General features: G+C 46.9%; 2 protein-coding genes and 1 gene segment (V, D, J or C); all 3 read left to right on the top strand.

Annotated features, from left to right (window-relative positions):
• The first annotated feature begins 21,098 nt into the window (after nt 1–21,098).
• LOC138398962 (immunoglobulin heavy variable 3-23-like) lies at nt 21,099–21,568 on the top strand. The segment is given in 2 exon segments: nt 21,099–21,144; nt 21,249–21,568. Coding segments are annotated over 2 exon segments (366 nt in total).
• A 6,226-nt stretch (nt 21,569–27,794) lies between these two features.
• Nucleotides 27,795–36,469, top strand: LOC138398952 (uncharacterized). The gene is made up of 5 exons (XM_069493401.1): nt 27,795–27,840; nt 27,944–28,251; nt 30,616–30,797; nt 35,947–36,071; nt 36,153–36,469. The coding sequence occupies exons 1-5, from the start codon at nt 27,795–27,797 to the stop codon at nt 36,467–36,469; spliced, it is 978 nt and encodes a 325-aa protein (XP_069349502.1).
• Nucleotides 36,470–53,225: 16,756 nt separating this feature from the next.
• LOC138398942 (uncharacterized) lies at nt 53,226–60,745 on the top strand. Its single transcript, XM_069493393.1, has 5 exons — nt 53,226–53,312; nt 53,416–53,732; nt 57,299–57,344; nt 57,449–57,758; nt 60,565–60,745. The coding sequence occupies exons 1-5, from the start codon at nt 53,267–53,269 to the stop codon at nt 60,743–60,745; spliced, it is 900 nt and encodes a 299-aa protein (XP_069349494.1). The 5' UTR covers nt 53,226–53,266.
• The last annotated feature ends 7,536 nt before the right edge of the window (nt 60,746–68,281 follow it).

Below are 68,281 nucleotides of genomic sequence, written 5' to 3'. Positions count from 1 at the left end.
TGAGGGGCCTCATGCCTAAAAAGCCACAGAGTGGCTTGACATGAAAACCACACATGGCTATGAAGGAAGATTGCAAAATGTCAGCCCTGGAAAACGGACCCAGACTCCAACTCTTAAAACACACCAGGTTGAGCTCCCTCCCTCCTCTTTCTCAGTAAAATGCCTCAGTTGATGGGGAGCTAACCTCCCAGTCAGAAGTACTAATCTCTTTGTTCCTCAATCGAACGGGCCACAGCTGCTGAGTTCAGAGATACTATCTGTACATAGCTTAAGACGTAGTTGTGCTTAGTAACGAGCTATGTGTTCCTGCTTCTATAGACAAGAGTATTTAGCTAAGGCATCTTGTATCTTTTAGGGGAGACTTGAAACTTTTACACATTGTAACCCATGAGCTTTTCACATGAACTCATTGTAATGTATAGGATGAAAAAGGGAATAAACACAGGTGCTAGATTTCAGCCAGTGCCACCTGGCTCACGGGAATGCTGGTGGCCCCTGACTTCCCTGCACCCTTTCACCTTACTTTTTCTGTCCGTGTCTTTGTCTCTCCCATCTTTCCAGCCCACAGTTCCCCGGGAACCGGTCACATCATGGGCTTCATGGACCCCCGATAGTTTACAGTATTTTTTTTCTTCAAAATTCCTAGGGAGTAAAAACATACTATATTTATGTAAAGCCCAGGAAAGCTTCCCGGCTCAGGTGTTGGTGAGTGGATACGATGCTGCAGGAAGCTGTCTGTGCCCCTGTGGGGGACAGAGGGAAGTGTTCACTCAGCATGTAGCCCAGGAACAGGGACGAGGTGACAAAGAAAGCAGGTGTCCTCCTGGGGAGACGAGGACTTATTGATTCTGTTGGCTATGTCTGCAAGAGCTTGGGCAGGGGCACCAGGGTTTGTCCCAGAAAAATGGCATCTGATGAAAAGTCCTGATGTTGAGAGAGTCTGCGGTGGAGTGAGTTACGGGAACCTGCCCGGGGGAGGGAGGGGTCTCCTATGAGGGCGTGAAAGACATAAGGACATGACACAGAGGTGCAATTCTCAATAGAAGTAGCAAACATTTTTCATCAGAATCACTGAATGTTACAACAGAAGATAATCTAGTCAAAGTAATGAGGAAAATGTTTAAAAAATTGCAAATGAAGAATATTTTTCCCAGATATTTTTTCATTCAAAGACAAGGAACAGATTTTTTAAAAATCCCAGACAAACAAAAGGTAAAGGAGTTCATTACCGGGAGGCCTGCCTTATACGTGCCAAAAGGAGGGTTTTTAGCTGAAAAAGTCCATTGATGAATAACATAAAAGTTACGAAAGCACAAAACTTAATGGTATAATTAACATAGAGACATATGAAGAGTACTCTATAATGTTGCTGTGTCAAGCAATTTTATTCTCCTATAAGGGTTAAAATACAAAATTTTCAATATCAACTGTCTTAAAAATTATGTAAACTCTGACATCAGAAACCTAAAATGTAATGGTTGTGTGTAAAAGTGTAAAGTTTTTGACATGCAATGACAATTCAGTTGTTATCAATTGAAAATAGACACTTCTAAGTGTAAGGTGTTTTCTGTAAGCTTCATGTTAACAACAAAAGTAAAATCTATACTAGGCACACAAAAGAAAAATAGAAAGTATTCATAGCATACCACTACAGAAAACTGTCAAACCACAAAGGAGTCAGCAAGAAAAGTAGAAACCAAGGATACATCTGTAAAACGACTGGCAAACAAAACATAGGAGTAGTCACTACATATTGAAATTACTAGGAATATAAATGGATTAAATCAATGAAAAGAAAGAATGATTGAAAGGTTAAACAAATGAATGAATAAAAAGACTCAACTATTTCTCTGGTACAGGAGACACACCTAACTTTTAAAAACACACATAGACAGAAATTGAAGCTATAGAAAAATAAATTTCATGAAAATGAAAACCAAAATAAAGTGCACATAGTTATACTGTTATGGTCTGAGATGCGAGAAATGACCACCTAAAGACCGAATTGAGCCAAATCAGGAGTCTTTATTATCTGGCCAGCGACTACCCTCTGTACCGCCCAAAGGTGAAACAGAAAGTTTTTATACTGTAAGTTTGTGGGTGGACAATTACTAAGATAGAGTAAGCACATGTACAAAAAGCCTTGAGTAAGCATTGTATCATTTTCTTATCTTTGGTGTAACAGGATCTGGACAGTTTGGGCTCTGGGCCGTATCTTGTTCATGCAAAGCATGAGTGTTGTAACGGCTTCACGCAAAACGTGGGGGCTGTAATCATTTCACGCAGAACATGGGTGTTGTAGTCACTTAGGAATTTCTGTGTTGGGGGTAGGAAGCAGGAGCAAGCAGGTTTACAGAAGCGGAATGGCAGATTAATGATTTTTGGGCGTGAAACTCAGACTGTAACAATACGTACATGAAACAAAATAGACTTCAGCTCAGAAGTAGTAATTACAGAAAAAGAAGGACCTTGCGTAATTGTAACTTGTGAATTCATAAAAAGGATATCCCTTTTGTAAATAAATACCCCCTCTCATCAGGGCACTGAAATATATAAAGCAATTATGTAAAAAGCTGAAGGGATGAAAAGACTGCAATACAACAGAGTAGGAGACTTCATTGCCCCATTTTCAGCAATAGGCAGATCATTAAAAGAGTAAAAAAAAAGAAAATATAGGAGACTTCTTGATTTTAAACCAACTTCCCTAACAAATATATGTGGGACACTCCATCCATCTATAGCAGAGCAGGACGACTGTAGTTAAGAAATTAATATGCACTGTACACTTTCAAGTAGCTGGAAGAGAGCATTTTGCATATTCCAAACACAAAGAAATGATAAATGTCTGAGGTTATAAATTTGCTATTTGCCTGATTTGATCATTAGACATTTAATACATATGTAATACCAAAAAATCTAAAATTATTAAGCAGAATTATAAATATTAAAACTCTTTGAATTTAGATAGGATGGTATTGTCACACATTAAAAATAAACTAACACAGAGCTTAAAAATGGATATTATTTTACCTTTATATAGTACATTTCCTAAAAATGATACATGCATTCAGGTTTATTGAAACATATTTAATTGTATTTTCTAATATTGGTTGGAATAGACACATTTTCACATAGAAAAATATAATCTCCACTTTGGAGAACTACTTCATACCATGAATACAAATATTTTCAAATGAACCAAGTGGAAAGAGTAACATTGGGACAGTGCCCGTGTGTGTGTGTGTGTGTGTGTGTGTGAGACGTGTAGAAGCCTTTGCAACTGCACAGACCCATGTCCATGGTGGATGTGTTGTGTGTGTGTGTGTGTCTATGTGTGTTTATGCACCTTCAAATTCTAGGAGATTCTTGGGTATGTTACTTGGGGTTTGTCATAATATTTGGAAAATTGTTGCCTATATGATTCTTCAAATATTTACTTTTGTCTGTTTGTTTTTAATTTTACTTTTGGAAGTTGAAACATATCCATCTTAAAAATTTTCATAGTGATATTCTGTTTTCTTCACTCTTTTTGTCTTTGCAACTTGGATTGTGTAATTTCCAATGACTTTCTTAAGTCCCTGGTTTGATTTTTGGGCTGAGCCCACTCTACTGACGAGTGCACCCAAGGCTTCCTCAATTCTCATGCACATTGTTTGATTATTTCATGCTTTACGTTTGATTATTGATGTTTCCATCTGTCAGCAGCAGGCACCTGTCTGATCCTACAGTGTGCCCATATTTTCCCTTAGAGATTTTTGTATACTCATTATGGTTGTTTTAAATATTCCGTTGATTTAGATCACTCTAATATGGTGTCATTTACATATTACATTCTGATCATTTGTCCATTATAACTTTGATCTTTCTTTTGGAAATGTCTTCTAATTTTTGTGGGTAGCCAGACACATTGCACTGGACAGTTGGTGGGGCCTCATGACCTATGCTGTATTTATGCATCTCCTTCCTGCAGTTTCTCATACCCTACCTTGACCAGGCCTTTCTTGTGGAGGTTTCTGACAATCTCCTCGGGGCCACATTTGGAATCAGTTTCTGCCGTGGCTACCACAGTTGAAGGCTGTTCCTTCTACGTCCAGCAGAGACGTCAGATTCCTCCAGTGACCCCAGTTTCTGTTTCCTGCTTGGCTGTATGTTTGCACCTTGTGCTGTCCTGCAGAGGTCTGTCTGTGTGAGCTCCACCACATGCGGTCCCCTGTGATGTCCCCCTGACAGTTTTCGATTCTTGGATGGGGTGGGCTGAGGTGGGATTGTCTGCCCTTTGGCAGAGCTGTATTTTTAGTGGGCTGGGGGCCCTGGATCTGGCTGCTGCCTCCAGGTGTCCCTGTCTCTGCCCCAGAGAAGCTGATGGTCCAGCATCTTGCCCATCCTCCTGGGGTACAGTGTCCCTGGTTGTCCCTCATTGTTCTGTCTCCCAGCTGCAGGGGTTCTCCCTCGGTGTCCTTACCTTCCAGGTGTGCTGCCCTTCCCTGCACATCGAGGCTTTTATTCCACAGGGAACACGGAGGTGGCTCTGGGCCTAACCTTGGTGGGGACCTCTGTTCCCTCCCAGGTCCTACAGGGTCCATCTGTGCCCCCAGGATGCCAGTTTTGTGGGTTATGAGGCAGATCAATTCTCAGTTCCACAGTGGTGATGGGGATGGGTCTGGATGCACTTCCGAAGTGTGTGCATCCCTCTCTCCCAGAGAGCACCATCGTGAGAGGGAGAGTTTGTGACTATCCCTGTTATAGGGGATAGAGACAAGGGGAGGGGAATCCCCTTAAACACGTGGCCCCTGAGCATTTCCGAGCAGGATGCCTTCACCATGTTCAGCCTCGAGCAGTCCAGTGCACGCTGGCAGCTGCATCCTGCCGTAGCCTGCATTGTATATGGCAGCCCCTGCCCCAGAGCAGCGAACTCCCTGGCTCTGTCACTTTCTGCAAAACTCATCTCTCCCCACCTCGGGTTAGTGTTTAGTCTTATAACACCGGTTATCTGAAGTACTAAATAATGTTTGCAAAATTGCAACTACTGCACTTTATCTGTTGTAGTCAAAGTTGTTATAAGAATAAAATAAAAAAAAATGTTTCACTTGTTTGCACCTTCAAGCTGAGTAGCAGGTTTATTTGTAAGACCCAGAAAATTAAATAATGTATGTTGATCACATCTTAGCAGAAAAAGCACTGTAAATGTGTTGATTGGATACTGCCCCTTGTTAATAGCTGTGAACATTTGCTGGGCACCACAGCACCACTACGTTTGCTGGTCTTTATGCTGAGTTAATAAGAGGACAGACTACACTATTACAATGTTATGTATTCCAGAAAATAAAAACTAATGTACTTTAACAAGATCAGTATCTGCCCAGGGGATGGAGGAAGAAGGTTAGCAGACAGAAGGGAAGACAGAAGAAGAGATGGAAACATTACCGAGAATTGATTTGTCACTGTCCTAATAATGATTATGGATGTGTGAATTTTTGTCAATTACACACTCTAAATATAGGAAGTTCTCCCCATGTCAATTATAACTCATAAAACTTATTTCACATAAATCCTAAAAATACTATTGGTAAGAAGTCTTATAAAGATAATATGTTACGTGTCCAAACATGTTGAAAATTCAGCAGCATCCACCTTGGCCTCTGCCTACATTGGGGTAAAGTCCAGGTGTGGAAAACCACACATGTTCTCATGACAGAGTTCTTGAACCCACACCAGGCATGCTCAGCTCTGTGCGGGAGATGGTTCATGGGTCAGGCGTGTGCAGTGCTGAGGAGCACAGGCTCAGATCCCAGAACTCACTCTCACCAGACTAAAGCTCCTGACACATTACACAGGCCGTCGATGCCCTGGGGTGACTCTCACATTTATAACATGGAACAGAGACGGACACTTAGAGTACATGATCCGTGCCCATGTGCCAATAATAAATATGATGATAGATACTCAGTATTTATCACATTACGATCTCATAGGAAGAATTTATAAAGTACAATATACTATTACAATTCTCATACAACTTCAACCAGACACTCACATCTTATCTGGCTTCTGCCCTTCCTCAGCTGTCCTACCCCAGGGCTTGCTATATAGCAGGGGACATGCAAATAGGGCCCTCCCTCTGCTGATGAAAACCAGCCCAGCCCTCACCCTGCAGCTCTGGGACAGGAGCCCCAGCCCCGGCATTCCCAGGTGTCCCCATTCGGTGATCAGCACTGAACACAGACACTCACCATGGAGTCTGGGCTGTGCTGGGTTTTCCTTGTTGTTCTGTTACAAGGTAATTCATGGAGAACTAGAGATATTGGGTGTGGGAGTGGATGTGAGTGAGAGAAACAGGGGTGTGTGTGGCAGTTTCTGACCAGGCTGTGTCTGTGTTTGCAGGTGTCCAGTGTGAGGTGCAGCTGGTGGAGTCTGGGGGAGACTTGGTCCAGCCTGGGGGGGTCGCTGAGACTCTCCTGTGCAGCCTCTGGATTCACCTTCAGCAGCTACTGGATGCACTGTGTCCGCCAGACTCCAGGGAAGAGGCCGGAGTGGGTCTCAAACATTAATGGTAATGGTGGTAGCACATACTACGCAGACGCCATGAAGGGCCGCTTCACCATCTCCAGACACAACAGCAAGAACACGCTGTCTCTGCAAATGAACAGTCTGAGAGCCGAGGACACGGCCCTGTACTACTGTGCCACAGACACAGTGAGGGGACATCAGTGTGAGCCCAGACACAAACCTCCTGCGGGGGAGCTTAGGGCCACCAGGGGGCGCCCAAGACACACGGAGCAGAGTCAGCCCAGGGCAGGTGCAGGTGGAGGGTAAGGACTGGTTTCCTCTCAGGGTTGTGGCTTCCTCCCCAGAAAACGGTTTCCTCTTGGGAACGTCTCTGAATTCACGATTCTGTGTTTCCCTCTGCAGTCTCTGAGTTAGATATGTTTGTGGTCATGAGAGAAAATATTGTCACCTGCTCAAAAGGCAGACAGTGGCTTCCAGTCACGTTCTCCTCTCCCCAAATGTACATTAATTATCAACACTTCTCAATAAGTCCGAAAATGAATAAAAGATTTTTTTCTTGGACAGCACAATGCAGCACAGCACACAGAAGTAAACGTTCCTTCTAGCTGACAAGCAGGATAAAGCGCCTACTGGACGTCAGGGGCAGACGGAGTCAGCGTCCTAAGCAAGAGCAGGAAGACCCCGTGGAGCTCCATGTCCAGCACCAGGCTCACAACATCGATTATATCTCACAGAATTCAAGGGCAGAGGGACCCACCGACATTTAGTGTAGATGTTGCCTCTGATGGTGTTAGATACCTGCACACACAGGCAGGCACAGATGCACACACACACACACACACACACACACTGAGTGAACACGGGAAGGGTGAGTCTCTCCACTACTGACGTGTGTGCAGAGCAGCACAGGCCTCTCAAGACAGTCCCAAGTGGCTTCGTAGGGCAGGAAAGGAGACTGGCTCAGGTTTTCACAACAGTTCCCTGGTGGGACAGGGAGGGTCTGGTGGGGTCTGGGCCTCGAACAGCCATCTGGTGAGAAAGCACCTGTGATTCCTTCCTAGGATTCCAATGAGTGGGGCAAACAGGGCAGACGAAGGATGGGCCTTCAGATGTCAGCGGACAGACAACACGTAAGAGACTTTGACTTCTTATTCCACTCAACAACTGTTAAATATTTTTAAATTTATTTGAAAAGCAGGCAAAGGCCTTTATGGGTGGAAAACAATGAGGTCTGCCAAAAAATAGAAGATGTTTCCTTAGTATGAACAAAGCATAGTATTAATGAGGATCAGCAGGAGGAGGAGTTAGACAGGGTCTTGGTCCAATGTCATGGGGGCAAGCTTTTCACTGTCCACGCTCATCAGCTTATCCTGAAGGCCCTGGGTCTGCTGTGGCCTTCAAAATATGAGAAGGTTCACAGGTTCTACTAGGATGCTCAGTTTGACATTCTCTACCGCAGCAGCCTTCCAAGTGTCTAGAATTCTGAACTGATGCTGTTGTTCTGAAATGTGAACCCGAGGGTTTCCTCCCTGGAATTGCACTGCTGTGTTTCCCTTAAAGTCCTTAATAATATTTGCTCCAGTATGGCTCAAGACCAGTATTTTCCTGATGTTTCTCCAACACACACTCTGTGCTGGTTGAACATGATGAGAGACTGCTAAATAGATGCAGTAAAAGGACCCTGAATCTGTGGTGAAAGAAGTGTCTATAATGCATTAATTGCTTTCAAAATTATTTACTCTCACAGGCAATAAGGAAAATGCTAGTAATTGTGATAAAATCTAAATGTTTGTTCAGTTGCTACCAAGGGAAAGTGTAACAACTGATGTGTCCTTGAGGGACTGGACCACAATGCTGTAAGCAAATTCTCATGGTAGACTGGCGAAGGAGTTCAAGAATTGCTTAAAACTGTGACATTCAAATTTCATAATGCTAATTGGATAAACATTTTCAACATTTACAAAATATTTCTAATGAGTGGACGGTGTGTTACGTGAGCAGTGATGATGCCTCACAAGGTTAGACAGCATCACAAACTAAGTTTAGGCTGCTTGTTCTCAGTAATGACTTCGTACAACACTTGTTTAACCCCCATGTTATTTTTTGCATGATTCCTATTTACTTTAGTTGGATCTCTAGGATTTAGAAGTCTATCTAGAAGTTTTTTAGTTTTTTCTTCATTTTGATAGGTTTACCAGAACTTTTAAGAAACCCTTTTGTTTGCAAAATATCCCAAGTTCATGTACTATTTTAAAAACATATGCATTCAATCCTGGATTTTGGCTAATTGACAAGCACCAAGAAGGGCAATGACTTTGCCACACGGGCTGATTTTACCTCCAGTTGGGCTGATTTTACTTCCATTTCCAATGGAAAGTTTTCTTCGGTAACATGAATCACTGCTTAGTAACTTCCAGGTTTATTATTGAACTGTGATTGATCGACAAATACTATTGTCTGAAGTGTCTTAATGAGAATCTCATCCAAGGAATATACAGAACTTTTTCGCTGATGCAGACAAAATAGCTCTGTGCCCACACTTAGCTTTCAGCCACGTGTCCTAGCACACAATGAACCGCACGGCACTGTTCACCTCACCTGGAGCTTCTGACTAGGAAATGAGGTACTTTTGATTTTAATGCCTCTAGACCATCATATCTGGCTATTTTAGCAAAAATTAATGGCAACATGAAATAACTAAACAATAAGGAAAATCATAACCTAATCAAACAGGAAGCCAGATGTGAGTGGCTCCATCTTTGCCAGTTTCAAAAGTTCATGCACCCAAGGAGCTTCTTGTCTCGACATTTCACACTGATATGCAGAAAACGTCCGCTTCATCCACCAATCCCCTCTTGTGTGGATGTGCTGAGACTGTTTTCAGGGTCCCACAGATAGGACAAGTGGTGGAAGTGGAGAAGACACCTTTCTGAAGTTTGCCCTGAAGGATCAGCAAGGTCACAACAGAGACTCTCTCCTGCCTCCGTGACTAGAGCTCTGTCACACGCCCACATGCACATGAATTCCTGATGGGCATAAATGCTACAATGATGAGGCTGACCATTTTATCACATAAAATTACTGGAAACTGACATAAATATTTTCTTTTCCTTTTTCTGCGGGGAGTTAGCTAAGCTCCCCTCGAAATTTCGGGACCCTCAAACAGGGGTTGTCACAAAGGATGAATAATTAGTAGGAAACAGAAATAAAAATAATACACAGAGACACAGATATAATTTATAAAGTAAAGATTTATGAAGATAGATAAGGCAGGGTGCCCGGAAAGTTATATTTGTTCCCACAGAAATGCAACTCAGACTGAATTTTTACAGAGATACTTACAGGGCAGATACAGGTTCTCCTTCCAGTGAACCCCATGCTGAGTGTCTCTTACTGAGAAATGCAGCCCTTGGCCCCAGGAAATGTCAGGCTGACACCATTAACAGAATTGGGTGCAGGGTAATCACACGGCTAGTGGTCCTGGGCGAGGGTTGGGTTTGGAAAGACACACACATGCGCTGGATCCAGGCAAGGTGAGTTGCTGCACCTTCCAGTCTCAGAGTTCTTAGGGAATTTGCCATCAAGTGATTCCGTGACTCAGTTCAGGAGCCATGTTGAGGTCACTGCTCGGCTCTTTTGCTCGCAGACTTCACATTAGGCAGAGGGAGGACCTCAGTCTGCCTTGGTGGGTGAAAGCACATGAAGTTGGGTGATGCATGTCACCCAGCCCTGCCACTGTGGCCACTTAATTCATGGACCATTCGGGCTGCGCTGGAGTCGCTGGTCGCAGAGGGCAACTGTTGTCCACTGGCTAATCCCAGGCACGTGAGTGTCAGTGTGATGGCACAGGGAGTGCACTCTGCAGAGGCCGGGACAAAATGCAGAGGGCTTCTCGCCAAGGCCCGGACAGCACACTCATGCATAACCCACATGCTAGTCACAGGTGCTGCCTGCAGGGAGAAAGAACCAAGAGGATGAATTTCATTACCTGGTAACACACACCCAAATGTCACATGGCCCTTTAAGATTGAACAAGAAATGCTCTACAGGTGGCCCAGGCCCGAGCACAGGTGTCATCAGGACACTCTCAGTGGTGCCCACATGCAGGCCCACCTCCCACGAAGGCTTCGCTCCAGTCCCTGCACCAGCCCTCACACAGGGGACTGGGGACCAGTCCTGTGTCAGATCCTCTACCGTACTGGCTGGGGGAGGTAAATTACAGTGTGTGTTACATCTGTTATCTGCTGTGAATTAATCTTTGTGAGTGGTGAGCACAAGAATTATGGAAGAAAATGTTGGAAAACTCTTCTACCTACAAGGTTATGCCACAAGATTATTAAGACCACAATGGTAATCACGGCAACAAGAAAAATTAACGTATGGGTCTTGATTAATGTACACCAGGGTCCCTTGCAGGGATTCCTTGGTCACAAGGAATGGAGCATGTGCCGGGCCCTACAGAGTGCTGTGGCACCTGGGTCTGCTAAACAGTGGTAGGGGCGAGATTAATTCCTATCCACACACCATGGTGACAACTTGAGAAATCTCTCTTTTTATTGCCCCAATGTTAGGCTGTGATTCATTAGAAGTTCTGCTTCCCAGGAAGGATCACACCTATTGGGGGAACAGTGTGCTCCCCTGAATCTGAGACCTGGTCTGAGGCCATTCAGTCGTGAGGACCACCCAACAACGACAGGCCCTCTCCCACTGACAGAGAGTAACTCTGCTTTGAAGGCTAAGCTTGTGTACCCATGGAGGCAGGGGCCATCCCTCAGGCCTAGGCAGATTCTGTGGTTTCTCCACTGCATCCCACACTGGGGAGGTCAAGTGCATCAGCCACATGCCTGCGGGTGGCAGAGGGAACAAGGACAATGGCTCTGCAGTGCTCAGGCCTGAGTCACTCCATCAGGGAACAACACGCAGCAACTCTCACTGCAAAGTGCTGCCTTGTGTTAGAGGGATCCAGAGTGGAGGTGGGAGGGGACACTAGTGAATGACAAGTAGGACTACAGAGCCACCTGCAGCAGTGGACAGTGGAGCCTGAACACTCACACTCACAATGTGACTTCCACAATGATGAGAGCTGGCTACTGTCCCATGACTCTGGTAGCCCCATGGACTGAAACTGGGCCTGTGTAGCCCTCCTGGAAAGGGAAATATAAGGACAAACTTCAGTGGCTTCCTTCTTGGCCCCACTCATGAGGCCTGGGCACAACACAGAGGAAGCAGCACTTGTATTACACTTTGTGAGAACCTGAATCCCCTCAGCTGAGTGAGGCTCATGTCACAGTTAATGCAAAACAGTGTCAAGGGCTGTGTGGGTTCTGTGGCCCAAAGTTTGATACAGCCTTGAAGTTGCAACATTAGAATACAGCTAACCGCCATCGTGTTCTCGCTACACAAAGGGGATTTTGCAAACCCTATGAGGCACGTTCACATTGATCCTGGAGTTGGTTCAGGGGAGCAGTAGGGTCTAGTGATGGGGAGCACAGGCCAGATACTGCAGGTGCGTCTTACTGGATACCTGCTTGCTCTTGCATACATTGCACAACTCTTCTATGCTTCTCTTTTTACAATGTCATCTTTAAAATATCATGACCCATAAGCTCCCCCAGGAGTCTCACCTCTTCTCTGGGCCCTGCCCTCCCTCAGGCGTCCCACCCTGGGCTTGCTATATAGCAGGGGACATGCAAATAGGGCCCTCCCTCTGCTGATGAAAACCAGCCCAGCCCTCACCCTGCAGCTCTGGGACAGGAGCCCCAGCCCCGGCATTCCCAGGTGTCCCCATTCGGTTATCAGGACTGAACACAGGCACTCACCATGGAGTCTGGGCTCAGCTGGCTTTTCCTTGTTGCTCTGCTAAAAGGTAATTCATGGAGAGCTAGAGACTTTGAGTTTGTAAGTGGATGTGAGTGAGAGAAACAGCAGGTCTGGGTGGCAATTTCTGATCAGGATGTCTCTGTGTTTGCAGGTGTCCAGTGTGAGGTGCAGCTGGTGGAGTCTGGGGGAGGCTTGGTCCAGCCCGGGGGGTCCCTGAGACTCTCCTGTGCAGCCTCCGGATTCACCTTTGATGACTATGCCATGCACTGGGTCCGCCAGGCTCCAGGGAAGGGGCTGGAGTGGGTCTCAGCCATTAGTTACGATGGTGGTGGCACATACTACGCAGACGCCGTGAAGGGCCGATTCACCATCTCCAGAGACAACAGCAAGAACACGCTGTCTCTGCAAATGAACAGTCTGAGAGCCGAGGACACAGCCCTGTACTACTGTGCCAGAGACACAGTGAGGGGACATCAGTGTGAGCCCAGACACAAACCTCCTGCGGGGCGCTCGGTGCCGCCAGGGGGCGCCCAAGACCCAAAGACCAGAGTCAGCCCAGGAAAGGTGTAGAGGACAATAATAGTTCATTTCCTGTCAGAGTTTGGGGCGTCTCCTCTACAAATTTTATCCTGGGACCTATATTCCTTTGTGCCTCTTTGCTCATCACAGTAATGTCTGAATTAGAAACATGTTGTTGTAGTAAATGTACATATTCTCACCTGCACACAGGGCAGAATGTCACTCACATGGGCAGAAATGACCCTGCTGTTATCACAGGGGTCAGAGTCCTGAGGAAGGAAGCCCAGGGCAACCTGCTGAGCATTTTCCAACCAGACTCAGCGCACAGACCTCAGTGGGACTCCCTGAGTGGGACAGTCTTTGGGATTCAGGTTGGGACATGTAGGGACCTGGGCAGGGTCAGTGTCCCATAAAACCTAATGCTTTCAAGTTGTTCTCTCCTCATTTTTTTTTTTTTTTTTTTTGTTGAGACAGCGTCTCACTTTGTTGCCAAGGCTAGAGTGAGTGCCGTGGCGTCAGCTTAGCTCACAGCAACCTCAGACTCCTGGGCTTAAGCGATCCTACTGCCTCAGCCTCCCGAGTAGCTGGGACTACAGGCATGCGCCACTATGCCCGGCTAATTTTTTCTATATAGATTTTTAGTTGCCCATATAATGTCTTTCTATTTTTTTAGTAGAGACGGGATCTCGCTCAGGCTGGTCTCGAACTCCTGACCTTGAGCAATCCACCCGCCTCGGCCTCCCAGAGTGCTAGGATTACAGGCGTGAGCCACCCCGCCCGGCCGTCTCTCCTCATTTAAACCTGTACATCCCTGATGCAGAACTGAATCAGTTATATTTTTCTCTGCAAGTCTGTTTTCTTTCTCCCTGGGTTCCATTTTCAAAACTTACTCTTCTTCTTCTTCCCACACAAAATGGAGGGTGTGGTCTCTGTGTCTAAATCCCAGGGCTCAGGCCCTTTAAGTCGAGCTCAAGTGTGGCCCAGGCTGTGGCTCCTGTGGGACCTGGGAAAGATTGATGGGACTATCTCACCCACCATTCCTGGGACCCTCCTTCTGTCACCTGGGAATGGACTCACATTGGAAATGTAAGTGGCCATTAGTAGCTGAGAGAATAAGTGTGATTGGTCAAAGTGGGATGTGTCCACTGAGACTCTCACAGAGTCACCTTCAACACCTGTGGCATTGGGAGACCTGCAGATGGAAACCTCAGTGTGCTGAGCAGTCTCTGGTGACCTCCAGATCCTTGTGAGTGGTGTCCTTTGGCTCCACATTATCACACCCCACCCTGCAGTTCAGTTCCTCCTGTGTGAAGTGTCTGCCCCAGATGGTCCTTTGTCCAAGAGCCTCCTTATCCTCCCTGCTCTGCTCCTCCTGACTGCCCTCTCCTATGTTCTCCTCCTTCTTATGGAGAGCAAAATCATTGCCTGTTTTTACTCTCATACCCATCGTCATCAAGAAGGAACCAGTGTCATGTACTGAACAAGGATTTGTGCCTAAACCACATGGGATTCACAAAAGATTTCTTCCACAGTGTGGTGTGTCATCATGGGAGACACTTGTGGAAAATGAGGGGCACCATCAATCTTACCAAGAGATCTCCATGCTTGAGAAATTTTTATGTCTATCTGGAGACACAGATGCATCCTCATTGCAAGTAGAAAAGGAATTAATAGCACGAGAGCCTTTGCGGCATTCTATGGGCCTTGCCTCTGCGATGGCTTCAGAGCAAGACAGTGAAGGGTGAGAACATGACAGTGTGTTTCGTGGAGTGTGGAGGAAGGGAGAGGACTTCCAGGGCAGAGGGGAGTGCTCTGCTTTGCAGTTTTTTTTCTTTAGTTACTGATGGGGAGAAGACCACTGAGGCTTAGGGACCCCATTTCTGAGGCCGTGGGAGGACAGGAGGTGAAGGGATGCTGCCTGAGCAGGAGCCGGACATAAGGGCAGAAGTTAACTGCCTAGTTGGGGGACATTCCAGCGATCTGGGAGCACAGCAAAGCAGACTCCCACCTTAAAGCCTGAGGGGCCTCATGCCTAAAAAGCCACGGAGTGGCTTGACATGAAAACCACACATGGCTATGAAGGAAGATTGCAAAATGTCAGCCCTGGAAAATGGACCCCAGACTCCAACTCTTAAAACACACCAGGTTGAGCTCCTTCCCTCTCCTTTCTCAGTAAAATGCCTCAGTTGATGGGGAGCTGACCTCCCAGTCAGAAGTACTAATCTCTTTGTTCCTCAATCGAACGGGCCACAGCTGCTGAGTTCAGAGATACTATCTGTACATAGCTTAAGGCGTAGTTGTGCTTAGTAACGAGCTATGTGTTCCTGCTTCTATAGACAAGAGTAATTAGCTAAGGCATCTTGTGACTTTTAGGGGAGACTTGAAACTTCTACACATTGTAACTCATGAGCTTTTCACATGAAATCATTTTAATGTATAGGATGAAAAAGGGAATAAACACAGGTGCTAGATTTCAGCCAGTGCCACCTGGCTCACGGGAATGCTGGTGGCCCCTGACTTCCCTGCACCCTTTCACCTTACTTTTTCTGTCCGTGTCTTTGTCTCTCCCATCTTTCCAGCCCACAGTTCCCCGGGAACCGGTCATATCATGGGCTTCATGGACCCCCGATAGTTTACAGTATTTTTTTTCTTCAAAATTCCTAGGGAGTAAAAACATACTGTATTTATGTAAAGCCCAGGAAAGCTTCCCGGCTCAGGTGTTGGTGAGTGGATACGATGCTGCAGGAAGCTGTCTGTGCTCCTGTGGGGGACAGAGGGAAGTGTTCACTCAGCATGTAGCCCAGGAACAGAGACGAGGTGACAAAGAAAGCAGGTGTCCTCCTGGGGAGACCAGGACTTGTTGATTCTGTTGGCTATGTCTGCAAGAGCTTGGGCAGGGGCACCAGGGTTTGTCCCAGAAAAATGGCATCTGATGAAAAGTCCTGATGTTGAGAGAGTCTGCAGTGGAGTGAGTTACGGGAACCTGCCCGGGGGGGAGGGGTGTCCTATGAGGGCGTGAAAGACATAAGGACACGACACAGAGGTGCAATTCTCAATAGAAGTAGCAAACATATTTCATGAGAATCACTGAATGTTACAACAGAAGATAATCTAGTCAAAGTAATAAGGAAAATGTTTAAAAAATTGCAAATGAAGAATATTTTTCCCAGATATTTTTTCATTCAAAGACAAGGAACAGATTTTTTAAAAATCCCAGACAAACAAAAGGTAAAGGAGTTCATTACCGGGAGGCCTGCCTTATACGTGCCAAAAGGAGGGTTTTTAGCTGAAAAAGTTATATAGCTGAATAACATAAAACTTACGAAAGCACAAAACTTAATGGTATAATTAACATAGAGACATATGAAGAGTACTCTATAATGTTGCTGTGTCAAGCAATTTTATTCTCCTATAAGGGTTAAAATACAAAATTTTCAATATCAACTCTCTTAAAAATTATGTAAACTCTGACATCAGAAACATAAAATGTAATGGTTGTGTGTAAAAGTGTAAAGTTTTTGACATGCAATGACAATTCAGTTGTTATCAATTGAAAATAGACACTTCTAAGTGTAAGGTGTTTTCTGTAAGCTTCATGTTAACAACAAAAGTAAAATCTATACTAGGCACACAAAAGAAAAATAGAAAGTATTCATAGCATACCACTACAGAAAACTGTCAAACCACAAAGGAGTCAGCAAGAAAAGTAGAAACCAAGGATACATCTATAAAACGACTGGCAAACAAAACATAGGAGTAGTCACTACATATTGAAATTACTAGGAATATAAATGGATTAAATCAATGAAAAGAAAGAATGATTGAAAGGTTAAACAAATGAATGAATAAAAAGACTCAACTATTCCTCTGGTACAGGAGACACACCTAACTTTTAAAAACACACATAGACAGAAATTGAAGCTATAGAAAAATAAATTTCATGAAAATGAAAACCAAAATAAAGTGCACATAGTTATACTGTTATGGTCTGAGATGCGAGAAATGACCACCTAAAGACCGAATTGAGCCAAATCAGGAGTCTTTATTATCTGGCCAGCGACTACCCTCTGTACCGCCCAAAGGTGAAACAGAAAGTTTTTATACTGTAAGTTTGTGGGTGGACAATTACTAAGATAGAGAAAGCACGTGTATAAAAAGCCTTGAGTAAGCATTGTATCATTTTCTTATCCTTGGTGTAACAGGATCTGGACAGTTTGGGCTCTAGGCCGTATCTTGTTCATGCAAAGCATGAGTGTTGTAACGGCTTCACGCAAAATGTGGGGGCTGTAATCATTTCACGCAGAACATGGGTGTTGTAGTCACTTAGGAATTTCTGTGTTGGGGGTAGCAAGCAGGAGCAAGCAGGTTTACCGAAGCGGAATGGCAGATTAATGATTTTTGGGCGCGAAACTCAGACTGTAACAATACGTACATGAAACAAAATAGATTTCAGCTCAGAAGTAGTAATTACAGAAAAAGAAGGACCTTGCGTAATTGTAACTTGTGAATTCATAAAAAGGATATCCCTTTTGTAAATAAATACCCTCTATCATCAGGGCACTGAAATATATAAAGCAATTATGTAAAAAGCTGAAGGGATGAAAAGACTGCAATACAACAGAGTAGGAGACTTCATTGCCCCATTTTCAGCAATAGGCAGATCATTAAAAGAGAAAAAAAAAAAGAAAATATATGAGACTTCTTGATTTTAAACCAACTTCCCTAACAAATATATGTGGGACACTCCATCCATCTATAGCAGAGCAGGACGACTGTGTTAAGAAATTAATATGCACTGTACACTTTCAAGTAGCTGGAAGAGAGCATTTTGCGTATACCAAACACAAAGAAATCATAAATGTCTCAGATTATAAATTTGCTATTTGCCTGATTTGATCATTAGACATTTAGTACATATGTAATACCAAAAAATCTAAAATTATTAAGCAGAATTATAAATATTAAAACTCTTTCAATTTAGATAGGATGGTATTGTCACACATTAAAAATAAACTAACACAGAGCTTAAAAATGGATATTATTTTACCTTTATATAGTACATTTCCTAAAAATGATACATGCATTCAGGTTTATTGAAACATATTTAATTGTATTTTCTAATATTGGTTGGAATAGACACATTTTCACATAGAAAAATATAATCTCCACTTTGGAGAGCTACTTCATACCATGAATACAAATATTTTCAAATGAACCAAGTGGAAAGAGTAACATTGGGACAGTGCCCGTGTGTGTGTGTGTGTGTGTGTGTGTGTGTGTGAGACGTGTAGGAGCCTTTGCAACTGCACAGACCCATGTCCATGGTGGATGTGTTGTGTGTGTGTGTGTGTCTATGTGTGTTTATGCACCTTCAAATTCTAGGAGATTCTTGGGTATGTTACTTGGGGTTTGTCATAATATTTGGAAAATTGTTGCGTATATAATTCTTCAAATATTTACTTTTGTCTGTTTGTTTTTAATTTTACTTTTGGAAGTTGAAACATATCCATCTTAAAAATTTTCATAGTGATATTCTGTTTTCTTCACTCTTTTTGTCTTTGCAACTTGGATTGTGTAATTTCCAATGACTTTCTTAAGTCCCTGGTTTGATTTTTGGGCTGAGCCCACTCTACTGACGAGTGCACCCAAGGCTTCCTGAATTCTCATGCACATTGTTTGATTATTTCATGCTTTACGTTTGATTATTGATGTTTCCATCTGTCAGCAGCAGGCACCTGTCTGATCCTACAGTCCGCCCATATTTTCCCTTAGAGATTTTTGTATACTCATTATGGTTGTTTTAAATATTCCGTTGATTTAGATCACTCTAATATGGTGTCATTTACATATTACATTCTGATCATTTGTCCATTATGACTTTTGTCTTCCTCTTGGAAATGTCTTCTAATTTTTGTGGGTAGCCAGACACATTGCACTGGACAGTTGGTGGGGCCTCATGACCTATGCTGTATTTATGCATCTTCTCCCTGCAGTTTTTCATACCCTACCTTGACTAGGCCTTTCTTGTGGAGGTTTCTGACAATCTCCTCGGGGCCACATTTGGAATCAGTTTCTGCCGTGGCTACCACAGTTGAAGGCTGTTCCTTCTACGTCCAGCAGAGACGTCAGATTCCTCCAGTGACCCCGGTTTCTGTTTCCTGCTTGGCTGTATGTTTGCACCTTGTGCTGTCCTGCAGAGGTCTGTCTGTGTGAGCTCCACCACATGCGGTCCCCTGTGATGTCCCCCTGACAGTTTTCGATTCTTGGATGGGGTGGGCTGAGGTGGGATTGTCTGCCCTTTGGCAGAGCTGTATTTTTAGTGGGCTGGGGGCCCTGGGTCTGGCTGCTGCCTCCAGGTGTCCCTGTCTCTGCCCCAGAGAAGCTGATGGTCCAGCATCTTGCCCATCCTCCTGGGGTACAGTGTCCCTGGTTGTCCCTCATTGTTCTGTCTCCCAGCTGCAGGGGTTCTCCCTCGGTGTCCTTACCTTCCAGGTGTGCTGCCCTTCCCTGCAGATTGAGGCTTTTATTCCACAGGGAACAGGGAGGTGGCTCTGGGCCTAACCTTGGTGGGGACCTCTGTTCCCTCCCAGGTCCTACAGGGTCCATCTGTGCCCCCAGGATGCCAGTTTTGTGGGTTATGAGGCAGATCAATTCTCAGTTCCACAGTGGTGATGGGGATGGGTCTGGGTGCACTTCCGAAGTGTGTGCATCCCTCTCTCCCAGAGAGCACCATCGTGAGAGGGAGAGTTTGTGACTGTCCCTGTTATAGGGGATAGAGACAAGGGGAGGGGAATCCCCTTAAACACGTGGCCCCTGAGCGTTTCCGAGCAGGATGCCTTCACCATGCTCAGCCTCGAGCAGTCCAGTGCACGCTGGCAGCTGCATCCGGCCATAGCCTGCATTGTAATAGGGCAGCCCCTGCCCTGGATCAGCGAGCTCCCTGGCTCTGTCACTTCCTGCAAAACTCATCCTTCCCCGTCCTCAGGTTAGTTTTTATTCTTATAACAGCAGTTATCTGAAGTACTAAATAATGTTTGCAAAATTACAACTACTGCAGTTCATCTGTTGTACTCAATGTTGTTATAAAAATAAAATAAAATAAATGTTTCTCACTTGTGTACACCTTCAAGCTCAGTAGCAGGTTTATTTGTAAGACCCAGAAAATTAAAGTAATGTATGTTGATCAACATCTTAGTGGAAAAAGCACTGTAAATGTGTTGATTGGATACTACCCCTTGTTTCCATCTGTGAACATTTGCTGCGCACCACAGCACCACTGTGTTTGCTGGTCTTTATGCTGAGTTAATAAGAGGACAGACTACACTATTCCATTGTTATGTATTCTAGAAAATAAAAACTAATGTACTTTAACAAGATCAGTATCTGCCCAGGGGATGGTGGAAGAAGGTTAGCAGAAAGAAGTGAAGACAGAAGAAGAGATGGAAACATTACCGAGAATTGATTTGCTCACTGTCTTCATAATGATTATGGATGTGTGAATTTTTGTCAATTACACACTCTAAATATAGGAAGTTCTCCCCATGTCAATTATAACTCATAAAACTTATTTTACATAAATCCTATAAATACTATTGGTAAGAAGTCTTATAAAGATAATATGTTACGTGTCCAAACACCCAGAAAATTCAGCAGCATCCACCTAGGCCTCTGCCTATGTTGGGGTAAAGTCCAGGTGTGGAAAACCACACATGTTCTCATGACAGAGTTCTTGAACCCACACTAGGCATGTTCACTCTGTGCGGGAGATGGTTCATGGGTCAGGCGTGTGCAGTGCTGAGGAGCACAGGCTCAGATCCCAGAGCTCACTCTCCCCAGACGTGAGCTCCTGACACATTACATAGGCCCTCGATGCTCTGGGGTGACTCTCACATTTGTAACATGGAACAGACATGGACACTTACAGCACATGATCCATGTCCATGTGCCAATAAGAAATACAATGATGGATGCTATTTACCAGATTAAAATTTCATAAGAGGCGCTTGTATTGTATCAAATGTTACCCCTTGTCATACACCTCCCCCCAGACACTCACTTGTGATCTGGACCCTGCCCTCCCTCAGCGGCTCCACCCAGCACTTGCTATATAGCAGGGGACATGCAAATAGGGCCCTCCCTCTGCTGATGAAAACCAGCCCAGCCCTCACCCTGCAGCTCTGGGACAGGAGCCCCAGCCCCAGCATTCCCAGGTGTCCCCATTTGGTGATCAGGACTGAACACAGACACTCACCATGGAGTCTGGGCTGCGCTGGGTTTTCCTTGTGGCTCTGTTACAAGGTAATTCATGGAGAACTAGAGATATTGGGTGTGGGAGGGGACGTGAGTGAGAGAAACAGGGGTGTGTGTGGCAGTTTCTGACCAGGCTGTGTCTGTGTTTGCAGGTGTCCAGTGTGAGGTGCAGCTGGTGGAGTCTGGGGGAGGCTTGGTCCAGCCTGGGGGGTCCCTGAGACTCTCCTGTGCAGCCTCCGGATTCACCTTCAGCAACTATGGGATGTACTGGGTCCGCCAGGCTCCAGGGAAGGGGCTGGAGTGGGTCTCAGCCATTAGTTACGATGGTGGTAGCACAAGGTACGCAGACGCCGTGAAGGGCCGATTCACCATCTCCAGAGACAACAGCAAGAACACGCTGTCTCTGCAAATGAACAGTCTGAGAGCCGAGGACACAGCCCTGTACTACTGTGCCAGTGACACTGTGAGGTGACTTCAGTGTGAGCCCAGACACAAACCTCCTGCGGGGGCGCGCATGAGCCACCAGGGGGCTCGCGGGACACAACGAGCAGAGTCAAGACAGGGGACAATGATTGTTTCCTGTCAGAGTTTGGGGCCTCTTCTTTAGAAATTTCAACCAGGGACCTATATTCTTTCCTGGCTCTGCGCTCGTCACTGTAGTGTCTGAATTAGAAACGTCTTGTACTAAATGAACACACTCTCACCTGGACACATGGTGGAACATCAGTCATGTGGGCAGAAATGACACTGGTGTTATCACAGGGGTCAGAGTCCTAGGAAGGAAGCCCAGGGGAACCTGCTGAGCATTTTAAAACCAGACTGAGCTCACAGACCTCAGTGGGACTCCCTGAGTGGGACAGTCTTTGGGATTCAGGTTGGGACATGTAGGGACCTGGGCAGGGTCAGTGTCTCATAAAACCTAACACTGTTAAGTTGTTCTCTCCTCATTTAAAACTGTACATTTCAGATGCAGAAATGATTTAGTTCAATTTTTTTTTTTTTTTGGAAGTCTGTTTTGTTTCTCCCTTGGTTCTGTTTTCACATCTTCCTCTGTTCCTTTGTCCCACACAAAATGGAGAGTGTGGTCTCTGTGTCTAAATCCTGGGGCTCAAACCATTTACCTGGAGCTCAGGTGTGGCTCTGGCTGTGGCTCCTGAGGCACCTGGGAGAGATTGATGGGATGGGACTGTGTCACCCACCATTGCTGGGACCCTCCTGCTGTCACCTGGGCATGGACTCACATTGGAAATGCAAGCAGCCATTAATAGCTGCGAGAACAAGATTGATTGGTCAAAGTGGGATGTGTCCACTGAGACTCTCACAGAGTCACCTTCAACACCTGTGGCATTGGAGAGACCTGCAGATGGAAACCTCAGTGTGCTGAGCAGTCTGGGTGACATCCAGGTCCTTGTGAGTGGTGTCCTTTGGCTCCACATGATCACACCCCACCCTGCAGTCCAGTCCCTGCTGTGTGTTGTGCCTGTCCAAGATGGCCCTTTATCCAAGAGCCTCCTCATCCTCCCCCCTCTGCTCCTCCTGACTGCCCTCTCCTATGTTCTCCTCCTTCCTGTGGAGAGCAAAATCATTCCCTGTTTTTATTGTCATACCCATCACTATCAAGGAGAAAGAAGTGTCGTGTATTGAACAAGGATTTGTGTCTAAACCACATGGGATTCACAAAAGATTTCTTCTATACATTAGTCTTGATCATGGGAGATATTTGTGGAAAATGGTGCACAACATCCATCTTATGAAGAAATTTCTATTCTGAGTTAGTTCCATGTGTACCTTTAGACACAGATGTGTCCTCATTGCAAGTAGGAAACAGCTAACTATGTGACAGGCTTTGCCACCTTGTACAGTCCCTGCCTATGAAATAGCTACAGGGTCAGACAGGAAGGTGCTAACACCACACGGCACATCAGGGAGTGTGGAGGAAGGGACAGGCCCATCAGGACAGGTGTGACTACTGCTCCTTTAGAGTAACTTTGTTGATTTTTGTTGTTTATAGCATTTTAATTCAAAATTCCTACAGCACTAAAACACACTTGATTTATGTAAAGCCCAAGAGAGCTGCAAAGCTCAGGAGTTGGTGAGCACATGTCATGGTGCAGGACGCGGTGGCTGCCCCTGAGGTGGCCACAGGTGAAGGATCACTCAGCATGAGGGTGAGAGATATGGACATTATGGCAAAGAAGGCAGGTGTCCTCCTCGGGAGAACAGGACACGGGGACTCTGTTGGCTGAGTCTGCAAGGGCATGGGCAGGGGCACCAGGGTCTGTCCTAGAGAAGTGGCATCAGATGAAAGGACCTGATGCTGAGCGATTGTGGAATAAAGTGAGGAGCCCGGAAATCAGCCTGGGGGGGCTCCCGTGAGGCCTTGAGAGAGGCTGTTCCTTAAATGAGTGGGCACCACAGTTGGAGGAGAGGGGGAGGCAGCAGCACTGTGGGGGAGACGCCACCCCGGAACTGTTAGATGAGATCATGTGTGTGCAGAAGCAGCACAGCTGACACAGGGCAGGAGCGGATGGCGTGGATGGGCGTGGCCGCACGTGTGTATCGTGGGAACATGTGATCCGTGCAGGGACAACTCAAGTCAGCGCGGAATTCTCTCTGCACAATATCGCAGCTTTGAACGTTCATATCTAGAGTTAGCAACATGCTTATTTTTCTTAGTTCATCTGCTCAAGGCAATAGTATATGTTTCAAGTAATTCATGATTATTTTATATTTCCTGATATTTATAGGTTTTTCTTTCAATAAATTCTCTAATCTGTGGCTGGGAGCCTGTTTAAATATGCCCCTATCAGAGCATAGCAACCAAATCTACAAGAGAAAAATGTTTCCCAGTTGCTGATTGCCAGGAGTCAGCGATTTCAGTAAGATGCGTGTGCTGACAGCGTGTGGAGCCACGAGATGACGTTTGCAGTCACCTACCGTGAGATGCTTCATTCTCTCCCAGTGCAACACAGCAAGTGGGGACGGCCACAGCAGATGCAGCTGGGTTAATCTCCTCTGTTCTAAACTGCTCTTGCATGGTGGGTTTCTCCTTTGAAGAGTCTATTTTAACTCACATCAGCCTGCATTTACTATTTTAAGGAGATGATACATGGGGTCCTGTTTTGTCATACCTACGAGTAAGTCATAATGAAATGATTTAATTTTAACTCACCACTCAGTGGGCCAGAGCATCCAAGCCCTCAGTAGAATATTCTGGAACAACGTGTGCTGTCACCGTGGTGATTTAGGCAAGGAAATCCTTACAGTGTTTAGGATGAGGTGTTCCTCCTTGTCCGTATTATATATGGCAAAAACCATAATGGTATAGGGAGACTTTGTCAAAACTTTTTATGGGATTCCTAGCTTCAATAATAATCTGTGCTTCAGTATTAAGGATATGCAATATTGTCAAGGAGTGAATTTCTGCTCTAAGATACTTACAGCTTTTGTTGAAGAGGACAAAAAGCCAGACAACACCCTGTTATATTTACCATATATTATTTTAGTATATTTTGGATTTCTAATTGGGTCACTCACAGACTGCTCTCTGTTCTATTGCACAGTATAACTAGAGTTAATAAAGTTAATAATAATGTATATTTCAAAATAGCTGAAACATAGAATTTTAAATATTCTCACTATAATGAAATAACAAATATTTGCAGTGATGGACATGCTAATTATGCTGATTTGATCATTCCACAATATATACAAGTATTGACATCCTGTTGCCTCTCTTCAATATATATAATTATTGTCAATCAAAAATAAATAAAATTTTACCCAAGTGCCCAACAATACATGAGTGGAGTAATAAAATGTGGCATCTGTATATCATGGAGTTCTACTCAGCCACAAAATGCAATGGTGATCTAGCACCTCTTGTATTATCCCGGATAGAGCTGGAGCCCATTCTACTAAGTGAGGTATCACAAGAATGGAAAAACAAGACCACACGTGCTCCCCATCAAATCTGTGCTGACTGATCAACAGTACAGTGTTCACATGGTAGTAATACTCAATGGGTGCCCGACAGGTGGAGATGTGGGCGGTGAACTTACAACTAATGCATGTTGAGCCCACTGTGTGGGGGGAGGGCACTCCTATAGTCCTGCCTCGGGGGGGGGGGCAAAGGCATTATATGTAACCAAAAAATTTGTACCCCATAATATTGTGAAATGAAAAAGAAACGATAAAAATGATAAATATTTTGGATGAGGAATATTCTAATTTTCTTAATTTGATCAATATGCAAGGTATACATATATCAAAACACATGTTAAATATATGCATTGTTTTTCAATGAAAATAAAATAAAATGTTTAAATGTAATGGTACAAAAAAAAAACCACCCAGGTATATTTCCTTTTATGCAAATTGTATAATTTTCTTTATTTTTTATTTAATTTTTCACATATCTTTTTTTATTTCATAAAAATCTTTAGGCTACATAAATTGCCTTCCTCCCACCCGAGTCAGAGCTTCAAGCCTGTCCATCCTCCAGATCCCAAAGGCAATCACAACAACAACAAAAATAAGTAAATGGGACCTGATCAAATTAAAGAGCTTCTGCACAGCAAGGACGCTATCAGGAGAGCAAACTTACAGCCTACAGAATGGGAGGAAAGATTCGCACGCCACACATTTTATATTCTTTAAGCCTTTTCTTCCGTGTCTATACGCAGATCATATGCAAACTGGTCCTTGCTGTGAAAATGTACAGACCTCTCTAGAAGCTCCATGTGATCTCTCACGGCTTCTGGGCACCTTCAATGTTCAGTGACAGAAAGGATGCTGTGAATATTTCAGTTCTTTTTCTTTTCTTTTTTTTTTTTTTTTATATTTCAGGATACTATGATGGTAGAAATGTTTTGGCTACATTTTATGTCTTTGCCTCACCCAAGCGAGGATTAGAGTCATGGCCTTGCCATATACAACGCTCACCTTGTCCATGAGTTGTGAGTTTACCCCCTTCACCCCCTAATTGCTGGAAAATATTACTACCATGTGAGCACCATAGTGTTGATCAGTTAGTGCCAATTTCATGGCGAGTACATGTGGAGGCTGTTCCTCTGATCTTGTGATACCTCCCTGTGGATAATGGGCTCAAGCTGAATCCAGGAAAATAGAAGAGGTGCTAGGGTTCTTATAATTGAGTAATATTCCCCTGTATACTTATACCAAATTTGAACAATGCCCTCATGAATTGACGGACACTTGGGTTGTTTCCACATCCTTGCAGTACTGAATTCCGCTGCCATAAACATTCGGGTGCAGATGTCTTTATTATAGAATGTCTTTTGCTCTTTTGGGTAGATGCCTAATAGTGCTATTGGTGGATCTAATGGTATTTCCATTTTTAGCTCTTTGAGGTATCGGCAAATTCTTTTCCACAGAGGTTGCATCCATTTGCAGTCCCACCAGTGGTATAAAAGTTCTGCAAGTCCTGGTCTCTCTGCAGATTTCAGGTTTGTTCTTAGTCGTATAACTTCCATTACCTGAAATATTAAACAAAATGTGCTAATGTGTGGCTCATGCAGGTGTGTTGATGTGAATGATGATGATGTTGCTGTTACTGTTGTTGATGTAAAAAGAAGAAGAGCTGTTTTCTCAGCTGCCTCCTTCTCCCAGGTGAAGAGAAGCTTTATCCATAATAGCAAGGAATTGGAAAGAATGCCAACATTAACGAGTAGCTTAAAAACCAAGTCTTTTTTGCAAATGATGTGTTAGGACACTACATCATTGACAGCAATGACTGTGTCATGCTCACTGCAGCGTGGCCGCGTCCACAGTGTGTGCTGTGAGTAAAATAGGCAAAAAGCACCTGCTACGTGATTGCACTGTTACAAATTCTAGAGAGTGAAAACTGAAGTAACATAAACTATGTTAGCAGGTGCCTGGCTAAAGGGAGGGAGAGGGAAGGAGAAAGAAGGAGGAATTTTAGAAGGAGAAGTTTCAACATTGAGGGAAATCAATTTCCTCCATATCGCAGACCGGAGACGGTGTGTCAGCATCTTTCACTTGTTCACTTCAGCTGTGTTAAGACCACTGCATATCAACTATTCCTCATTAAAGTTAATATGAACAATTAATAGATGATTTGGTCGAGAAGGAGCAATGGACAAATAGATAATAAGGGAAATTTTAGGTTCAGTTATCTGCATTAATCCTGTGTGCCAGGCTTTCTATATGTTTTTCAGGAAAAAAAAAGCAGAGAGGCAAGAAACTAGCTTTATCTTGTTATGATAGAATTGGGGTTCTAGAATCCCCCCTAGGCATGTCCAGGTTTGGCCGGCAGTGGGTTCAAAGGACGGGATCATGGCCCAGACACCGACATTCCCAGATATGTGTTTCTGGACATATCACACAACTTCCGTATGTGTCTAGGCTTACTTTTACATCTGTGAAATACATGGAAACTTCACACTTACAGCACATGGTTTCTATGTTTCTGGAACTTAAATAAATTAACACGAGCTATCAATCACAGTCCAGTCACCCAGTTTTGTTCTGGTCTTGCCCTCCCTCAGGTGTTCCACCCAAGGCTTGCTATATAGCAGGGGACATGCAAATAGGGCCCTCCCTCTGCTGATGAAAACCAGCCCAGCCCTCACCCTGCAGCTCTGGGTCAGGAGCCCCAGCCCCGGCATTCCCAGGTGTCCCCATTCAGTGATCAGGACTGAACACAGACACTCACCATGGAGTCTGGGCTGCGCTGGGTTTTCCTTGTGGCTCTGTTACAAGGTAATTCATGGAGAACTGGAGATATTGGTGTGAGAGTGGATGTGAATGAGAGAAACAGGGGTGTGTGTGGCAGTTTCTGACCAGGCTGTGTCTGTGTTTGCAGGTGTCCAGTGTGAGGTGCAGCTGGTGGAGTCTGGGGGAGGCTTGGTCCAGCCTGGGGGGTCCCTGAGACTCTCCTGTGCAGCCTCCGGATTCACCTTCAGCAGCTACTACATGAGCTGGGTCCGCCAGGCTCCAGGGAAGGGGCTGGAGTGGGTCTCAAGGATTAGTAGTAATGGTGGTAGCACATACTACGCAGACGCCGTGAAGGGCCGATTCACCATCTCCAGAGACAACAGCAAGAACACGCTGTCTCTGCAAATGAACAGTCTGAGAGCCGAGGACACGGCCCTGTACTACTGTGCCAGTGACACAGTGAGGGGACATCAGTGTGAGCCCAGACACAAACCTCCTGCGGGGGCAGCGCGGGGCCACCAGGGGGCGCCCAAGACACAGGAGCAGAGTCAGCCCAGGGCAGGTGCAGGTGGAGGGTAAGGGCTGGTTTCCTCTCAGGGTCGTGGCTTCCTCTCCAGAAAACGGTTTCCTCTGGGGAACTTCTCTGAATTCACGATTCTGTGTTTCTCTCTGCCGTCTCTGAGTTAGATATGTTTGTGGTAAGGAGAGAAAATATTGTCACCTGCACAAAAGGCAGAGAGTGTGTTCCAGTCACTTTCTCCTGTCCCCAAATTGGCATTAATTATCAACACTTCTGAAGAAATCCAAAAATACATAAAATATTTTGTCTTGGCAACACAATGCAGCACAGCACACAGAGCTCAACGTTCCTTCTAGCCGGCAAGCAGCATAAAGTGCCTATTGGACGTCAGGGGCAGACGGAGTCAGCGTCCTAAGCAAGAGAAGGAAGACCTAGCTCCTTGGTCGCATGTCATGAGTGGAAGGTTGGCACTCTCCAAGATCATCAGCTTATCCTGAAGGTCGTGGTTCCACTGTGGCCTTCAAAATACCAGAAGCTTCACAGGTTTTATAAAAATGCTCACTTTGGCGTCCTCCACTGCAGTGGCCAGCAAGTGCTCGGAGCTCTGAATTGATGCTGTTAACTTTCTTCGAATTATATTTCTATAAACATGTTATTAATATATGTTCTAAATTGTAAAATATGGATATATCTTCATATATATAATCAGTAATAATTATGGTTATCAGTACATAGTTGTATGCCATAAAGTAACCAACTTTGTCAACTGTCTCTCTGCCCGTGGCTATTCTAAGAGTTTTGTCATCCATAGACAATCCGTGGCCCTGATGGGCAAATTTCATTTACCTTCCCCACCATGAGCCCGCACTGGGACCCAAATGAGGAACGCGGTAAGGAGGCTCTCGATCGGTATCACAGACTCTGCTACGAGGCATACGGACAGCGGCTAAAAGGCCAACTAATCTGTCCAAGGTAAGTTAGACCACAGGGGCCTAACGAGCCCCAAGCGGTGTTCCTGGAATGCCTTTTTGAAGCTTACCGCCTGTATACTTCCATAGACCCAGAGGCACCAGAAAATGACGTGCCATTAATATTGCCTTTGCCACTCACTCGGCCCCAGAGAGTAGGAGAAAGCTGCAGAGATTACAAGGATTTAAAGAAAAATTGCTGTCTGAGTTAATAAAAATTGCTCAGAAGATTTATAACAACAGAAAACATCCTGGGACTGTGCAGTCTAAAAGGATGATCAAAATTCCTGTATCCGCTATAGTGAAACAAGAAAGATATAAAACTGAAAAAGGCAAGAGGCCCAAAAGAACAGAGGGGGATGCTAGGAGGAGGAAGACCAGCCTAAGCCATGACCAGTGTGCCTACTGCAAAAAGCATGGTCACTGGCAAAACGAATGTCGTCACTGAAAGCAGGAGGTGGCTAAGCCTGTGCTGGTCCTCATGGAGGACACAGACTGACGGGGCCGGGGCTCCATTCTGATAAGCCCCCAGGAGCCCAAGGTAACTCTGAATGTGGGGGACAAACCTATAGAGTTTCTGATAAACACCAGTTCCACCAAGGATCAAGCCCCTTATAAAAGGGCTACTGAGGACCTGCTAACAGAATTAACTCAGTTGGCCTACCGTGTTCTGGCTAAAAAGGCTCAGCTTTGTAGCCAGACAGCAACCTACCTAGGATACCAACTAAAGAAAGGCAAACAGACCCTCCCCACCTGTAGAATTAAAGCTGTACTGAAGATCCCACAGCCCCAAACTAAGAGACAGGTACGAGAGTTCCTGGGGGCAGTGGGGTACTGCAGACTCTGGGTCCCGAGTTTGCTGAGATAAGAAACCCCTGTATGCCAGCATAGGGGGAAAGAGGGACGCTCTGGTCTGGACTAAAAACGAGGCTAAAGCCTTCAAGAGCCTCAAACCGGCGCTTGTGAGTGCCGCTGCGCTGGCCTTGCCCGGTCTGACCGAGCCTTTCCAGTTATATGTTGCTGAAACCGAGGGATGGCTAAAGGGGTCCTAACTCAAAAACTAGGGCCCTGGAACAGACCGGGTGCATACCTGTCTAAAAGGCTGGAGCCTGTAGCATCTGGCTGGCCAGGATGCTTGTGGGCCATTGCTGCGACTGCTGTCTTGGCAAAGGAAGCCTCCAAGCTCATTTTGGGGCAAGACTCATATATAATTATGCCCCACACTCAGTGGAGGCTCTACTAAAAAGCCCCCTCGAGAGGTGGCTTTCAAACTCCCGCATAACCCAAGATCAGGTGCTGTTGCTAGATTCCCCCAGAATCCGGTTCCTAAAGACAGCCTCCCTCAGCCCTGCCACCCTGCTCCCGGAAGATGAGCCGTCGGAGCCACTCCATGACTGTCTCAAAACGCTCGAGTCTGTCACCAACCTGAGAGCTGGCCTCACTGACCGCCCGTGGCCGGACCCCAAAGAAGAATTATACACAGATGGGAGCAGCTACGTCTCAGAAGGAGCCAGGTGTGCAGGGGCGGCTGTCGTGACTGCAGGCCGGGTTACCTGGGCACAGGCTCTCGGACAGGGAACCCCAGCCCAGAAGGCTGAACTCATAGCCCTGACCCAGCCCCCAGGACGGGGCAGAGCCTTTGCAACGGCACAGGTACGTGGGACACTTCACCAAAAGTGCGGACTGACTCCCCGGTGGCGAGAGACGATGCTTTCAGTGACGTGACAGCAAGAAAAGTCACACAAAAACCAGTGGGGACTCTCCTAACTCTCCCTGTTCTGCCAGAACGGCTCCTGCCAAACTCCCCAAACTGCACCAAAGAGAAAGTTAAATTAAGAAAAGCCCTGAAGACTAAAACTGATTGAGCAGGTTGGAAAATCCTCCCGGACAGTAGAGTCTTAGTCCCTAAACCCCTAGGATGAGACCTAATCAAGGAAATACATCAGAACGCCCGCCTTGGCAGCACCAAGTTGACCGAACTTCTCCAGAGGGACTATTGCACTCCCCGGCTACCTCAGATGGCCCAGCAGGTGACAACGAGATGTCTCATCTGGGCACAAGTCAATTCAGATAAAAGGACTAATTCCCACCCCCCCTTTGGGACCAGGTTAAGGTGACAACCCCGGGGGAACAGTGAAAAGTGGACTTTACAAAAGTGAAACTAGACAAATACAGATATCACTACCTGCTTATATTTATTCTTTCTCTAGATGGGTGAAAACTTTTCCTATGAGGTCAGAGACAACACAGGTAGTTTCAAAAAAGTTAGTGACTGAAATTGTTCCCCGATTTGGCCCCCCACTTGCACTGGGGTCCAACCATGGCCCGGCGTTCATTGCCCAAACGACTCAATTATTAAATTGCACTGTGCTTATAGGCCTCAGAGTTCAGGACGGATAAAAAGGATAAATAAAACTTTAAAAAACATTAAACAAATTAAAGCTGGAGCCTGGCGCAGACTGAGTAAGCCTCCTCCCCTTTGCCCTACTAAAAACCAGATACACTCCGTATGTTAAAAGCACAACCCTATGTAAAATCACGTTCAGCCGACTAACCCCACTCCCGAGAAAGCTCTATTTCAGGTACAGGCTGGAGACCTTGTCTGGATAAGAAAACTTCTGCCTGCGAGGTTAGAGGCCGGGTGGACTGGACCCCTGCCAGTGACCCTCACAACACCAACAGCCGTGAGGGTTGCCAGAAAGCGCCACTGGATCCATCACATGTGGATCAAAAGGCGACCCCAGATCAACTCCCTGAGAAATGGATGCCCGGCCCACCGAGGACCCACTAAAGATAAGACTTTCCAGAGTCTCCTCTGGTTCCTCCCAGTTATCTGTTTTAATCCAGCAGACGACACCCCCCCCCATCAGCCTATAAACTACACTTAGGTGCTTACAAAGACAATAAATGACACTGTCATAATTAGACAGACCCGGAGAGCCTCAGCAAAGGCTGGGCTAGAGCCTGTCCAAGCTCCCGCCCCTCTGCTGCCTCTGAAGACATGTCTCTGAGTGGCCCCCTCCCCCTCTTCCTGGGCTGGGAGACAAGACTGCCCTTTAAACTCAAAATTCCACTCTGTACTTAAAAGATAAATCCTTAGACATAAGCTAAACACCTTATTTACTTAAAACATTTATATGAAGGACAGGGTGATACAGATAGCCAAAAAAATGTAAAAATAGATGGTTTGCAAGATAATTTTTGACACTATGTATTGATGTATATTACAGTACTATAAACATCAAAAAAGAGGGGGATAAGTTTAAAAGCACTTGTCATCTCTAGCATTCCTAATCCCCGTGGACGACAACACTTTTGTCAACCATAACAAAACCAGTTATTCCCATTCTGCTGACACTGCTCCTTGGCCCCTGGCTCATAAACAGCCTCATTTCTTATGTTAAACAAAGAGTTCAAGCTGTCAAACATATGGTCCTCCAAACCCACTATCAACGTGTCTCTGATGTTAATACCAAAGAATCAATGATTTGATTCCTCCTCAAAACCAGTGGGGAATGTTACAGTCTGAGTTTCGCACCGAAAAGTCACTAATCTGCCATTCTGCTTCTGTAAACCTGCTTGCTCCTGCTTACTGAAGACAGTACACTCAACACAGAAATCCCTAAGTGACTATAACACCCATGTTCTGCGTAAAATGATTCCAGCCCCACGTTTTGCATGAAGCGATTACAACACTCATGTTTTGCATGAACAAAATATGGCCCAGATCCTGTCACACCAAAGATAAGAAAATGATGTAATGCTCACTCAAGGCTTTTTGTACACGTGCTTGCTCAATCTTAGTAATTTTCCACCCACAAACTTACAATATAAAAACTTTCGGTTTCAAAGGCTGCCTGCTGCTCTCTGTGCCGCCTTTGGTGGTGCAGAGAGTAGTCCCTGGCCAGCTAATAGAGACTCCTGATTTGGCTCAATTCGGTCTTTAGGTGGTCATTTCTCAAGTCTCAGACCATAACAAGTCTATCTGAGCAGGAGAACGTAGGGAGCCCAGACACAGTGGGACAAAACCGAGGTCACTAGAGGAACTTGGACCCTCTGGCAGCTACATGCTCAGCGCCCCTCTCTCATCAACCTCAGACTCATTTCTTTCTCATCCTTTGTGGTATTTGCAAAGTTTCTCTTCCCCCCATGGAAATATTCAGCATTTCCTTGGGAATCCCTTGGGCTCATCCAGGATACAGAACCAGGGAGACCCAGGTCTCTCCTGCAGCGCCCTGGGCTTGGGCAGGTGCAGGGGTGACTAGGAAGTGCCTCGGCCCCTGTGTCAGATGCAGGGCCTGGGGCCCAGGAGGAGGGCAGGAAGGGGAGATGAACAGCGGGCTGGGCACACGAGGATGGTCAATGCCACCTTCCTTGCTGGTGAGGAGGGAGCCCCGGGGAAGCCTGGCCTCCCTCACAGGGCAGGAGCCACACTCACCCGGCTGCTGCCCACCCAGGAGCTGACCCGGCTCAGCAGCACCACCTGAGCTGGCCGACAGCTCCTGCTCTGAATTATCAGGGCCTCACTTCCCTCAGTTGTGGGTTCCCAGGGGCCCCCAGCCCCGGCTCACACCCCTGCTGGTCTCCACAGTGTCCTGGGCAGCAGTGAACTGGGGACACCCAGCGTCCCTGCACCTTCATGGCCTCTGTGGTTGGCACAAGGGAGTCCCTGGGCACAGCCTGTGTTTGGGGCCAGACACAGCCCCCTGCTCTGGGCAGGAGGCACCGGGAAGTCACATTGCAAAGGGCCCTGCTATGGCATGGAGGACCAAGGTCCATGGTACAATCACCCGCGTCCTCCCCAGGCCACGTGCAGCCCCTGCTCACCCCAGCGGAGACACTGGGTCCACGTGCAGCGTCAACTGCAGCCGGGACCAGGAAGCAGATGTGTCTCCTCCACTGTGGTTTTCAAGAGTGGCTCTTCTGCTCCTGGACTTGAGAAGTAAAAAGCAAAAGACAGTCACCCTGTGGATCCCCCCTGCCCAGATGGGACAGGGACATGGCCCACAATAGATGCCCCATGGGGGAAGCAGCAGGTGGTGGCCCATCCCAGGCCCTGGTCCTCAGGGACTCGGACCTTTCCAGCTCTCCCTCCAGAGTCCCCTCTTCCAAGATCAGTTCTTGCTTCCCCACCTGGGGAGATGCCCCATCCAGGTCCCCAGGGCCCTGCCCTCAGGCTCCTGGCTGTGCCCCTGAGAGGGGGCCTGCTGGGCTGCAGGGCCAGGGTGGCCCTCCCCACAGTCCGGGCAGCTCGGTGTTGGCTGCACTGACTGCACATGGCTCTGCTGGCTGTGGCCCTCCAGGGGCAACCCTGGCCCCACCCAGGGGCATCTGCAGGGTCCCTCTAGCCGGGAGAACAGGCAAACCCACAGCGTGGGCAGGTCCCTTTCTCCCGCTGTGAGGTGTTTGCTGTTGTCTGTCTGACAAGGGCACATACCCAGGCCCAGGGTCAGTGTGTGGGCTCGGCCCATGTGCCACATGCAGGGAAGAAGGGAAGTACCACTCCGGCTGCTGTGAACGCAGGCCACAGTGTGTGTGTGTGTGTGAGTGTGTGTGTGTGAGTGTGTGTGTGTGTGACTGTGAGTGTGTGTGTGAGTGTGTGTTGTGACTGTGTGTGTGAGTGTGTGTGTGTGAGTGTGTGTGTGTGTGTGTGTGAGTGTGTGTGTGTGAGTCTGTGTGTGCGTTTGTGCCCTGCAGGATCAGTAGTTGTGTGGCCGGCTCTGAGCCAGGCCCATGAGCTGTGGGTTAAAGTGACATTTAACCAGAAGAACTTCAAGGAGATATGAGGCTCCTGCCAAGCCCCGAGGGTTTCTGCACCACTGTGGGTGTGGCCGGGCCAGGGCCTGTGGAGCTCCAGGGAAGGGGCTCCCCGAGGCTCTCACAGAATCTTTGCTTGGGGCCTCCCTGCAGAGCTCCCTGGGTTTAGAAAGGCCAGTTCACCGTTTCCAGTCAAAAGCACATGCTGTCAGTGAAGGAGCATGGGACCCGGGGCACAGCCAGGTCACCCTGGGCTGGGACACTGGGAGGAAGATGCTCTGGGAGCCCAGAGGGAACCTCCGCTGCTGGAGGCGCTGGGCTGCAGGGGGCGCTCAGGAGCACCCAGCACAGGCTGCTGCCAGCAGCAGGCGCACAGGAGGCAGGGAGGGGTTCCTCCTGGGGACTGGCTCTTCCTTTTTTAAAAAACCGAAAATAAGAATTTTATATGATGTATTATTCCTCCTCAGCTGTGTTTAAGTAACACAATATTTTAATGAAAGCCACATTTACAAAGGGTCTCTAGCCCTCCTGCATGTGCTAAGAGTAAGCAGCTGGGGGCAAGGGAAGATTTTTATATACAAATGGGCAGAAAATTTCAGGGAACTCACAGATCTTAAGGACAAGACCTTTGGGTATAAAATGGCACAGATGGTCCCAGGGCTCTCCGTGCATTTCCCATGTGGGTTCACAGTGAAGAACATGTGTTTGGCGGCTTGTCCCTCAGTGGGAGGACCTCTGTGCACTGGAGTCAAGGGGGTTGCAGGGACACCTGTCCTCAGTATCGCCCTGTTGCATGTCCCCCGCATCATCTCAGTTCTCTTTCTCACACTGGGGCAGGTCTAGGGCTATGAAACGTCCTGCCTCATGAATATGCAAATGGCCTGAGGTCTGCTGGGGTACATACAGCTATGCCTGCGCCCCGAGAGCGTCACCCCACCACCACGTCCCTGCTCTGGAGAAGACCCTGGCAGCTCAGCTCCTCACCATGGACTGGACCTGGAGGATCCTCTTCCTGGTGGCTGCAGCGACAGGTGAGGGCTCCCCAGTCCCAGGGTGAGGAGGGGCCCGGACCCAGCCAGGGGGTCTCACCCAGTCCTGTCTCCTCTGCACAGGCGCCCACTCCCAGGTCCAGCTGGTGCAATCGGGGGCTGAGGTGAGGCCACCTGGGGCCTCCGTGAAGGTGTCCTGCAAGGCTTCCGGATACACCTTCACCAGCTACTACATGGAATGGGTGAGACAGGCCCCTGGACAAGGGCTGGTGTGGATGGGCCGGATCAACCCTAGCAATGGAGCAACAAACTACGCACAGAAGTTCCAGGGCAGAGTCACCATGACCAGGGACACGTCCACCAGCACAGCCTTCATGGAGCTGAGCAGTCTGCGACCCGAGGACACGGCCGTGTATTACTGTGCGAGAGACACAGTGTGACAACCCACATCCTGAGGGGTCAGAAACCCTGAGGGAGACGCAGCTGTGCTGGGGATGAGAAAGTGATGAGGGACATTAGGTTGAAATGTTTCCCAACATGGGTTAGTTAGTTGAGGAAAAGGAATATGTGACACGTGTATGCAGTCTAATTACATTGCAAAGATGTCATTCAGTTGTCACCGTATCAACAGAGCTTAGAGAATTATGGAAGACTCAAGCTAATAAAGCTAGTACAAGCATTTCCATTAAGTTATTAATGTGAACATGAGTTTTAACATCAGTTGGGTAAATAAATTGGAGTAAGAATTTTTTTTTTTTTTTTTTTTTTTTTAGGCAGAGTCTCACTTTGTTACCCAGGCTAGAGTGAGTGCCGTGGTGTCAGCCTAGCTCACGGAAACCTCAAACTCCTGGGCTTAAGCGATCCTTCCGCCTCAGCCTCCCGAGTGGCTGGGACTACAGGCATGCGCCACCATGCCCGGCTAATTTTTTCTATATATATTTTAGTTGGCCACCTAATTTCTTTCTATTTTTAGTAGAGACGGGATCTCGCTCTTGCTCAGGCTGATCTAGAACTCCTGACCTTGACCGATCCACCGGCCTTGGCCTCCCAGAGTGCTAGGATTACAGGCATGAGCCACCTCGCCCGGCCTGGAGTAAGAATTCTTAATCACAAGGTACATGCCTTTTAATATATAAGAAATGGCCAAAATGTCTTTCTTATTTCTTTTAAATGAAATTTATTTTACGGTGGTTTTAAGTTCACAGTACCATCGAGAGAAGGTCCAGAGAGTTCCCATTTACTCCCGGCTTGCGCAAGCGCGAACTTCCTCGGTGTGGACACACTGTGACAGGTTCATAAATAGGTTGCAATGGACGAACCTACCTTTAGACGTCATCATTACCCAAAATCCACAGCTTGAGTTTGGTGTCGCCGTTGGTGCCGTCCCTTCTGTGGGTTCTGGCCAATTGATACAGACATGCATCTATTATTCTGGTGCCATAACTTGCCGACTCATTTGTGGAATTCCAAGGAAGGCAAACGATGGTGCCTGGGAAAAGAGGCCGATCTAGAGAGGGTGGAAGCGGACAGTGGGTCAGGAACCGAGCCTGCCCTCGGGAAGGCCCGCAGTGGGTCCCGCGAGCTGTGCTGGCCTTTGCCCTCCTCAGAGGTGAAGGCGCCTCTCGTGTCCTCTGCGGAGCAGGGAGAACCTCCGAGGCATCCCCGCCCACCTGTGTTGCTGTCCCCTCAGGGGTGGCCTTCGTGACTGCCTGCCCCATCCTAGCGCCCGCTGAGGAGGGCAGGGCACGGACTCTCTCCCCCAACACAGTGGCATCAGGGCATTGGTGGCAGGAGGGTATTGCGATTAGGAATTACGAGACAGTGAGGGACAACAATTCAGTTGGCTGTTCTCAGGTGTCGAGAACATTCAGGTGTAGGTTTGAGACCTTCCTTTGCTTTTGGCTTTAAGTAGTTTAGGGAAGTTGGGTAGTGGATCCCTTTCATCTATTAGAGTGTATTGGAACTTCAATAACTTTTGTGCAAACTTTTATATCATGTCTATGGAAATTTTAGCCTGCTCAACATAAAATAAGATATAAAGGTATTTTCTGGGTTTATCATCCAATATAATAGAATAGTCAACGGTATAAACCAGAGAGATACGTTTGATTAAGGTTACAGAAGTATCTGCTGTGCATGGGACATTATAATCACTTTGGTAAAGTCTCTTTAACTTGAAAGTGCCTTATTTAAAAGTAGCAAGGAACGTTATTCGGCTGAGGCTCATGTATTACAAGGAATAGCTGAGAGTTTGGGAAAATCTGTGTCACTCTTGACACCCAATACCTTGGAGCCCCGGTGAGCAGGGTTTTGCCGACAGAGCGGCAAGGCGTCCCCCGAGTACTGACGGGTGTCGGCCTTGTCACCGTCCACGCACCCTGAACACTTCCGGGTAGGGAGGGGATCAGGCACTTCTTCTCTTCAGAGCCTTCTCGCTGATGGGACACAAAGGGGCCTACTGCTGGCAATGTTCTTGGTCACTGCTGTGCCATCTTTTGTTCCCCTGTCTCTTCTGCTCACGGCATCCGCGGCTGCTTCCAGGACAGGCCCTGGAGAGGGGGCCGCCCGGCTCTGCGGTCTGCGGGCCACCGACTCCACATCCTGCATCATTTTTCTTTGACAGCATTTCATCATGTCCGGTGGCTGTTTTAGAACAGGCAGAGGGGCGACTTCACATTCTATTTCTGTTGTCAATACAGGTCTGAAATTTCCCATTTAACGTCACTGGTGAAATGCAATAAAATCGGGAAAGTTGTTACATCAGAAACTTTGTAAACTCCTGAGTTGTGTCAGGAGTTGATCCCTGCCCCGTCCCCCGATCTTCTGCAGGCTGCGTGGTGACCGCTTCTAGTCTGGTCTTGTGTTCCTCTTCAGCCGCAGACCCTGCCTTAGCACACTCCGTTCCGAATCCCTGGGAATCGGCTCCACTATTCCAAGGAAATGCCCATAACTTGACTCACATCATATTCTTCCAGTGTTTTCTGCCACTTGTTTCCATGTGGGCAGATTCTCCGAGCCCTGTTCTGGGCAGAGCTGCACAGGTGAGATCCTGCCCTTTCGGGGACACAACATCCAGCTTCTCCAAGTGACGTCCTCCCTGGTGCCCTCTGAGGGATGGAATCCCTTCGCAGGGCTAGGCCTGGCCACAGACCTCAGGGAAGGCCTGTGGCGTGTCCAGGACACGCTGAGTGTGGAAGAAGAAAAAGGCCTGGGGAAACTCCTGGGGACGTTGTGGGGAGGGACCCGGCTGTGTCTGGATCTACATAAGAGAAGGAGGGTTCAGGTATGGGCTGGAAGCAGATGCCATTCAGCCCAGCTGGCCTGTCCCCACGCAACATCCTCTGCAGTCACCTCCTTTTGGATGGAGGGAAGGGCAGGTCAGGCTCTCACATAACAGCGGTAACGTAACAATCTCTCAGGGGACACGGGAACCGCAGTACATGGGAGGTTCAGGGAAAGAAAGCAGGAAGGACCCAAACAAGCCAGATCTCAGTCCCTTCCCTGCGTGAGTACGAGGCTTCCCCATGGGAAGATTTCTCCTCAGTCTCCAGGACAGAATAGATCTGCTAATGGGCTGTGTAAGGTCACGACGCCCTCCTTAGACAGGCCGGGGTGTCTGGGGACGGCGGCGCTGTGGTCTGGAGGAAAACGAGATTGCTGTGTCCTCTCCTTGGCCTGCTGCCAGCTGCACAAGGCGTCTCAGAGGTCAGACGTGCACCAGGTGCGATGGCCACTGCTGCACGTGGCTGGCGGGGACCGAGGCTCCGTGTCCTAAGGTGTCGCTTCCAAGGTGCAGCTGCAGGAGTCGGGCTCAGGGCTGGTGAAGCCATCTCAGACACTCTCCCTGGCCTGGGACATCTCTGGACTGTTCATCACACGCTGTGGTTACTGCTAGAGCTGCTTCTGCCAGCCCTGGGGCAAGGCATGGGACTGCGTCAGGGACATATGCTACGTAGGGAGCACAAATTACAATGTGTCCCTCCAGAGCTGAGTTGCCACGTCCTGATCAATGTCCAAGAATCAGTTGTCCCTGCAGCTGAGCTCTGTGCCCACGAAGGACAGGGCCGGAGTCACTGTGGGACACACAGTGAGGGGACATCAGTGTGAGCCCAGATACAGACCTCCCTGCAGGGGCGCTCGTGGCCACCAGGGGGCGCCCGGGAACAACCTGAGCACAGAGCTGGACCTGGGCAGGTGTGGGTGGAGGGGAAGGGCTGCTTTCCTGTCGGGGGGGTCGTGGCTTCCTCTCCATATAACCATCTCCTCTGGGGGACTTGTCTGAGTTCCCGACCCTGTGCTTCCCCCTGAAGTCTCAGATACATTTGTGGTAACGACAGAAAATATTCTCACCTGCTCAAAAGGCAGACAGTGGCTTCCAGGCACTTTCTCCTGTCCCCAAATGTACATTGACTATCAACACTTTGGAATAAGTTGTAAATGGATAAAAGACTTTCTCTTGGACAACACAATGCAGCACAGCACGCAGAAGCTGGCAAGCAGGACACAGAGCCCGCGGGACATCAGGGGCAGATGGCTCCTCCCCCAGCTGGAGACCCCAGAGGGGCTCATTTCCCAGCTCAGGAGCAGGTGCGGAGAGAAACTGAGGTTTCCTTTCAGACCCTGGGGTTTCCTGTCTCTGCCTGTCACTCTTCTTCCCCAGGAGTCCAGGGTTTTCTCCTTGTAATGCCCTGGTCTCGTTCATCTGAAATGGGATGACTCAGGACCTGAATTCAATGCAAATTTAAGCCTTAATTTTTTTCACTTTTCTGCTCTCCATAAACTTTCAGTACAATATTTCGAGTATGCAATCAGCCACCCGCAATCCACACCCTTGTGTCATGAAAGGGTTTTGTGTTTCCTACGCTGTGTTGGTCATTGAGGAGCAAACGCTTCTCTGCAGAGATGATTCTGTATGTGCTGGGGATTTGTTCAGCCCCTGGAAAATTTAAACTGCAATCCCTTTAGCAAGTCCAGCTTCCCGCGATCCAGTGCCTATGTCCAGTGTAGTCTTGTCCCAGCCCACATGCCGCCTGCTGGGCTGTGCCTAATAAGCTAATGCTCTGGTCCTGTTTCTCCCTGCAAGTCCTGGTCTCTCCGCAGATTTCAGGTTTGTTCTTGGTGAAATAACTTCTGCTATTTGAAATATTAAATAAAATTTGCTAATCCGCAGCTTCCGCAGTCATGCTTTATAGATGACGATGATGTTGCTATTGTTGTGGCTGATGTAAGAAGAAGAGCTTTTTCTCAGCTGTCTACTTCTCCCAGGTGAAGGTAAGCTTTATCTTTAATGTCAAGAAATGGGAAACAATCAAACTATTAACCAGTAGTTTAATAAATAAGCATTTTGTGCAAATGATGCATCAGGACACTACATCATTGACAGCAATGGCTGTGTCATGCTCACTGCAGCGTGACCGTGTCCACAGTGTGTGCTGTGAGCAAAATAGGCAAAAAGCACCTGCTACGTGATTCCACTGTTACAAACTCTAGAGAGTGAAAACTGAAGTAACATAAACTATGTTAGCAGGTGCCTGGGTAAAGGGAGGGAGAGGGAAGGAGAAAGAAGGAGGAATTTTAGAAGGAGAAGTGTCAACATTGAGGGAAATCGATTTCCTCCATATCGCAGACAGGGGACGGTGTGTCAGCATCTTTCACTTGTTCACTTCAACTGTGTTAAGGCCACTGAGTACCAACTATGCCTCATTAAAGTTAATATGAACAATTAATAGATGATTTGGTAGAGAAGGAGCGATGGACAAATAGATAATAAGGGAGATTTTAGGTTCAGTTATCTGCATTAATCCTGTGTGCCAGGCTTTCTATATGATTTTCAGGAAAAAAAAAGCAGAGAGTCAAGAAACTGGCTTTATCTTGTTATTATAGAACTGGGTTCTAGAATCCACCCTAGGCATGTCGAGGTATGGTCTGCTGTGGGTTCCAAGGACAGGATCATGGCCCAGACACTGACATTCCCAGATATGTGTCTCTGGATATATCATACAACTTCCATATGTGTCTAGGCTTACGTTTACGTCTGTAAAATACATGGAAACTTCACACCTACAGCACATGGTTTCTATGTGTCTGTAAATTAAATAAGTGAACACGAGCTATCAATCACTGTACAGTCACCGAATTATTTTCTGGTCCTGCCCTCCCTCAGGTGTCCCACACCAGGGCTTGCTATATAGCAGGGGACATGCAAATAGGGCCCTCCCTCTGCTGATGAAAACCAGCCCAGCCCTCACCCTGCAGCTCTGGGACAGGAGCCCCAGCCCCGCCATTCCCAGGTGTCCCCATTCAGTGATCAGGACTGAACACAGACACTCACCATGGAGTCTGGGCTGCGCTGGGTTTTCCTTGTGGCTCTGTTACAAGGTAATTCATGGAGACCTAGAGATATTGGGTGAGGGAGGGGATGTGAGTGAGAGAAACAGGGGTGTGTGTGGCAGTTTCTGACCAGGCTGTGTCTGTGTTTGCAGGTGTCCAGTGTGAGGTGCAGCTGGTGGAGTCTGGGGGAGGCTTGGTCCAGCCTGGGGGGTCCCTGAGACTCTCCTGTGCAGCCTCCGGATTCACCTTCAGCAGCTACTACATGAACTGGGTCCGCCAGGCTCCAGGGAAGGGGCTGGAGTGGGTCTCATACATTAGTAGTGGTGGTGGTAGCACATACTACGCAGACGCCGTGAAGGGCCGATTCACCATCTCCAGAGACAACAGCAAGAGCATACTGTATCTGCAAATGAACAGTCTGAGAGCCGAGGACACGGCCCTGTACTACTGTGCAAGAGACACAGTGAGGGGACATCAGTGTGAGCCCAGACACAAACCTCCTGCAGGGCAGCTCGCGGCCGCCAAGCGGCGCCCAAGACACAGGGAGCAGAGTCAGCCCAGGGCAGGTGCAGGTGGAGGGTAAGGGCTGATTTCCTCTCAGGGTCATGGCTTCCTCTCTGTGTTCATCTCTGCAGTCTGTGACTTAGACATGTTTGTGGTAATGAGAGAAAATATTGTCACCTGCTCAAAAGGCAGAGGTTGGGTTCCAGTCACTTTCTCCTGTCCCCAAATGTACATTAATTATCAATACTTCTGAGTACGTCTGAAGGACACTAGGGGCAGATGGAGTCAGCATCCCAATCAAGAGCAGGAAGACCCCGTGGTGCTGAGTGTCCCCGCACCAGGCTCACAACATCGATTCTATCTGACAGAATTCAAGGGCAGTGGGACCCCACCAACATTTAGTGTAGATATTGACTCTTAAGGTGTTAGATGCCTACACACACAAGCATGTACGCACAGAACACATACACACACACACGCACACACTGAGTGAACACGGGAAGGTGAGTCTCTCCACTCCTGAGGTGTCTGCGGAGCAGGGAAGGCCTCTCAAGACAGTCCCAAGTGGCTTCGTAGGGCAGGAAGGGAGACTGGGTCAGGTTTTCACAACAGTTCTCTGGTGGGGCAGGGAGGGTCTGGTGGGGTCTGGGCCTCTGACGGCCATCTGGTGAGAAAGCGCCTGTGATTCCTTCCTAGGATTCCCATGAGTGGGGCAAACAGGGAAGATGAAGGATGGGCCTTCAGATGTCAGCAGACAGATGTCAGCTAGGAGACTCTGACTTCTTATTCCACTCAATAACTAAGAAATATTTTTTTTTTTTTTTTTTTTTTTTTTTGAGACAGAGTCTCACTCTGTTGCCCGGGCTAGAGTGAGTGCCGTGGCGTCAGCCTAGCTCACAGCAACCTCAAACTCCTGAGCTCAAGCGATCCTCCTGTCTCAGCCTCCCGAGTAGCTGGGACTACAGGCATGCACCACCATGCCCGGCTAATTTTTTCTATATATATTTTTAGCTGTCCATATAATTTCTTTCTATTTTTAGTAGAGGTGGGGTCTCGCTCTTGCTCAGGCTGGTCTCGAACTCCTGAGCTCAAACGATCCGCCCACCTCGGCCTCCCAGAGTGCTAGGATTACAGGCGTGAGCCACCGTGCCCGGCCAACTAAGAAATATTTTTAAAAATTTTTCTTGAAAAGCAGGCAAAGGTCAGTATGGGTGGAAAACAATGAGGTCAGCAGGAAAAAAGAAGACATTTCATTAGTATGAACAAATCATAGTATTAAGGAGGATGAGTAGGAGGAGGAGTTAGATCAGGTCTTGGTCCAACTTCATGGGGGGAAGCTTTTCACTGTCCAAGCTGATCAGCTTATCCTGAAGGCTGTGGGTCAGCTGTGGGCTTCAAAATACCAGAAGATTTGCAGGTTCTACAGGGATGCTCAGTTTGACATTCTCTACCACAGCAGCTGTCCAAGTGTCTAGAATTCTGAACTGATGCTGTCGTTGTGAAATATGAACCTGAGGGTTTCCTCCCTGGAATTGCACTGCTGTGTTTCCCTTAAAGTCCCTAATAATATCTGTTCCAGTATGGCTCAAGACCAGTATTTTCCTGATGTTTCTCCAACACACACTATGCTCTGGTTGAACATGATGAGAGACTGCTAAAAAGATGTAGTAAAAGGCAGCCTGAATCTGTGGTGATAGGAGTGTGTATAATGCAAGAATTGCTTTCAAAATTGTTTACGCTTGCATGCAATAGGGAAAATGCTAGTTGATGTAGTAAAATCTAAATGTTTGTGCAGTCCAGCTACCAAGTCATAGGGTAACAACTGATGTGTCCTTGAGGGACTGGACCACAATGCTGTAAGCAAGTGCTCATGGTAGAATGGCAAAGGAGTTCAAGAATTGCTTAAAACTGTGACATTTAAATTTCATAATGCTAATTAGATCAACATTTTCAGTAAATTTCCAAAGAGTGGACGGTGTGTTACGTGAGCAGTGGTGATGCCTCACAAGCTTAGACGGCATCGCAAACTAGGTTTCGGCTGCTTGTTCTGGGTAATGACCTCCTACAACACTTCTGTATTCCTCATGTTATTTTTTGGCATGATTCCTGTTTACTTTAGTTGGGTCTCTAGGATTTAGAAGTCTGTCTCAAAGTTCCCTACCTTTTGGTTAATTTTGATAGATTTTCCAGAACTTTTGAGAAACCCTTTTCTTTGCAAAATATCCCAAGTTCATGGACTACTCTAAAAACATACCAATTCAATCCCAGTTTTCTGCTAATTGACAAGCACTAAAAAAGGAAATGACTTCTCCCACATGGGCTGATTTTACCTCCAGTTGAGCACAACTTTGTAATGGAAACTTTTCTTCCGTAATATGAATCACTGCTTAATAACTTCTAGTTTTATTACTGAAATTTCATTGATCAACAAATAATATTGTCTCAGGGGTCTCAATGAGCATCTAATCCAAGGAATATACAGAACTTTTTGCTGATGCAGACAAAATAGCTCTGTGCCCACACTTAGCTTTCAGCCACGTGTCCTAGCACACAGTGAACCACACGCCACTGTTCACCTCAGCGGGGGCTCCTGACTAGGAAATCAGGTACTTTTGATTTTAATGCCTCTAGACCATCATATCTGCTATTTTAGCAAAAAGTAATGGCAACATGAAATAACTAAACAATAAGGAAAAGCATAACCTAATGAAACAAGAAGCCAGGATGTGAGTGGCTCCAGGCTTGCCAATTTCAAAAGTTCATCCACCCAAGGAGCTTCTTGTCTTGACATTTCACACTGATATGCAGAAAACATCTGCTTCATCCCCCAGTCCCCTCTTGTGTGGACGTGGTGAGAGTGTTTTCAGGGTCCCACAGATAGGACAAGGGTGGAAGAGGAGAAGACACCTTTGTGAAATTTCCCCTGAAGGATCAGCAAAGTCACAACAGAGACTCTCTCCTGCCTCTGTGACTAGAACTCTGTCACACGCCCACATGCACACGAGTTCCTGATGGGCATAGATGCTGCAATGATGAGGCTGACCATTTTATCACATAAAATTACTGGAAACTGACATAAATATTTTGTTTCCTTTTTTTGTGTTTTTCTTTGTTCTTTTCGAAAGAAGGTCATGTTATGCCACCTAGGCCACAGAACAGTGTCATCGTCATAGCTCACTGCAACCTCAAAGTAATGGGCACAAGTGATCCCACTGCCTCAGCCACCCAAGTATCTGGGACTAGAGGTTCTCCCACTGTGTCCGGGTGAGATAAATACATGTATAAAATATTATTTCACTGGGATGCCAGCCAGGCTGTCCTCAAACTCTCGTCCTCAAGGGACCCTCCTACTGTGGCCTCCCAAAGTGATGAGTTTAGAGACATGGGTCACGGCACATGATCAGCATAATCAATAACTAACTGTCCTTAACCTAAAGTTATTTACTTTTTGATCATTACCTGAACTTTCACTGAAACATTCCTACTGTGATTGAGTTTCATTTTCATTTCCAATGTTCAAAACTGGGGCTCCATGACAGTCTAATGCATAAAACATCTCCCCTCAGACACTCACATCTGCTCTGGACCCTGTCCTCCCTCAGCTGTCCCGCCGCATAGCTTGCTATATAGCAGGGGACATGCAAATAGGGCCCTCCCTCTGCTGATGAAAACCAGCCAAGCCCTCACCCTGCAGCTCTGGGACAGGAGCCCCAGCCCCGGCATTCCCAGGTGTCCCCAATCAGTGATCAGGACTGAACACAGACACTCACCATGGAGTCTGGGCTGACCTGGGTTTTCCTTGTTGCTCTGTTACAAGGTAATTCATGGAGAACTGGAGATATTGGGTGTGTGAGTGGATGTGAGTGAGAGAAACAGGGGTGTGTGTGGCAGTTTCTGACCAGGCTGTGTCTGTGTTTGCAGGTGTCCAGTGTGAGGTGCAGCTGGTGGAGTCTGGGGGAGGCTTGGTCCAGCCTGGGGGGTCCCTGAGACTCTCCTGTGCAGCCTCCGGATTCACCTTCAGCAACTATGGGATGAGCTGGGTCCGCCAGGCTCCAGGGAAGGGGCTGGAGTGGGTCTCAGCCATTAATGGTAATGGTGGTAGCACAAGCTACGCAGACACCGTGAAGGGCCGATTCACCATCTCCAGAGACAACAGCAAGAACACGCTGTCTCTGCAAATGAACAGTCTGAGGGCCGAGGACACGGCCCTGTACTACTGTACCAGTGACACAGTGAGGGGACATCAGTGTGAGCCCAGACACAAACCTCCTGCGGGGGCGCGCGGGGCCACTAGGGGGCGCGCGGGGCACAAGGAGCAGAGTCAGCCCAGGCAGGTGCAGATGGAGGTTAATGTCAGGAGCACAGGAGGTTAAAGTCAGCTTTCCAGCAAAAGTTTAAGTCTCCCTCTGCATCTTACAGTTTCCCTGAGAGCCTGTCCGTGTTCAGAATTCTGTGCCTACCAATGATGTCTTTAAACGTGAAGCGTTTCTTACATTAGGAGAAATCATTCTCATACGCCACCAAAATATTTACCATTCATGGAGGCCGGAAAATGCACAGGGGTCTGGGTGAGGCTGGGGAAACTGTCTGCCCAGGAGCAGTGTGACATCCAGGGACGGAGAAAGGGGGGACGTTAGTGGAACTTCCTAACGACACTGCAGTCCAAGCAAAGTGTAACAGAAGCATCGGTGCCTCTCTGAGCCTCAGTTTCTCTTAAAAGGACCACAGGGTCTCCCAGCCATGACTGTTATTTAGGGTCCTGCCAGGATGTGTCATCACCTGGACGCAGCCCCCACAGGACGTGGGTCTTTGCTCAAACCAGGGGGGGATGGCGGAGAGTGGCAGCAGGGTGCCTGGTCCTGGACCGCCCGTAGGTGGGGGTGGAAAGGTCAATCCTTGGGGCGCACACACTGCTCACAGATTTTCATAAAAGATAATACGGTTCTGCATGAGCCTCTCAGATGATCTATAAAAGCAAGCATGGAGTCCCAAAACAATTGTAATTTTGATATTTGCCACATGTTTCCTTAAATTTCTCCTGGCTCAGTGTGTCCATTCACACGAGGAATTGTTCTCTGCAGCGTGACCCACTGGTTCTCACAGCCAGTGGTTTCTGTCCATGTGCAGAGATCTCGAGTAATTTGGCCATTTGCAGACACGCGCCCTCCCCTCGCCCAGAGAGAGCAGAGATCTCTGTGACTGCCGAGTCTGAGCAGGAGCTGGCCGCGCAGGCCCAGAGTCTGCGGAGACCCCAGTACAGTTTGTGGAGTCAGACGCATCCCCGTGTGGGAGCGAGACAGCCCCACTCCAGGGGAAGGGGCTCAGGTCTGATTGTGGGGGTCAGAATTAGGATAACTGGATTTTATTCTGAATATTTCCCTCACGCATGATAGGGTGATAATTCAATCCTTCTCCCCCTGGCATTCCTTTTTCTTTCTTATATGCTCACATGCTTGGGGAGCATAAACTCTTGCCATATATTTGCACGAATCTAGCCTCAGAATCTACTGAATTATTCTAGGAAACTCAGAGACTGAATAGAACTGGATTTTTCATTCTTGCCAAAATGTGAGTGTCTGGAAATGTCGACGTGTTGCCCAGAACCCTGTGGGCACCAACAACTGCACTCCTCAGTGCCCATCCTTGGGCTGACACGAGGAACACGCCTGTGACCTGGGAAGACTGAGACAACCTTGAGCAACGTCAGAGCCATCATCTCTCATTTCTGTCGTACTCTGGTGGGATCAGTCGTTTTCTCTTTCCTTTCTGACATTATTTATTTGACTACTTTCTCCTTTCCTCCTAGTTAGTCTAGCTGATTGTTTGTCATTTTTCATGTTTCAAAAGGAGGAAAAATCAGTGACTTCTTGATATTTCTAGTGTTTTAGCTCTTATTTCATTTATTTCTCTCATTGGCCTTAAAGGCTCATGAATACATTAATGAGAACTAGATCGAGCTACTGCTTTTTTTATTCTTGAGACAGAGTCTTGCCGGGCTAGAGTGAGTGCCGTGGCATCAGCCTAGCTCACGGCAACCTTTTGTGCGCCACGTGACCAAGGCGGCATCTGTGTGGCCTGTGGACTGACATCGTACAATAGGGCCATCGTGGGTGGGTGCAGGTGATCCCAGCACATGACACACTGTTCCTGGCGGGATAACTAACCCAGTACGGGAGATAACAGACCGTTGGCCCTGTAAGGTAAGCTCCTTCCCTTGAAGAGCAAAGCGGACTCTCCGGGTGAAGAACTGATTCTCTATCCCCGAGTCCTGCTGCTGTGGCCCTATGGCCTCGGGGATGTGCACGCATGTCACGCACCCTGCCCAGGCCACAGGAGAAGCAGGGACAAAGGGAGGCCCTTCTGGTTCTCACTCCAGTTGCCCCTGCTGTGCAAGATCAGGGAAACACCTTGGAAGCTGTATAGGTTTCTGTTAGAGTCTGAGTTTTGTGCCGAAACATCAGTAATCTGCGATTCTGCTTCTGCAAACCTGCTTGCTCCTGCTTACTCAAGACAGTAGCCCCAGCACAGAAATTCCTAAGTGAATACAGCACCCATCTTCTGCGTAAAATGATTACAGCCCCACGTTTTGCATAAACAAAATATGGCCCAGAGCCCACACTGCCCAGATCCTGTTACACCAAAGATAAGAAAATGATGTGATGCTCACTCAAGGCTTTTTGTACACGTGCTTGCTCAATCTTAATAATTTTCCACCCACAAACTTACAGTATAAAAACTTTCCATTTCAAAGGCTGCCTCCTGCTCTCTGTGCCGCCTTTGGGCAGTGCAGAGCGTAGTCACTGGCGGGCTGATAATGACTCCTGATTTGGCTCAATTCAGTCTTTAGGTGGTCATTTCTGGTATCTCAGACCATGACAGTTTCCTTTGCCCTCAGAGTTCCCTTTGGACCTCAGAGATACTAAGGAACAGGGTGGACACAAAGGAGAAGGGAACAGATGCAGGGGAGAAGGAACGGACTCGTCCCAGCAAGGTGGGCGTCTTTACGTGGTTACTAGGGAAAGAGGTGGCTGAGGAGGACAGGGATGGGTGGACACAAACGTATAAAGCGGCACCACGAGCTGTTGGGCGGAGCCATGGTGATCCCCCCAAGTCTGTGGACATTCGGAAGCCTAAGCACATACTCCCTGTTCATGCTTGTCTGCAGGAATGTGGAAATGCAGGGACAGAAGGACTTAGCCACTTGCCCTGAATGCCGTGGGTGCCCGTCTGGCAAATCAGCAAGGTGAGGATGGTTGGAGGCCGGAACAACCGTCCTCACCCCTGGCCGGGTGCCCAGGCCCCGATCACGCTCCTGTGCAAAGTGCCAGCTGGTGAAGGAGAGTGACAGTTCTTGTCAAGCGTCATTTATGCGTGAACTCCTCACTCCATAGTCTTTCCAGGCTGCATCCTATAGGTTGGTCTTTTTCTCTTTCTCCCATATGTGACTCTGTTTAGATTCTGACAACCTCCTCTACTGGGTCACAGAGAGGGGTGGGCGAGATGGAGCCCCGGTCAGTCCTGCGGGCACCTTGACCAGAGTGTGTGGGGAGGATGGGGGATTATTGGGGCCTTTCTCTGCCCCTCCCAGGAGGTTCAGTTCAGCCCCTGCTGCCCCCGTGGTGCTGGGCTGTGCGCCCTGGGGAGTCTCCCCTGCGGGGCAGGGCAGGGCAGGTGCAAACTCAGAAGGGGAACATCCCATTTAAACCCACTGCACAGTGGGTCTCCCTCAGCACCCCGCTGGGGTCTTCAGGACCACCCTTCCTGTCCTCCAGGATGGGGTCTGCCCACTGCTCCCTTACCTGAAGGTCATTCCCAGCCCAGGGATTGGGTCCCACAGGGAGTGGGCTTCAGACCCCCGATCTGAGTCCCGTATCTCCCACACAGGGGTCTGCACTCAGGTGCAGCAGGTGCAGTCTGGGCAGAGGGGACAAGGCCTGGGGAGTCTCTGACAGTCTCCTGCAGGGCATCTGGACACTGCGTTGTCAGACACCGCATCAGCTGTGTGTGCCAGATGCCTGGGAAGGACCTGGCGTGGGTGGGGATGACCTATTCTAGTGATTCAGATGCCCACCGCAGCCCGTCCTCCCAAGGCCACGTCACCGTCACCAGGGACAACCCCATCAGAACTGCCTGGCTGCCGTGGAGCAGCCTGAAGGCCTTGGATGCGGCCGTGTCCTCCCGGGTGAGACACAGCCAGGGGACATCCATGGAGCTCAGGGGCAAGTCTCCCCTCAGGGGTTCGCACAGTCAGCCCTGGGCAGGTGCGGGTGGAGGGGAAGGGCCGGTTTCCTGTCGGGGGGTCGTGGCTTCCTCTCCATATAACCATCTCCTCTGGGGGACTTCTCTGAGTTCCTGACCCTGTGCTTCCCCCTGCAGTCTCAGATACGTTTGTGGTAACGACAGAAAATATTCTCACCTGCTCAAAAGGCAGACAGTGGCTTCCAGGCACTTTCTCCTGTCCCCAAATGTACATTGACTATCAACACTTTGGAATAAGTCTGTAAATGGATAAAAGACTTTCTCTTGGACAACACAATGCAGCACAGCACGCAGAAGCCGGCAAGCAGGACACAGAGCCCGCGGGACATCAGGGGCAGACGGCTCCTCTCCCAGCTGGAGACCCCGGAGGGACTCATTTCCCAGCTCAGGCGCAGGTGTGGAGGGAAACTGAGGATTCCTTTCAGACCCTGGGGTTTCCTGTCTCTGCCTCTCACTCTTCTTCCCCAGGAGTCCAGGGTTTTCTCCTTGTAATGCCCTGGTCTCGTTCATCTGAAATGGGATGACTCAGGACCTGAATTCAATGCAAATGTAAGCCTTAATTTTTTTCACTTTTCTGCTCTCCATAAACTTTCAGTACAATATTTGGAGTATGCAATCAGCCACCCGCAATCCTCACCCTTGTGCCATGAAAGGATTTTGTGTTTCCTACGCTGTGTTGGTCATTCAGGAGCAAACACTTCTCTGCAGAGATGATTCTGTATGTGCTGGGGGTTTGCTTGGCCCCTGGAAAATTTAAACTGCAATCCCTTTAGCAAGTGCAGCTTCCCGCGATCCAGTGCCTATGTCCAGTGTAGTCTTGTCCCAGCCCACATGCCGCCTGCTGGGCTGTGCCTAATAAGCTAATGCTCTGGTCCTGTTTCTCCCTGCAAGTCCTCGTCTCTCTGCAGATTTCAGGTTTGTTCTTGGTGGAATAACTTCTGCTACTTGAAATATTAAATAAAATTTGCTAATCCGCAGCTTCCGCAGTCATGCTTTATAGATGACGATGATGTTGCTATTGTTGTGGCTGATGTAAGAAGAAGAGCTTTTTCTCAGCTGTCTACTTCTCCCAGGTGAGGATAAGCTTTATCTTTAATGTCAAGAAATGGGAAACAATCAAACTATTAACCAGTAGTTTAATAAATAAGAATTTTTTGCAAACGATGCATCAGGACACTACATCAGTGACAGCAATGGCTGTGTCGTGCTCACTGCAGCGTGGCCGCGTCCACAGTGTGTGCTGTGAGTAAAATAGGCAAAAAGCACCTGCTACGTGATTGCACTGTTACAAATTCTAGAGAGTGAAAACTGAAGTAACATGAACTATGTTAGCAGGTTCCTGGGTAAAGGGAGGGAGAGGGAAGGAGAAAGAAGGAGGAATTTTAGAAGGAGAAGTGTCAACATTGAGGGAAATCGATTTCCTCCATATCGCAGACAGGGGACGGTGTGTCAGCATCTTTCACTTGTTCACTTCAGCTGTGTTAAGGCCACTGAGTACCAACTATGTCTCATTAAAGTTAATATGAACAATTAATAGATGATTTGGTAGAGAAGGAGCGATGGACAAATAGATAATAAGGGAGATTTTAGGTTCAGTTATCTGCATTAATCCTGTGTGCCAGGCTTTCTATATATTTTTCAAAAAAAAAAAAAAAGGCAGAGAGGCAAGAAACTGGCTTTATCTTGTTATTATAAAATTGGAGTTCTAGAATGCACCCTAGGCATTTCCAGGTTTGGCCTGCAGTGGGTTCCAAGGACGGGATCATGGCCCACACACAGAGATTCCCAGATATGTGTTTCTGGACATATCACACAACTTCCATATGTGTCTAGGCTGACGTTTACATCTGTAAAATACATGGAAACTTCACACCTACAGCACGTGGTTTCTATGTGTCTGTAAATTAAATAAGTGAACACGAGCTATTAATCACTGTACAGTCACCCAATTTTTTTCTGGTCTTGCCCTCCCTCAGCTGTCCCACCGAGGGCTTGCTATATAGCAGGGGACATGCAAATAGGGCCCTCCCTCTGCTGATGAAAACCAGCCAAGCCCTCACCCTGCAGCTCTGGGACAGGAGCCCCAGCCCTGGCATTCCCAGGTGTCCCCATTCGGTGATCAGGACTGAACACAGACACTCACCATGGAGTCTGGGCTGTGCTGGGTTTTCCTTGTGGCTCTGTTACAAGGTAATTCATGGAGAATTGGAGATATTGGTGTGGGAGTGGATGTGAGTGAGAGAAACAGGGGTGTGTGTGGCAGTTTCTGACCAGGCTGTGTCTGTGTTTGCAGGTGTCCAGTGTGAGGTGCAGCTGGTGGAGTCTGGGGGCGGCTTGGTCCAGCCTGGAGGGTCCCTGAGACTCTCCTGTGCAGCCTCTGGATTCACCTTCAGTAACTACTACATGAGCTGGGTCCGCCAGGCTCCAGGGAAGGGGCTTGAGTGGGTTGGTTTCATTAGAAACCAGGCTAATGGTGGAACAGCAGAATATGCCGCATCTGTGAAAGGCAGATTCACCATCTCACGGGATGATTCCAAAAGCACTGTCTCTCTGCAAATGAACAGTCTGAGAGCCGAGGACACGGCCCTGTACTACTGTGCCAGAGACACAGTGAGGGGACATCAGTGTGAGCCCAGACACAAACCTCCCGTGGGGGAGCTCAGAGCTGCCAGGGGGCGCCCAAGACACAAGGATCAGAGTCAGCCCAGTGCAGGTGCAGGTGGAGGGTAAGGGCTGGTTTCCTCTCAGGGTGGTGGCTTCCTCTCCAGAAAACAGTTTCCTCTGGGGAACTTCTCTGAATTCACGATTCTGTGTTTCCCTCTGCGGTCTCTGAGTTGGATATGTTGGTGGTAAGGAGAGAAAATATTGTCATCTGCTCAAAAGGCAGACAGTGCCTTCCAGGCACTTTCTCCTCTCCCCAAATGGACATGAATGATCAACACTCCTCAGTAAGTCTGAAAATCAATAAAACATTTTTTTCTTGGACAACACAATGCAGCACAGCACACAGAAGTAAACGTTCCTTGTAGCAGGCAAGCAGGATAAAGCGCGTACTGGACGTCAGGGGCAGACGGAGTCAGCGTCCTAAGCAAGAGCAGGAAGACCCCGTGGAGCTCCCTGTCCCAGCACCAGGCTCACAACATTGATTATATCTGACAGAATTCAAGGGCAGAGGGACCCACCGACATTTAGTGTAGATGTTGACTCTGATGGTGTTAGACACCTGCACACACAGGCAGGCACAGATGCACACACACACACACACACACAGAGTGAACACGGGAAGGGTGAGTCTGTCCACTACTGAGGTGTCTGCAGGGCAGGGCAGGCCTCTCAAGACAGTCCCAAGTGGCTTCGTAGGGCAGGAAGGGAGACTGGCTCAGGTTTTCACAACAGTTCCCTGGTGGGGCAGGGAGGGTCTGGTGGGGTCTGGGCCTCCGACAGCCATCTGGTGAGAAAGCACCTGTGATTCCTTCCTAGGATTCCCATGAGTGGGGCAAACAGGGAAGAGGAAGGATGGGCCTTCAGATGTCAGCGGACAGACACCAGCTAGGAGAATTAGACTCCTTATTGCACTCAACATTTATTAAATATTTTTAAATCTTTTTTGAAAAGCAGGCAAAGGCCATTATGGGTGGAAAACAATGAGGTCTGCAGAAAAAAAGAAGACATTTCATTAGTATGAACAAATGATACTACTAATGAGGATGAGCAGGAGGAGGAGTTAGACAGGGTCTTGCTCCAATGTCATGGGGGAAGCTTTTCACTGTCCAAGCTCATCAGCTTATCCTGGAGGCCCTGGGTCAGCTGTGGGCTTCAAAATGCCAGAAGGTTCACAGGTTCTACAGGGATGCTCAGTTTGACATTCTCTACCACAGCAGCCTTCCAAGTGTGTAGAATTCTGAACTGATGCTGTCGTTGTGAAATACGAACCCGAGGGTTTCCTCGCTGGAATTGCACTGCTGTGTTTCCCTTAAAGTCCTTGATAATATTTGTTCCAGTATGGCTCAAGACCAGTATTTTCCTTATGTTTCTCCAACACACACTATGTCCTGGTTGAAGATGATGAGAGACCGCTGAAAAGATGTAGTAAAAGGCAACCTGAATCTGTGGTGATTGGAGTGTCTATAATGCATGAACTGGTTTCAAAATTGTTTACTGTCACATGCAATAGGGAAAATGCTAGTAGTTGGGGTAAAATCTAAATGTTTGTTCAGTTGCTACCAAGTCATAGGGTAACAACTGATGTGTCCTTGAGGGACTTGCTAATGGTAGACTGGCGAAGGGAGTTCAAGAATTGCTTAAAACTGTGACATTTAAATTTCATAATGCTAATTAGATCAACATTGTCCTAAAATTTCCAATGAGTGGACAGTGTGCTACGTGAGCAGTGGTGATGCCTCACAAGCTTAGACAACATCACAAAGTAGGTTTAGGCTGCTTGTTCTGGGTAATGACCTCCTACAGCACTTGTTTAATCCCCATGTTATTTTTTTGCATGATTCCTGTTTACTTTACTTGGGTTCTAGGATTTAGAAGTCTGTGTCAAAGTTCCTTATCTTTTGGTTAATTTTGATAGGTTTTCAAGAACTTTTGAGAAACCTTTTTGTTTGCAAAATATTCCAAGTTCATGGACTACTGTAAAAATATACCAATTCAAGCCCAGTTTTTTGCTAATTGACAAGCACTAAAAAGGGAAATGACTTCTCCCACATGGGCTGATTTTACCTCCAGTTGAGCACAACTTTGTAATGGAAACTTTTCTTCCATAATATGAATCTCTGTTTAATAGCGTCCAGTTTTATTACTGAAGTGTGATTGGTCAACAAATAATATTGTCTCAAGGGTCTCAATGAGCATGTAATCCAAGGAATATACAGAACTTTTCGCTGATGCAGACAAAATAGCTCTGTGCCCACACTTAGCTTTCAGCCATGTGTCCTAGCACAGAGTGATCCACACACCACTGTTCATCTCAGTGGGGTCTCCTGACTAGGAAATCAGGTACTTTTGGTTTTAATGCCTGTAGACCATCATATCTGGCTATTTTAGCAAAAAGTAATGGCAACATGAAATAACTAAACAATAAGGAAAATCATAACCTAATGAAACAGGAATGTGAGTGGACGTGAGTGGCTCCATCTTTGCCCATTTCAAAACTTTATGCACCCAAGGAGCTTCTTCTCTCTATGTTTCACACTGATATGCAGAAAGCGTCTGCTTCCTCTACCAGTCCACTCTTGTGTGGACGTGGTGAGAGTGTTTTCAGGGTCACACAGATAGGACAAGGGAGGCAGAGGAGAGGACACCTTTCTGAAATTTCCCCTGAAGGATCAGCAAGGTCACAACAGAGACTCTCTCCTGCCTCTGTGACTAGAACTCTGTCAGACGCCCACATGCACATGAGTTCCTGATGGGCATAAATGCTACAATGATGAGGCTGACCATTTTATCACGTAAAATTACTGGAAACTGACATAAATTTTTTTTTCCTTTTTATTTTTTTTTCTTCTTTTTGTTCTTTTGGAAAGAGAGTCATGTTATGCCACCTAGGCTACAGAACAGTGTCATCAACCTAGCTCACTGCAACCTCAAAGTAATGGGCACAAGTGATCCCACTGCCTCAGCCACCCAAGTGTCTGGGACTACAGGTGCTCCCACAGTGGCCGAGTGAGATATATATATGTATAAAACATTGTCTCACTGGGATGCCGCCAGGCTGGCCTCAAACTCTCAGCCTCAAGTGACCCTCCTACTGTGGCCTCCCACAGTGATGGGTTTACAGACATGGGTCACAGCACATGATCAGCATATTCAATAACTAACTTTCCTCAATCTAAAGTTAATTACTTTTCGATCATTAACTGAACTTTCACTGAAACATTCCTACTGTGATTGAGTTTCATTTTCATTTCCAATGTTCAAAACTGGGGCTCCATGAGAGTCTAGTGCATAAAAACATCTCCCCCCAGACACTCACATCTGCTCTGGGCCCTGCGCTCCCTCAGCTGCCCCACCCAGGGCTTGCTATATAGCAGGGGACATGCAAATAGGGCCCTCCCTCTGCTGATGAAAACCAGCCCAGCCCTCACCCTGCAGCTCTGGGACAGGAGCCCCAGCCCCGGCATTCCCAGGTGTCCCCATTCGGTGATCAAGACTGAACACAGACACTCACCATGGAGTCTGGGCTCACCTGGGTTTTCCTTTCTACTGTGTTACAAGGTAATTCATGGAGAACTGGAGATACTGGGTGTGTGAGTGGATGTGAGTGAGAGAAACAAGGGTGTGCGTGACAGTTTCTGACCAGGCTGTGTCTGTGTTTGCAGGTGTCCAGTGTGAGGTGCAGCTGGTGGAGTCTGGGGGAGGCTTGGTCCAGCCTGGGGGGTCCCTGAGACTCTCCTGTGCAGCCTCCGGATTCACCTTCAGCAGCTACTGGATGCACTGGGTCCGCCAGGCTCCAGGGAAGGGGCTGGAGTGGCTGGCAGAAATTAATGGTAATGGTGGTAGCACAAACTACGCAGACGCCGTGAAGGGCCGATTCACCATCTCCAGAGACAACGCCAAGAACACGGTATATCTGCAAATGAACAGTCTGAGAGCCGAGGACACGGCCCTGTACTACTGTGCAAGAGACACAGTGAGGGGACATCAGTGTGAGCCCAGACACAAACCTCCTGCAGGGTGCACGGGGCCACCAGGGGGCGCGAGGGACACAAGGAGCAGAGTCAGCCCAGGGCAGGTGCAGGTTGGGGGTAAGGGCTGGTTTCCTCTCAGGGTCGTGGCTTCCTCTCCAGAAAACAGTTTCTTCTGGGGAACTTCTCTGAATTCACCATTCTGTGTTTCCCTCTGCAGTCTCTGAGTTACATATGTTTGTGGTCATGAGAGAAAATATTCTCACCTGCACAAAAGGCAGAGGTTGGGTTCCAGTCTCTTTCTCCTGTCCCCAAATGTACATTAATTATCAATCCTTCTGAATACCTCTGAGGGACATCTGGGTCAGACGGAGTCAGCGTCCTAAGCAAGAGAGGTAAGACCTTGTGGTGCTCAGAGTCCCAGCACGAGGCTCACATTGATTATACTGGACACAATTCAAAGGCAGAGGGACCCATCGACATTTAGTGTAGATGTTGACTCTGATGGTGTTAGACGCCTACACACATGCACACACACACATGCATACACACACTCACACACTGAGTGCACATGGGAAGGGTGAGTCTCTCCACTACGGAGGTGTCTGCAGAGCAGGGCAGCAAGACAGTCCCAAGTGGCTTCATAGGACTAGAGGGGAGACTGGCTCAGGTTTCCACAACAGTTCCCTGGTGCAAAAGGGAGGGTGCTCTCACTGCCAGTAAGGATCTCCAGGGGTCTGGGCCTGTGACAGCCATCTGGTGAGAAAGCACCTGTGATTCCTTCCTGGGATTCCCATGAGTGGGGCAAACAGGCAAGATGAAGGATGGGCCTTCAGATGCCAGTGGACAGACACCAGCTAAGAGACTCTGACTTCATATTCCACTCAATGACTAGGAAATATTTTTAAAAAAATTTTTGAAAAGGAGGAAAATGCCATTATGGGTAAAAAACAATACGGTCAGCAGGAAAAAAGAAGACATTTCATTAGTATGAACAAATGATAGTACTAATGAGGATGAGCAGGAGGAGGAGTTAAACAGGGTCTTGGTCCAATGTCATAGGGAAAGCTTTTCACTGTCCAAGCTCATCAGCTTATCCTGAAGGCTGTGGGTCTGCTGTGGGCTTCAAAATTCCAGAACTTCCACAGGTTCTACAAGGATGCTCAGTTTGACATTCTCTACCACAGCAGCCTTCCAAGTGTCTAGAATTCTGAACTGATGCTGTCGTTGTGGATCATGAACCCGAGGGTTTCCTCCCTGGAATTGTACTGCTCGGTTTCCCTTAAAGTCCTTAATAATATTTGTTCCAGTCTGGCTCAAGACCAGTAGTTTCCTGATGTTTCTCCAACACACACTCTGTGCTGGATGAACACGATGAGAGACTGCTGAAAAGATGTAGTAAAAAGACCCTGATTCTGTGGTGATTGTGGTGTCTCTAACATGTGAACTGCTTACAAAATTGTTTACTCTTGCATACAATAGGGAAAATGCTAGCAGTTGTGGTAAAATCTAAATGTTTGTTCAGTCCAGCTACCAAGTCATGGGGTAACAACTGATGTGTCCTGGAGGGACTGGACCACAATGCTGTAAGCAAGTGCTCATGGTACAATGGAGAAGGAGTTCAAGAATTGCTTAAAGCTGTGACACTTATATTCCATAATGCTAATTAGATCAATGTTTTCAGAAGATTTCCAATGAGTGGACGGTGTGATACGTGAGCAGTGGTGATGCCGCACAAGCTTAGACGGCATCACAAAGTAAGTTTAGGCTGCTTGTTCTGGGGAATGACCTCCCACAGCACTTCTTTAATCCCCATATTATTTTTTTGCATGATTCCTGTTTACTTTAGTTGGGTCTCTAGGATTTAGAAGTCTATCTCAAAGTTCCTTACCTTTGGTTAATTTTGATAGATTTTCCAGAACTTTTGTTTGCAAAATATCCCAAGTTCATGGACTACTCTAAAAACATACCAATTCAATCCCAGTTTTCTACTAATTGACAAGTACTAAAAAGGGCAATGACTTCTCCCACATGGGCTGATTTTACCTCCAGTTGAGCACAACATTGTAATGGAAATTTTTCTTCCGTAATATGAATCTCTGTTTAATAACTTCCAGTCTTATTACTGAAGTGTGATTGATCAACAAATAATATTGTCTCAAGGGTCTCAATGAGAATCTAATCCAAGAATATACAGAACTTTTCTCTGATGCAGACAAAATAGCTCTGTGCCCACACTTAGCTTTCAGCCACGTGTCCTAGCACAGAGTGAACCTCATGCCACTGTTGACCTCAGTGGAGGCTCCTGACTAGGAAATCAGGTACTTTTGATTTTAATGCCTGTAGACCGTCATATCTGGATATTTTGGCCAAGAGTAATGGCCACATAAAGTAACTAAACACTAAGGAAAATCATAATCTAATGAAACAAGAAGCCGTGATGTGAGTGGCTCCATCTTTGCCAATTTCAAAAGTTCATCCACACAAGGAGCTTCCTGTCTCAACGTTTCACACTGATATGCAGAAAATGTTCACTTCTTCCCCCAGACCCCCCTTGTGTGGACGTGATGAGAGAGTTTTCAGGGTCCCACAGAGAGGACAAGGTTGGAAGAGGAGAAGACACCTTTCTGAAATTTCCCCTGGAGGATCAGCAAGGTCACAAAAGAGACTCTCTCCTGCCTCCATGACTAGAACTCTGTCACACGCCCACATGCACACGAATTCTTGATGGGCATAAATGCTACAATGATGAGGCTGACCATTTTATCACATAAAATTACTGGAAACTGACATAAATATTTTCTTTTCCTTCCTATGTTTTTTTCTTCTTCTTTGTTCTTTTGGAAACAAGGTCCTGTTGTGCCACCTAGCCTACAGAACAGTGTCATCATCATAGCTCACAGCAACCTCAAAGTAATGGACACAAGTGATCGCACTGCCTCAGCCACCCAAGTATCTGGGACTACAGGTGCACCCACAGTGGCCGGGTGAGATACATATATGTATAAAGCATTGTCTCACTGTGCTGCCAGCCAGGCTGACCTCAAACTCTTCACCTCAAGTGACCCCCCTACTGGGGCCTCCCAAAGCGATGGCTTTACAGGCATGGGTCACAGCACATGATCATATTGAATAACTAACTTTCCTTAATGTAAAGTTAATTACTTTTTGATCATTACCTGAACTTTCAATGAAACATTCCTAGTGTGATTGAGTTTCATTTTCATTTCCAGTGTTCAAAACTGGGCCTCCATGAGAGTCCCAGAACTCAGGCCCTTTACCTGGAGCTCACGTGTGGCCCAGGCTGTGGCTTTTGTGGGACCTGGGAAAGATTGATGAGACTGTCTCACCCACCATTGCTGGGATCCTCCTGCTGTCACCTGGACCTGGACTCACGTTGGAAATGCAAGTGGGCATTAGTAGCTGAGAGAATGAGATTGATTGATCAAAGTGGGATGTGTCCACTGAGACTCTCACAGGGTCATCTTCCTCACCTGTGGCATCAGGGAGACCTGCAGGTGGAAACCTCAGTGTGCTGAGAGCTCTGTGGTGGCATCCAGGTCCTTGTGAGTGGAGTCTTTGTGGCTCCATATGATGACACAGCACCCTGGAGTCAAGGCCCTCCTGTGTGAAGTGTCTGCCCAAGATGGACCTTTTTCCAAGAGCCTCCTCATCCTCCCCCCTCTGCTCCTCCTGACTGCCCTCTCCTATGTTCTCCTGCTTCCTATGGAGAGCAAAATCATTCCCTGGTTTTACTCTCACACCCACCGTTATCAAGAAGGAACCAAGGTCATGTATTGAACAAGGATTTCTCTATAAAGCACATGGGATTCACAAAAGATTCCTTCCACAGTGTGGTGTGTCATCATGGGAGACACTTGTGGAAAACGAGGGGCACCATCAATCTTACCAAGAGATCTCCATGCTTGAGAAATTTTTATGTCTATCTGGAGACACAGATGCATCCTCATTGCAAGTAGAGAAGGAATTTATAGCACGAGAGCCTTTGCGGTATTCTATGGGCCTTGCCTCTGAGATGGCTTCAGAGCAAGACAGTGAAGGGTGAGAACATGACAGTGTGTTTCGTGGAGTGTGGAGGAAGGCAGAAGACTGCCAGGGCAAAGGGGAGTGCTCTGATTTGCAGTTATTTTGTTTAGTTACTGATGGGGAGAAGACCACCGAGGCTTAGGGACTCCATTTCTGAGGCCGTGGGAGGACAGGAGGTGAAGGGATGCTGCCTGAACAGGAGCCAGAGATAAGGGCAGAAGTTAACTGCCCATTTGGGGGACATTCCAGCGATCAGGGAGCACAGCAAAGCAGACTCTCACCTTAAAGCCTGAGGGGCCTCATGCCTAAAAAGCCACGGAGTGGCTTGACATGAAAACCACACATGGCTATGAAGGAAGATTGCAAAATGTCAGCCCTGGAAAATGGACCCCAGACTCCCACCCTTAAAAAACTCCAGGTTGAGCTCCCTCCCTCCCCTTTCTCAGCAAAATGCCTCAGTTGATGGGGAGCTAACCTCCCAGTCAGAAGTACTAATCTCTTTGTTCCTGAATCGAATGGGCCACAGCTGCTGAGTTTAGAGATACTATCTGTACATAGCTTAAGGCGTAGTTGTGCTTAGTAACGAGCTATGTGTTCCTGCTTCTATAGACAAGAGTAATTAGCTAAGGCATTTTGTGACTTTTAGGGGAGACTTGAAACTTCTACACATTGTAACCCATGAGCTTTTCACGTGAAATCATTGTAATCTATAGCATGAAATAGGGAATAGACACAGGTGCTAGATTTCAGTCAGTGAAACCAGGCTCACGGGAATGCTGGTGGCCCCTGACTTCCCTGCACCCTTTCACCTTACTTTTTCTGTCCGTGTCTTTGTCTCTCCCATCTTTGCAGCCCACAGTGCCTGGGGACCCGGTCATATCACAGGCATCATGAACCCCCGATAGTTTACAGTATTTATTTTCTTCAAGATTGGTAGGGAGTGAAAACATACTGTATTTATGTAAAGCCCAGGAAAGCTTCCCGGCTCAGGTGTTGGTGAGTGGATACGATGCTGCAGGAAGCTGCCTGTGCCCCTGTGGGGGACAGAGGGAAGTGTTCACTCAGCATGTAGCCCAGGAACAGGACGAGGTGACAAAGAAGGCAGGTGTCCTCCTGGGGAGACCAGGACTTGGTGATTCTGTTGCCTATGTCTGCAAGGGCTTGGGCAGGGGCACCAGGGTTTGTCCCAGAAAAATGGCATCTGATGAAAAGACCTGATATTGAGAGAGTCTGGGGTGGAGTGAGTTACGGGAATCTGCCCGGGGGGTCTCCTATGAGGGCGTGAAAGACATAAGGACACGAGGCATAGGTGCAATTCTCAATAGAAGTAGCAAACATTTTTCATCAGAATCACTGAATGCTACAACAGAAGATAATATAATCAAAGTGATGGGGAAAATGTTTAAAAAACTGAAAACAAAGAATATTTTTCCCAGATATTTTTTCATTCAAAAACAAGGAGGAAATTTTTTTAAAATCCCAGACAAACAAGAGGTAAAGGAGTTCATTACCAGGAGGCCTGTCTTATACGTGCCAAAAGGAGGGTTTTTAGCTGAAAAAGTCCATTGATTAATAACATAAAACTTACGAAAGCACAAAACTTAATGGTATAATTAACATAGAGACATATGAAGTGTACTCTATAATGTTGCTGTGTCAAGCAATTTTATTCTCCTATAAGGGTTAAAATACAAAATTTTTCAATAACAACTCTCTTAAAAATTATGTAAATTCTGACATCAGAAACATAAAATGTAATGGCAGTGTTTAAAAGTGTAAAATTTTTGATATGCAATGACAATTCAGTTGTTATCTATTGAAAATAGATACTTCTAAGTGTAAGGTGTTTTATGTGAGCCTCATGGTAACAACAAAAGTAAAATCTAGGCCGGGCGCGGTGGCTCACGCCTGTAATCCTAGCACTCTGGGAGGCCGAGGTGGGCGGATCGTTTGAGCTCAGGAGTTTGAGACCAGCCTGAGCAAGAGCGAGACCCCATCTCTACTAAAAATAGAAAGAAATTATATAGACAGCTAAATACATATATAGAAAAAATTAGCCGGGCATGGTGGCGCATGCCTGTAGTCCCAGCTACTCGGGAGGCTGAGACAGGAGGATCGCTTGAGCCCAGGAGTTTGAGGTTGCTGTGAGCTAGGCTGATGCCACGGCACTCATTCTAGCCTGGGCAACAGAGTGAGACTCTGTTTCAAAAAAAAAAAAAAAAAAAAAAGTAAAATCTATACTAGGCACACAAAATAAAAATAGAAAATATTCAAAGGATACCACTACAGAAAACTGTCAAACCACAAAGGAGTCAGCAAGAAAACTAGAAACCAAGGATACATCTATAAAACGACTGGCAAACAAAACATAGGAGTAGTCACTACATATTGAAATTACTAGGAGTATAAACAGATTAAATTATCCACTGAAAAGAAAGAATGACTGAAAGGTTAAAAAAGTCAATGAATAAAAAGACTCAACTATTCCTCTGGTACAGGAGACACACCTAAGTTTTAAAAACACAGATAGACAGAAATTGAGGCTATAGAAAAATAAATTTCATGAAAATGGAAACCAAAATAAAGCAGGGGTAGTTATACGTACATGAAACACAATAGACTTCAACTCAGAAGTAGAAATTAGAGAAAAAGAAGGACCTTGCAGAATTATGAGTTGTGAATTCACAAAAAGAATATCCCTTTTGTAAATAAATACCCCCTATCATCAGGGCACTGAAATATGAAAAGCAGTTACATAAAAAGCTGAAGTGATGAAAAGACTGCAATACAACAGAGTAGGAGACTTCATTGCCCCATTTTCAGTAATGGGCACATCACTAAAAGAGAAAATAAAAAAGAAAATATGAGGCTTTTTGATTTTATACCAACCTCCCTAACAAATATATGTGAGGCACTCCATCCATCTATAGCACAGCAGGATGATTTCATCCTTAGACATTTTGTACACATGTAATACAAAAAATCTAAAATTATTAAGCAGAAATAAAAATTTTAAAAGTCCTTTCTATTTTGATAGGATGCTTTTCTCACATATTAAAAATAAACTAACACAGAGCTTTAAAATGTATATTATGTTACCTTCAAATAGTACATTTCCTAGAAATGACACATATTTTCAGTTTTATCAAAATAGATTTAATTGTATTTTATAATATGGGTTGGAATGGACACACTTTCACATAGAAAAATATAATCTCCACTTTGGAGAACTACTTCATACAGTGAATACAAATATTTTCAAATGAACCAAGTGGAAAGAGTAACATTGGGGCAGTGTGTGTGTGTGTGTGTGTGTGTGTGTTTATGTGTGTTTATCGAGCTTCAAATTTTAGGAAATTCTTCGGTATGTTATCTGGGGGTTGTCGTAATATTTGGAAAAGTGTTGCCTGTTTAATTCTTCAAATATTTATTTTTATCTGTTTGTTTTTATATTCCTTTTGCAATTTGAAACATATCCATATTACAATTTTCATAGTGATATTCTGTTTTCTTCACTCCTTTTCTCTGTGCAACTAGGTTTGTGTCATTTCCAATGACACTTTTTTAAGTCCCTCGTTTCATTTTTGGACTCAGCCCACTCTACTGACGAGTGCACCCAAGGCTTCTTCAATTCCCAAGCGCATTGTTTGGTTATTTCATGCTTTACGTTTGATTATTGATGTTTCCATCTGTGAGCAGCAGGCACCTGTCTGATCCTACAGTCCGCCCATATTTTCCCTTAGAGATTTTTGTATATTAATGGTGGTTGTTTTAAATATTCTATTGAATTAGATCATTCTAATATGGTGTCATTTACAAATCGCATTCTGATCATTTGTCCATTATGACTTTTGTCTTCCTCTTGGAAATGTCTTCTAATTTTTGTGGGTAGCCAGACACATTGCACTGGACAGTTGGTGGGGCCTCATGACCTATGCTGTATTTATGCATCTTCTCCCTGCAGTTTCTCATACCCTACCTTGACTAGGCCTTTCTTGTGGAGGTTTCTGACCATCTCCTCGGGGCCACATTTGGACTCAGTTTCTGCCGTGGCTACCACAGTTGAAGGCTGCTCGTTCTACGTCCACCAGAGGCTTCAGATTCCTGCAGTGACCCCGGTTTCTGTTTCCTGCTTGGCTTTATGTTTGCACCATGTGCTGTCCTGCAGAGGTCTGTCTGTGTCAGCTCTGCCACACGCAGTCCCCTGTGATGTCCCCCTGACATTTGTCAATGGATGGACGGGGTGGGCTGAGGTGGGATTGTCTGCCCTTCGGCAGAGCTGTATTTCTAGTGGGCTGGGGGCCCTGGGTCTGGCTGCTGCCTCCAGGTGTCCCTGTCTCTGCCCAGAGGAGCTGATGGTCCAGCATCTTGCCCGTCCCCCTGGGGTACAGTGTCCCTGGTTGTCCCTCATTGTTCTCTCTCCCAGCTGCAGGGGTTCTCCCTCGGTGTCCTTACCTTCCAGGTGTGCTGCTCTTCCCTGCAGATCGAGGCTTTTATTCCACAGAGAACGGGGAGGTGGCTCTGGGCCTAACCTTGGTGGGGACCTCTGTTCCCTCCCAGGTCCTACAGTGTCCATCTGTGCCCCCAGGATGCCAGTTTTGTAGGTTTTGCGGCAGATCAATTCTCAGTTCCACAGTGGTGATGGGGGTGGGTCTGGATGCACTTCCGAAGTGTGTGCATCCCTCTCTCCCAGAGAGTTTGTGACTGTGCCTGTTACAGAGGACAGAGACAAGGGAGGGGAATCCCCTTAAACACGTGGCCCCTGAGCATTTCCCAGCAGGATGCCTTCACCATGCTCAGCCTCCAGCAGTCCAGTGCACGCTGGCAGCTGCATCCGGCCGTAGCCTGCATTGTATATGGCAGCCCCAGCCCCGGAGCAGCGAGCTCCCTGGTTCTGTCACTTTCTGCAAAACTCATCTCTCCCCACCTCGGGTTAGTTTTTAGTCTTATAACATCAGTTATCTGAAGTACTAAATAATGTTTGCAAAATTGCAACTACTGCAGTTTATCTGTTATTGTCAAAGTTGATATAAGAATAAAATAAAAAAAAAGTTTCTCACTTATGTACACCTTCAAGCTGAGAAGAAGGTTTATTTGTAAGACCCAGAAAATTAAAGTAATGTATGTTCATCAACATCTTAACAGAAAAAACAGTGTAAATGTGTTGATTCGATACTACCCCTTGTTATCAACTATGAATGTTTGCTGCACACCACAGCACCACTGTGTTTGCTGGTCTTTATGCTGAGTTAATAAGAGGACAGACTACACTATTCCATTGTTATGTATTCTAGAAAATAAAAACTAATGTAGTTTAACAAGATCAGTATCTGCCCAGGGGATGGAGGAAGAAGGTTAGCAGACAGAAGTGAAGAGAGAAGAAGAAATGGAAACATTACCGAGAATTGATTTGCTCACTGTCTTCATAATGATTATGGATGTGTGAATTTTTGTCAATTACACAGATTAAAAATATGAAGTTCTCCCCATGTCAATTATAACTCATAAAATTTATTTTACATAAATCCTAAAAATACTATTGGTAAGAAGTCTTACGAAGATAATATGTTACCTGTCCAAGCACCCTGAAAATTCAGCAGCATCCACCTTGGCCTCTGCCTATGATGGGGTAAAGTCCAGGTGTGGAAAACCACACATGTTCTCATGACAGAGTTCTTGAACCCGCACTAGACATGCTCAGCTCTGTGCGGGAGATGGTTCATGGGTCAGGTGTATGCAGTGCCAAGGAGCACAGGCTCAGATCCCAGAGCTCACTCTCACCAGACTAAAGCTCCTGACACATTACACAGGCCCTCGATGCCCTGGGGTGACTCTCACATTTGTAACATGGAACAGACATGGACACTTAGAGCACATGATCCATGTCCATGTGCCAATAGGAAGTACGATGATGGATGCTAATTATTTATCACATTGAAATCACATAAGAAGAGCTTGTAATGTATAATAAAATATTACAATTGTCATACACCCTCCCCCAGACACTCACTTGTGATCTGGACCCTGCCCTCCCTCAGCTGTCCCACCCAGGGCTTGCTATATAGCAGGGGACATGCAAATAGGGCCCTCCCTCTGCTGATGAAAACCAGCCCAGCCCTCACCCTGCAGCTCTGGGACAGGAGCCCCAGCCCCGGCATTCCCAGGTGTCCCCATTCGGTGATCAGCACTGAACACAGACACTCACCATGGAGTCTGGGCTCACCTGGGTTTTCCTTGTGGCTCTGTTACAAGGTAATTCATGGAGAACTGGAGATATTGGGTGTGTGAGTGGATGTGAGTGAGAGAAACAGGGGTGTGTGTGGCAGTTTCTGACCAGGCTGTGTCTGTGTTTGCAGGTGTCCAGTGTGAGGTGCAGCTGGTGGAGTCTGGGGGAGGCTTGGTCCAGCCTGGGGGGTCCCTGAGACTCTCCTGTGCAGCCTCCGGATTCACCTTCAGCAGCTACTGGATGAGCTGGGTCCG

The sequence above is a fragment of the Eulemur rufifrons genome, chromosome 2, assembly GCF_041146395.1.
Source record: "Eulemur rufifrons isolate Redbay chromosome 2, OSU_ERuf_1, whole genome shotgun sequence".
NCBI classification, from domain to species: Eukaryota; Metazoa; Chordata; class Mammalia; order Primates; family Lemuridae; genus Eulemur; species Eulemur rufifrons.
The sequence above is the reverse complement of the archived record's forward strand: the minus strand, read 5'-3'. Positions and strand labels throughout refer to the sequence as shown.

Excerpts from the sequence above, each read along its gene's own strand:
- LOC138398942 (XM_069493393.1), top strand. The coding sequence starts at position 53,267 with ATGGAGTCTGGGCTGTGCTGGGTTTTCCTTGTGGCTCTGTTACAAG. Across the intron at positions 53,313-53,415 it reads CCTTGTGGCTCTGTTACAAG|GTGTCCAGTGTGAGGTGCAG; the intron begins GTAATTCATGGA and ends CTGTGTTTGCAG. Across the intron at positions 57,345-57,448 it reads CCTTTCTACTGTGTTACAAG|GTGTCCAGTGTGAGGTGCAG; the intron begins GTAATTCATGGA and ends CTGTGTTTGCAG.
- LOC138398952 (XM_069493401.1), top strand. The coding sequence starts at position 27,795 with ATGGAGTCTGGGCTGCGCTGGGTTTTCCTTGTGGCTCTGTTACAAG. Across the intron at positions 30,798-35,946 it reads TACGTCTCAGAAGGAGCCAG|CTATGCCTGCGCCCCGAGAG; the intron begins GTGTGCAGGGGC and ends GGGTACATACAG. Across the intron at positions 36,072-36,152 it reads CCTGGTGGCTGCAGCGACAG|GCGCCCACTCCCAGGTCCAG; the intron begins GTGAGGGCTCCC and ends TCCTCTGCACAG.